Source organism: Atractosteus spatula, chromosome 13, assembly GCF_055471065.1.
Source record: "Atractosteus spatula isolate fAtrSpa1 chromosome 13, fAtrSpa1.hap1, whole genome shotgun sequence".
NCBI classification, from domain to species: Eukaryota; Metazoa; Chordata; class Actinopteri; order Semionotiformes; family Lepisosteidae; genus Atractosteus; species Atractosteus spatula.
This window is the reverse complement of record NC_142718.1, coordinates 12,301,324-12,373,412: the sequence shown is the minus strand read 5'-3', so window position 1 is coordinate 12,373,412 and position 72,089 is coordinate 12,301,324. Positions and strand designations below refer to the sequence as shown.

Sequence of the window (72,089 nt, the reverse complement as noted above, 5' to 3'; positions counted from 1 at the left end):
CAGGGCGCCCCCAGGTGGTGAGCAGCAGCACACTGAGAAGAAGAGCAGCTCAGGTCTAGGTCTGTATGTCCTGTCCTTCTGTCTGCACACTGTGCAGCCCGGCAGTATGTGTGAAGAATGTCTTTCATGGCAAATAAATCATACAGCACTATTCGAATGTAATTTTGCTACACCAGAAATAAATTCTACTTCAGGTTCCACAATTTCTGTTTTGCTTTCTTTTTTTTAGGAGGGGGCAGGGACCAGCTGCCCTCTTCCTCACTGGACAGGTACAAATAGTTCATTTTAACCAAAAGAGCTGTCTGAGCTCTTGGTGCCGCACTCATGAGAAAGTCAGAAGGTCTCAGTGATTCCTTTCCAGTCATTGTAAGAAATAATATTTCATGATGTCAGTTTACACTGTGAGCTGTTTCCTGGTCACTGTGAACACATGCTGTTGCTTTCCAGCTCCAGTGTCGTGTGCTGCTCTCCCCCTCTGAAAGGACAGCGCCTCCTCTCAGCGTCAGAGGGCCCTTCAGAGAGACCACCCAGCTCCTGGGGTAAGGACCCGGCCGTTCAGATAGTTCCAGCTGCGGATTCACACACTCATCACAAGAAGCCATGACCAGCGTTGCTTCTCTCCTGAGTGCCTTGATTTTTCTAAGTGAGCTTACTTCCACCAGCAAGCAATGGCCGCTAAAAGTGATAACATCTTGCAGAACTGCAACGAGGGACATTAAGTGAAGAATATATTCAGAAATCTAGCTTGATTGACTGACGTCTTCTTCCTGATCTAGCTAGGATCACATTTTTTAATATGCATTATTCAAAACCGACAATATTTCAAAATGTGAGAATTATGCTTTGATGACATGAGTAACACATGACAGGAAGTGCCCAGAGTGCTTTGCAGTGTCTTCTGCAGCAGGGAGTGAAGGAACAGGGCAGCTCCAGGTCCCCTTAGAGCAGCTCAGACTCCAGCCTGTCCCAGGGCTTCCTCAGTTGACCCTGTCCTTCTGTCCACAGGTTCCCCAACCTGGGAAACAGCTGCTACATAAATGCTACCCTGCAGTGTCTCTCTGGGCTACCGTCATTCTCCAGCGACATCCTGAGGGAGGGGCACAGCTGGGACACGATGCCCCAGACTCGGCTGCTCAGGTACTGGAACCCAGGGCAGGAGGAAGGAGCTTAAAGAGACCGAGACGGACTCGAGAACAAAATAAACTCGCGAGGTCACACAAGTCCTCCTGACTGTGAAAATGATAACTTCCAGTGGAAAACAAAGATGTAAATTGAACCTGTTGTTTAGATCATGTGTCTTAGTTTTCCTTCTGTTCACCAATACTGACATGTGCTCCTCTAGTCCACTGACTTGCCTCTGTTCTGCTGTGTTGAGGAGTGTCCAGACTGTTCTCTTCCTTGCAGGTCGTTTGCTCACCTGCTTGCAGGGAGGAACCAGAGCAGCCTGAGTCAGAAGGAGGAGCAGCTGAGATGCATTAAAACAGTCATCTCATCTGCTCATGAGGAGTTCAGTGGAGACAGGCAACAAGTGAGAGCTGAGCAACTAAGACATTTATCACTCTGTCACATATATTAGAAATTGAAATGCACCTGAAGAATCCACAGAATGTATTCCACTACTAAAACCTCAAAAAATATCCACAGAATTAAAGTGATCTAAATGCTTCCTGATTCTAGTTACAGGCAAGGCTTTGAAGAAAACACAGTGCTCTACTGGGCAGTGTTGTTGTGCAGCTGGTGGCACTCGTGTGGTCTGGATTCAGTTCACTTCCAACAGACATGCTGGCCAGATTAACCAGTCTCTGTAATTTGCCTGTGTGGGCAATTCGTCTCCCAAACCCCTTTTATGCTGTTAGGCTTCACCAGAATTGGATCCTGTAGTGGAGGGCTGGCACACACAGTTGATGAACACACGACAGGAAAGAACTCTGTCTGCTCGGGTAGGCTGTAGGTCTCCTTCACAGCAGAGGTGGCATCTCCCTAACACACAGCTCTCTCACTGCAGGATGCTCATGAGTTCCTGAGCCACTGCCTGTCTCAACTGAAGGAGGAGGGACAGGGGCTGAATCTGGCCTGGGCCCGAGGGCTGCTCAGTGCCCAGGGCGCCCAGCCAGAGGGGGGTAAAATGCCTCCATTTTACACCTGTCCTGTGGTGGCAAAGTTCGAGTTTCAGCTCCAGCAGAAACACACCTGCATGAGGTCAGTTTCTCAGGAAAAGAGCTACAAGTCAGTCTTAGTAATTAGAGTTGATTTTGGCCTTGAAAGGAAATTTGAAGTGTTTGGAGTAATGGGTGGTCACATGTCTGCCTCTCTGTTCTCTGAAAGCTGTGGAACTCAAGCCACCAGGACAGAGGTGTTTCACCACCTGTCTCTGGACCTCCTCCCGCTGGGCTCCATCCAGGACTGCCTGGACCTCTACTTCAAGGTCAGTCTCGACGCTCGACGGGACAAACACGGGGCTTTTTAACATGTGCCTCATGAGACAGGCATCATGGTTTACGGGCAGGATCAGAGGAGAACATGGGTTTTGTGTCGGAGAGAGAAGAAATAAGATTGATTCCACAGAAGTGAAGTTCACTGTTTCTTCATAGAATATGTGTGTGTGTAAACTCTAAGCAATGATAAAGCCTCAGGCTCTAGTGTTGCATTTTTATCCTACATCCTGATTTCTGCAAAGATTTTTTTTTCTTAAATCTAAACTTAATGATACTGTTGATATGATATGGCTATACAGGGTGTACAGTTATTTATTTATATGTTTTTTTCAAGTCTGGCGGGTGTCACATCCTGATTGTGTGACTGAAATTGCTGCCTTCTTTGTTTTCTCCATGTTAAATTCTCAGGTTTTAAAGCTATCACGTGAATCAGTCCTAATCTGAGCTTCAACATGTTATTCAGTCTGAACATAAGTGGGTCTCTCGAAATTGTGACCTCGACTAGGTTGTCTCAGTTGATCACAGACAATGTCTCTTCCTTCGCCCAGGATGCAGAGATTGAGCGGAGGTGTCAGAGCTGCTCAGGACAGCTGGCCTCTGTCACCTCAAGCTTCAGCACACTGCCCAGGTAGGTCTGCGTGCAGCTCACAAGCCCACACCAGTGTCAGAGAAGTTACTGTGTAACTGATTCACTCTGCATTGACTGATCTTAATGTGCAGCAGCATGGAAGCCTGTTTCCCATCTACAGCGCACTAGGCTCATAGGAAATGACAGCTGAGACTCTCTAGTAGTCATTCTGGACTGAAAGAATGTGAATAAAGAGTAAATTGCTGCACTGTTGCATTCATGAGAGTGTCTCATATAACTGGAGTGAATTGTGCTTCTTCACTGATATTCCCACTGTTCCTCTTCCTCTGCTGAGCAGAGTGCTGATCCTGCACTTGAAGAGGTTCAGGTACGACACCACGCTGCAGTACAACACCAAGCTGGAGGAGCCAGTGGTCATCCCCAGCGGCTTGACCACTCAAGCCCACTGCAGCGGTGGTGTCCAGCTTCCCCATGATCTGGACTGGACAGCTGAGGCCACAGTGTGAGTCCCTCTTCGGCCCAGAAACAGTCACAGTGTCACACTGTCTGCAGCACAGAGCAGCTGTGTCAGTGGAGTGTAAAATCCAGCTCTAATATATTATGAGACACTGCAGGTGTAGCAGAATAACACAATTCTTGCACAGTTTCTTCCACTGCATGCTCACACTTCAGCAGTCTATACTTTAATCTTTTAGTTTTGATGCTATTTAAAACATTGTATTTGTGCTCCAAGCATAAGGAACTGCTCTGTATTGCACTGTATAATCCAGTACATAAGCTCCAGACTGAGTACATGAAGACTAGCCAATCATTACCACTGGCAAGTGACAGAGAGCAGGTAGTCAAGGAGGGCTTTGTGTGCTGTAACTCTGGGGAGAAAGCACCTGACCTGTCGGTCTGCTTGAGAGCAGAGCTCACACTCTCAATGCTGTCTCTACAGGTTGTTAGAGGGGCTCAGTGAAGAAGAGCTCCTGGCTGCAGCCCTGCAGATGAGCTTGCAGGAGAGCCTGCAGTCAGGACCTTCCACAGCCCCTCAGGACAAGCAGGGAGAATCACCAGGTAACCCCCCATTCACCTCTGGCCCACATCTCCTTAACAGTACTGACACCTTCACACATATCCGAAAACACCCACAGCAATAGATGAGCAGAATCTCATTCCTGTCAGATCACATTCTTCCTAATCCTCAAGTCCTTTTCTCAGTCCTAAACTGATCATCAGATCATTTGTTCCTTTCTCTGATGAGTGGCCGTGCAGTGATCTGCTTCCTAACACAAACTTGTGATCAGTTCACTCCACTTGGAATTACAAACTCCTGAATTACTGTACCCGTCATTACTTCAGATCTACAGTACCTGGCGCATTCTAAGGGGATTATCCTCAGAAAATCTCTTTCATTTATTATTAAGGACAATAATGTGTCCTCTTAAGATGTCCAGAGCCATGAAATGATAAAATCTTAAAATAGTCCTTCTGCTTCAAGTTTTCTGACATGGTCATTATAGCCTTATATATTTCTTAAGTTGCACTTTCAGAGACATGTGTGTTCACACTTTTTATTTCTGGTTTCCTGAATGTCCTTGAAAACAGAGAAGCAGAGCCCAGTGGAGCCTCACTGTGAGACAGAGGCAGTAGCTCAGCACAGACAGCAGCTGGTGAGGAAGGGGAGGGAGAGAGATAGAGGCAGCAGGGAGAACATGAGGGCAGACTCAGACAGAAGCTCAGAGAGAGTGACAAGAGTTTGTGTTGGAGTCAGTGAGAGATGGGGTCTTTGAAAGAGAACAGAGAGCTGAGTGAGAGTTTAGGTTTATGAAGAGAAGAAAAGAGGATTGAAGAGATTGTAGAATGCAGCCCAAGTGAGGCAGTGGTGAAATGTCACTCACCCTGCTTCCTGTGTTTGTTTCAGAACGGGGAACCATCAACAAACTATCAGCTCGTCGGTGTCCTCAGCCATGTTGGGAGAACTTCCACCTCTGGTAAGACAAATTCAAAAACCCGACCTGTTATCACAGCGTTTATGAGCAGTGCAGTTATCTGAGGAGCTTCCTGCTGTTGTGTGTACAAGAACATCAGACAGAGATGTTAGGGACACAATATCGGTGAGGACAGTGTGGTCCTGCAATGACCCATCCTTGCACAATGTATAGGGAGCTCAGTGTCTTCAGGGACCCTGGATTTGGTGACAGACATAGTTCTGGCCTCTTAAGGTTGTGGCTCAGGTCAGACAGAATGGGAACCAGGAGAACAAGGGGGAACAGGAGGAAGGAGCAGTGAGCCAGACGAATCCATGGGTGGCTTTTGTGAACAAAAGACTCTGTGCTTCCCAACTACATGCTATACATTTTAGATCATATGGGAAAAACATATATTTTTAAATCTTTACAAATGTTACAAACACAACAGAACTACCACACCAGCTAAATACAGTACATGAAACAATGCAATGCTATTTTGATGTAGAGAAATCTACTGACACTGCCTGTAGAGTCAATGAAAAGTCCCTTGGTGGTTTGTCACTGTGATGTGTAATAATGTCTCCCTGATGAGAGAAACCTCATCTCTCTGTGTCTCTGCAGGTCATTACATTAGTGACGTTTTTAACATCGCGGAGCAGACATGGCTCCAGTGTAATGACCAGAGGGTGAGGAGGACAGACGAGCTGTCTGTGCTGAAGGCTGGAGAGAAGAATGCGTATATCCTCTTCTACACGCACAGGTACAGACTGATTGGTTTTACAAGCAGATTCATTGCTCTAACGAAATGTTTCTGACTTGTTAGTGTAGGATCAGTACTGAACTGTGACAGACAGTCAGTGTCAGTCATGGCCTAAGAGGAGCCAGCTGTGGGTTGTTGTCCTGACACCTGACATCTGAGCTCCTCCTATTTAAATGCACTGTGTCTCGTCAACAGGTGTGTGAGGTGAAGAGGAAGAGATCCACACCTGGGACTGGGGCTGGGACTGCGACTGGGACTGGGACTTTGACTGGGACTAATAAAAGTGCACTGAAGTGCCTGTTTCCTCTTTAACCCAAACTTTGTGCTGTTCATTTGTTCTCAATAAGGAAGTATACACACAGACTTAAAGTGGCTGAGCCTCCCGTTTCTTTCTGTGTTTTGCTGAATTTGTTCCCCTCCACGGGCTGTTTATCTCAACAGAGCTCTCCACACTCACTGTGGCGGCACTCTGTGCATTAAACGGTGAAATACTGAGGACCCATTACTTCATGTGACGAAGGTCTATTGTATAGTGGTTGGAATTGCATTGTAGTTGAATATAACGTCATTCGGAAAGGTCAAATTAATCTATTGAAGTACCGTGTTCAGTCACAATCAACACGCGTATCCGTGTGAACTGACCGCTGTTTCAGTGACTCGCCAGCTGGGGGCGCGAGCGAGGCTGCTTTTCACACAAGCGCATGAGCGGCCGCTGGAAAGTGAACATATAACGGTCGACCTGCGGTGATATAGAGCAGCTTTAATCATCAGTCTTTGTCAATGTACTGATTTACAGAAATCGAAATTCATGTGTTGGGCCTGGATGGACACTCCTCTTCATGCCTGAAGTGCAACAGTTACATTTCCCAGAGACTAACGCGTCGAATTACTCCGGAGTAACGGTCTTATTTTAGTAGTAAATTGCTGCTATATTCGGATCTGTCCCAGGAGATGCAATATGCCGCTTAATTAGGGTTACCGTACGTCCAAATTTTAATGGAACATTAACATTTAATTTACAAAAGTTTTAAGGATATTAGATGAGGTTAGAAAGAGAGACGGAGAGTTACTTCACTCACTTCACAGCAGAACTAATTTCCGTGTTTTCAAAGTGGCAGAGAAGACTGGGAAGCTGAATGTTTGGTGTGTAAGCCTGGTACTTTTGTCTCCGTGGCAAATAAAGGTGTACTTGACTTGCAAGTTCATGTTGACTCAGACAAACACAAGAAGGGTATTCGAGGAAAAAGTTCGTCAACCAATATGTGGTCAAATCTGGCAGCAAAACAGAGGGTTCTGTTACTGCAGCCGAGGGGACTTGTGCGTTTCTCACAGTTAAACATCATCAGGGTAATCAACCACTGCCGAGAGAAATATGCTTCTACAGAGAAATATGCTTGGGCACATCAACGGGAAGAAAAGTCAAGTTCTACACAACTAAGGAGGTAAGCTAGAGAAAAATCTTACTAATTATTAGATATTATTATGTGCAGGCACATAACTTTTCTGTACTAATACCTGATATACAGGTAGATTTACCAATGAACATAAAACGTGGGATATTTCGAAAACAATCTCCATCCCCACCCCCTTCCCAGATAAGGTGATGGCAAAGTTCCTCAGGGTGTCCTCTTTTTTTGATGTTCAAATATGGTAACCTTACGCTTAATACAGTACAAAACTGCTTGATCTACGTATTCCTATACATTTGTGTACTTAATACTGCTTCGTACCGACAACCGGATTATCCTAATTAGTAGGCTGGTTTCAAGTCGTGTCAACTAACCCTCAGTGAATGATCGGCTATTTATATTGTAGCGTTTGCAGGTCCTTTTCAGAACGAAGAACGAGTGGAGATGCGATTAACAAACAAGCATTAGCTTTATTCGTTACAACCACACAAAACCAAACACAGGATATACGCACACATGAGGTGACTGACGGAACACGTACACATATTTAGCAAAGCTGTGCACCCGCTGCATCCGCTGCTGCAGGTCCCACTCGTAGTCCGGTCCAGCCGGCGGTGCCGACCCATCTCCGGGCGGCAGGCCAAAGACCAGGTCCACCGGGGTTCGCATTTCCCGGCCCAGCATGAGCGAGGCCGGGGTGCACCCGGTGGATTCCTGGACCGCGGTCCTATACGCCCAGAGCGCAAGGGGGAGGTGGCAGTCCCAGTCCCGTTGGTGCCGGGACACCAGGGTGGCCAGCTGGGTTTCGAGCGTCCGATTAAACCGCTCCACCAACCCGTCGCTCTGGGGATGCAGCGGTGTGGTCCGCGTCTTAGTGATCCCCAGGCGCTGGCACACTCTGGCGAAGACCTGGGACTCCAAGTTACGCCCCTGGTCACTGTGTAACTCCTCTGGCACCCCCAGCCTGGCAAACATCCCCTCCAGCAGTGCATCGGCCACCGTGGGGGCACTCTGGTCCGGGAGGGCATAGGCCTCCGGCCACTTCGTAAAATAATCCATCAGCCTCTCGAACGTCGCCGGGGCATTGCACAGGCCAAAAGGCATGACAGTAAACTGCCAGAGGCCCTGGCCGATGGAAAAGGCCGTCTTCGGGCAAGCATCGGGAGCAAGCAGTACCTGCCAGTAGCCGCAGCGGAGGTCCAGGGAGCTGAACCAGGTCGACCCGGTGATGTAGTCCAGGGCGTCATCTATCCTCGGCAGGGGGTAGGAATCTTTCCGGGTGACCTCGTTCAGCTTGCGGTAGTTGACGCAGAACCTCCACGAGCTGTCTTTTTTTTTACCAGTACAGCTGGCGCCGACCACGGGCTCGCGGAGGGCTCAATCACCCCCGCTGCGGCCATCTCCCGGATTTTTTCCTCGGCGGCGGTCCGCTTGGCGTAAATCATGCGTCCCGGTGGGATGCGGATGGGCCGAGCGTCGCCGGTGTTGATCTCGTGTTGGACCAGGGCAGTGCGGGTGCAGTCCTCATCTCTCGACGCAAAGAGATCCTCGTTCTGGGCGAGTAGCTCCTGGAGCCGCTGCTGCTGGTCCTGATCGAGGCCCTCGCAGCTCTGCTGGTCCTCAACGGCTGACTTGGGGGCTTCCACGCAACGCTCAGCCCCTGCCACCGCCACCTTGTCTGGCCCCCCGGCTGACTTGGGGGCAGGATCCGGCACGCTTGCTCCCCAGCTCGCAGGCCTGGTCTGCCCCGGCGACTGCCGCCGCTGCCGCCTTCGCCGGGCCTGCCCTCCACCAGGTGAAGTCGCTCCCCCTTCCACACCAACTCCTGCCGGCTCAAGTCCAAACTGGCCCCCACTCGCTGCAGTAGGTCCAGCCCCAGAATGCAGTCCTCCTAGATGGGTGCGAGGTAGCAGGGATGGTGCACCGTCGCTGCACCTAGACGGAAGGCAAGCACCTGTTTCCCCCGGACTGCAGCGAGCTGTCCCGTCACGGTCCTTAGCCGCAGGCTGGAGGCCTCCCATCCTGGGGGGTTGGTGCCCTCGGTGTCGGGAAGGACGCCCGGTCGGAGTAGGGTTACCGATGAACCGGTGTCGAGTAGGGCCAGGCAGGGTTGGTCCTCGATTTGGCAGTGGAGGTATAGGCCCCGGCTACAGCCAACTCGCCCCACGGTGGCGTGAGGGGCGCCGGTCTTAACAGCACTCTCCGGAGCGGGGGTTGAGGTGTTCAAGGGGCGGCCTTCCCCACGCTGAGTCGCCCCGTTCCCGTTTCCCGACGCCGATCGAGGAGTGCAAGGTTCGGGTGCCCGGCAGAACCGGGCTCGGTGTCCCCTCTTCCCGCAGCGGTTGCAAATCAGCGTGCGGGGTTATTCCGCAGGGGTCGCTGCACGGGCTTCCCCCTCGCTGGATTCCTCCGTCGCCGCCTCGGTCAGCCGGCAGGGCGCACTGCGTCTGCTGGCGCTTCCAGCCACCCCGAACACGGCCTCAGCCCGTGTAGCAAGGGCCAAGGCCTGCTCCAGCGATGTTGGCGCGGCCAGCTGCACGTGGCACCGCAGCTCCTCGGGTGAGAGGGCCTTGAGAAAGGCCTGGAGAGCCATCTCCCGCTGCGCCTCCCGGGGGAAAGTTGGGTATCCTCGGCGGGCGAGGAACGTGACATCAGCGGCAACTGGGCCCAGTCGCTCTCCTGGTCGGCGCCGCCGCAGGGCCAGCCTCTCCCGCATCAAGTCCGGCGCCTCCTCCACACCGAAGCGCAGCTGGAGAGCTGCTGCCAGCGCCATGTATTCACCTCTGTCCTCCTCCGGGACGTCCAGGAGCACTTGGCAGGCCGCTCCTTCCAACGCCGCCGCCAGGTGGCCGGCCATCTCTGCCCGGCTCCAGCCATTCGTCCGGGCTGCGAGCTGGAACTGCGCCTCGTAGGTTTCCCAAGGCGCTTCCCCATCGTAGCGACCTGGTTGCACCCGCGCCGATGGGTGTGGGAATCGCTGATCGGCTCCGGCAGGGAGAGTATCCTCTCTCTGGGGCGCCCGCTGACGAGGAGCAGCGGCCAGTCACCCCAATTCTACCGGCGGGACCACTATTGAATAGCCCTGGTATGGGCTGTGGCCACCTGTCGCACCCAGGAGTTGCTCAGGCTCCCTATGCGCACTGCCGATGGGCTCTGTTTCTTTCAGCGTCAGCCGGCGCTTAATAGAATCGGGAAGTGTCTGCCACTATTTGTCCATCCTGCTCGCTTCTGACACCAATGTAGCATTTACAGGTTCTTTTCAGAACAAAGGACCAGTGGAGACACGATTAACAAACCAAGCACTAGCTTTAATCATTAACAACCACACAAAACCAAACACAGGATATACACGCACATGAGGAGACTGACGGAAAACGTACAGATCTTTAGGGTGGTAATTACTTAACAACACGCTATACTTTTATACGACTACATAGGGCACTAGAACTACTAGGACATTATTTACACAGGTAGGGTCAGCCGCTGGTCATCGTGCTGACCCTCAGACTCTCCCCGGCTACCACTCCCAGCATGCCCAGCGGTACTACGAGCGCCAAGGGGCGCTTCCTCCTCACCACCAGGCGAGGGCGTTACAATACAGTACAAAACTGCTTGATCTACGTATTCCTATACATTTGTGTACTTAATACTGCTTCGTACCGACAACCGGATTATCCTAATTAGTAGGCTGGTTTCAAGTCGTGTCAACTAACCCTCAGTGAATGATCGGCTATTTATATTAAATCCGATTGGTTCATTCATGCATATAGATATTATTGCTTTTGCTGGTCGACTCTGCATGTGTTGGCAGTGCATTAACAAATTGTATATTGCGTATTTTGAAATCGAGTGCAAGCACTGCTTATTATTCTTTCCGAAAACTTCCTAATACCCTTGAAACACTTGACATTTGCTGTCAGTGTTTCTCAATATGCATTAATTTCAGATCACTACACAATATTGTTTTTAAATGTGGGGCGACTCCAGGGTTACCCACAGCAATCAATGTTGACATCACCCTGATGATGTCATAATACCTGCCCGCTAGTTATTTCTGCCCATTAAAGCATCAAAGCTCATTAACTGCAAGAACAAAATGCCGTGTTGTGGATGTTTTTCTTGGTGCTTTCGGAAGGTATGTTTTCAGTTTTTCGATTTTGATCTATTATATACTTCTTTTTATGAGTCAGAACACACAAATGATACGTTTTAATCTCATAAGGAGACTAAAATTGAATAACAGTGGGTTTGAAATCTTCTTTTCTGTTACATTGCTATATGAAACTGAAAAACTGTGGATTTGTTTTATTGTAGTAACTGAAATACACTGTTTCAAGGACTGTACTCATAAATAATTGTTGTTCATTCTGTTTGAAATATTACTTCTTGTTAATGCTGGGTATTTGTATGGTTAATGTTGAAATGTATTAGAATATTAAAGAAATGGCCTACATACAGTGCAAAATTTCTCAGACTTATGATGGTTAGTGGCCATGGTAAACTGCTGTCTATCATAATGTCATGCAAAAGGCAACCTGCAGATTAGAGGTGTCAAGAATACATTACTGTTGGAACTTATAGCCCAGTACTGTCAACAAATCCAGGGTAGGGAGAGGAAGATGATGCCTGAGCCTTCCTCTGCAGCTCCCTGTAAAGCTCCTCTCTGCTCTCTGAGTCCTCTGAGTATGAAGGGTCAACACAAAGTGGAGAGTGCACTGCAGTGGGTAAGAGGAGGGTTATTCTGACTGAGTTGTGTTGATGGTCTTTTCAGACTTGACCCCAGAAAGCCTGTGAGGGGAGCAAAACACCACACAGGAAGAAAGGCAGAGGGGCTGTAAGGTCACGAAAGGTGGAGCCAGTGTCCACAGCTGGGATCCCAGACAACACTGGGGACCCTGGGGCCCAGCAGAAGGGACAGCTGGACACACAACCTTACAGCCAGGGAGAGGAGATCTCCTGTGTGGTCCAGACTGAGCTCCCCCAACACAGGTACTGAGCAGCTCACAGATAACCGCTCCATGATCTCAGTGGGAATGGAGTCAAACCCCTCTACTTACTGAAGCCAATTGTCCAGATCTATTCCAGTGTCAATTAATCACTGTTGCAAGATCATGTCAGTCCGAACTGTATCACCAACCATTGTCATAGTCTAGAAAGTTTATTTCTGTTGTTATATTACAGCCAAGTTCAATAATGTCAACGTTTAGCTGTATATTTCTTGCTGTCCTTGCAAAGAAAAGTGGGTTTTATTATCAATGACCCTCATCATCTTACCTGAAGTGCTTTATTCTAGACTTTCTTTCTCCTGTTAGTGATGATGGGAAGAGCATCATTTCCACATCATCTTCCCCTGCCCTTTACTGACCCCAGTGTCTTCACTGTTCTCCAACAGCCCCAGCAGCACCCAGCAGTCTTCTCCTGACAGAGGAGGAGCTGCTGATGGGCGCCAGGTCCAGGAGCTGACGCCCATCAGGAGATGACCAGCCCCAGGAAATCTTCTCCTGGCCTGGCTGACACAGAGCTTTCTGGGTCAGACACTCTCGCAGCTCAGAACAGGCATGTCTTCTACTGTTATACTCCTCTGTATAAGAACAATCATAGGTATAAATAAATGCTGCATAATAAATGCAAAGACCTTAAAATCTTAAGTCATAGCTCCCAGAGGAATTTGGTAAACTTTAAAATAATCTCCATTTCCAGCTAAACCATGTTTTACGCACTTGAGGTTTTAAAATATTTGATATGTTGAGAAAGGTATTTAATGCCCTGCTCCTCATGCAGTACCAGTGTGTGAGACTGATAGCCACAGCATGAGCTCTAACTGCTGTGTTTCCTGTGTTGTGTCAGTAGCAGGAGTGCTGACAGGGCGCCCCCAGGTGGTGAGCAGCAGCACACTGAGAAGAAGAGCAGCTCAGATCTAGGTCTGTATATCCTGTCCTTCTGTCTGCACACTGTGCAGCCCTGCAATATGTGTGAAGAATGTCTTTTTTACTATACCAGAAATAAATTCTACTTCAGGTTCCACAATTTCTGTTTTGCTTTCTTTTGTTTAGGAGGGGGCAGAGACCACCAGCCCTCTTCCTCACTGGACAGGTACAAAATGTTCATTTCAACCAAAAGAGCTGACTGAGCTCTTGGTGCCGCACTCATGAGAAAGTCAGAAGGTCTCAGTGATTCCTTTCCAGTCAATGTAAGAAATAATATTTCATGATGTCAGTTTACACTGTGAGCTGTTTCCTGGTCACTGTGAACACATGCTGTTCCTTTCCAGCTCCAGTGTCGTGTCCTGCTCTCCCCCCTCTGAAAGGACAGCGCCTCCTCTCAGCGTCAGAGGGCCCTTCAGAGAGACCACCCAGCTCCTGGGGTAAGGACCCGGCCGTTCAGACAGTTCCAGCTGCGGATTCACACACTCATCACAAGAAGTCATGACCAGCGTTGCTTCTCTCCTGAGTTCCTGGATTTTTATAAGTGAGCTTACTTCCACCAGCAAGCAATGGCCGATAAAAGTAGTAACATTTCTGTTGCTAAGTCGGTGTCCTCAGCCATGTTGGGAGAACTTCCACCTCTGGTAAGACAAATTCAAAAACCCGACCTGTTATCACATGAGAAACAGCGTTTATGAGCAGTGCAGTTATCTGAGGAGCTTCCTGCTGTTGTGTGTACAAGAACATCAGACAGAGATGTTAGGGACACAATATCGGTGAGGACAGTGTGGTCCTGCAATGACCCATCCTTGCACAATGTATATTGAGCTTCATCATTCAGGGACCATGGATGTGGTGACAGACATAGTTCTGACCTGTTAAGGTTGTGGCTCAGGTCAGACAGAATGGGAACCAGGAGAACAAGGGGGAACAGGAGGAAGGAGCAGTGAGCCAGACGAATCCATGGGTGGCTTTTGTGAACAAAAGACTCTGTGCTTCCCAACTACATGCTATACATTTTAGATCATATGGGAAAAACATATATTTTTAAATCTTTACAAATGTTACAAACACAACAGAACTACCACACCAGCTAAATACAGTACATGAAACAATGCAATGCTATTTTGATGTAGAGAAATCTACTGACACTGCCTGTAGAGTCAATGAAAAGTCCCTTGGTGGTTTGTCACTGTGATGTGTAATAATGTCTCCCTGATGAGAGAAACCTCATCTCTCTGTGTCTCTGCAGGTCATTACATTAGTGACGTTTTTAACATCGCGGAGCAGACATGGCTCCAGTGTAATGACCAGAGGGTGAGGAGGACAGACGAGCTGTCTGTGCTGAAGGATTGGTACTGAACTGTGACAGGCAGTCAGTGTCAGTCATGGCCTAAGAGGAGCCAGCTGTGGGTTGTTGTCATGACACCTGACAGGTGAGCTCCTCCTATTTAAATGCACTGTGTCTCATCAGCAGGTGTGTGAGGTGAAGAGGAGGGAGATCCACACCTGGGACTGGGACTGGGACTGGGACTGGGACTGCGACTGGAACTGGGTTTAATTAAAGTGCGCTGAAGTGCCTGTTTCCTCTTTAACCCAAACTTTGTGCTCTTCATTTTTTATCCAACCAGTAACATTAATGTATGCAAATATCAGAATTAACTTTTTAATTACTTGTACTGCAATGAACATTATTCCCATTGGTTAGATCACGTCATCACATCTATAACTTCTGAAAAGACCCCTTAAGAGTGTTTTCATTAATATACCCTTACATTGAACTATATGAAATTACACATTTAACCCACTGTATCCCTTGTCCTCAATATCCCTGCTCCCCCTGAGAACCAGCAGTGTGGAAACCTTCTCAATAAAGAAGTATACACACAGACTTAAAGTGGCTGAGCCTCCCGTTTCTTTCTGCGTTTTGCTGAATTTGTTTCCCTCCATGGTCTATCTCAACAGAGCTGTGCAAACTCTCTGTGGCGGCACTCTGTGCGTTAAACGGTGAAATACTGAGGACCCATTACTTCATGCGACGAAGGTCTATTGTATAGTTGGAATTGTATTATAGTTGAAGATCATGTCATTCGAAAAGATCAAATTAATCTATTGAAGTACCGTGTTCAGTCACAATCAACACGCGTGTCCGTGTGAACCGACCGCTGTTTCAGTGTTTCTGTTTCAGCCAGCAGGGGGCGCGAGCGAGGCTGCTTTTCACAGAAGTGCGTGAGCCGCAGCTGAAAAGTGAACATATAACGGTCGACCTGCGGTGATATAGAGCAGCTTTAATCATCAGTCTTTGTCAATTTACTGATTTACAGAAATCTTAATTCATGTGTTGGGCCTGGATGGACACTTCTCCTCTTTCCTTATGTGCAGCAGTTACATTTCCCAGAGACTAATGCGTCAGATTACTCCGGAGTAACGGTCTTATTTCAGTAATTAACTGCTGCTATATCCGGATCTGTCCCAGGAGATCCAATATGCCGCTTAATTAGGGTTACCGTAGGTCTGGATTTTGCCTGGAAATGCCTTCTATTTTGATCCTTATATCTCCTTCCCGGGGGGAATTTTCAACCGGGGTAAAGTTAGCTTGAAGTTCGAAAACGATTTTGGCACGCCTTTAGCGTTTTCACGAAACCTCTTAGAGTTGCGAGAACACTTGCTTTGTGTATAAAGTACATTGTGACTGCTTTCTCAGCCTTCACTTTGTCGTTTTTATGACATTTTTTTGACCAAGCACGAATATTCTTTTGTCCATATCTTTGCAATGGAAGCGCAGAACGCCTTCAAACCAAATGCATTTTAAAGACCACGACTTGTGGAAATTTCCACAGCCTCTACATCAAACTATCAGTGAGCTAATTATCTTTTTTTAAACCTCCGGTTTTTCATCAATGCGTCATTACGCACTAACTGGAACCCGGGGGACCGCTGTGTACACACGTTCACAACGTGAGAAATACTGTTCAATACAGCTTCGTGCGAAAAACCCGTATATGACCATAGGAAGCAGAACAGCGCAGTCTCTAATTACCCAGAGTGTAAGCACGGGAATAAAGCTTTGTTTGATTTCTGAAACCCTTCCTTTGCGTCCTGTTTTCATTCAGGTAAGGGTCAACTATATTCACAATACTACTGACAGCAGGAAGATTAAAATATTCTTTACTCAGCAGCTTATTAAAAACAGCTCCCATGATGTTCAAACCGATTTTTTTACACAGAACACTGACACAGCTTTGCGTTCTGAATCTCTTTTTCTCGTGCTTTTATTTAATGTGGCACAATGCACTGGGATGGGGGTATTCTGTTCACAAACCAATAGCATTTAAACCACAGCACCCACAATGCTGCAAGTAAATGTTTACTTGCACACTAAGCAGGTCCTCTGACCTTTCCAAGCCTTGCTTTGGGTTGTGGAGCTTCTTTTATTTTTTTTATGATGTTTTAAATAGGCACCATTAGACATGCAATACACTGGGATAGGTGGGTCTTCTTCATGACCCAATAGCTTTTTAAGCACAAAAAGTCAATTAATGTCCATAATATTGCTATTTTATTATTTCAAAGAAATGTTTGTTAAAAGAAAAGTCATAGGACTGGCTGGATTTGACCCACCAACCTCTCACTTATAAGTCAGGCACTTAGACCATTATTGTGTTGCAGTACATGAATATAATTATATCGTTATTAATTTCTTTAGATATGTGATTCCATATTATATTCCCTATTAATCAAATTCTAAAAGTATGCTTGTTTACTCCGGTATTCAGCGTATTCGCAGAAAAGCTTAAAACTACCACTTTTTATACACGTTATTTCACATGTTAGTTAAAGACTTCAATGCTTAAAATGTTTAGGGAGAAATGGAATACTAGTGTGTATTTTTTCTTTAAAGTACCGAGACCAGCCATATACAGTTTACATACTGTACTGTAATACTGTATGTTTATGTTACAAAATTAATATTGTTTATGGCCTTCACACGCGTTATGCTCCTATTCTTTTTATGCTCAGCTACTAAGATTTCCCTTCAGTGGTAAAATTCCATATAAATATTCAATACTAAAACGGGCACAGTAAAGACATTTAAATCTTTCTACGACCGACCAATGCACCATGAGTGCCCCTGTTGGTCAACCAATCACGTACCGCGGTATGACGCGCGATGACGTAGCCAAATGCCCGCACTTTGAATGGCTGCATCTGTAAGAGCTGGGAAAACCTTGCAGTTTGTCTGTTCTTTGGGGCAGACCCAGCGTGTGTTGTGTACTTATTAAGCTCAACAAAACTGAATCTGCACAAAGACTGTGTCCTGCTTCTCTGCTGAATAATTTCCCACAGCAGTTGGTGTAGTCTTCAGGATTCTCCAGGTCTCCGGTAATTTCCAGACGGCAACATTAATATTTTTAATGTTACCACCCAATTAGGTTGCCGTAAAAGAAGGACTGGAAACATAATCATTTATCGGGAAAAGAGTAAGGACACATCTCTGGGAGATTCAGGGCAAAATCTCTAAACTGAGAAGACACGGTTCCTCTGAGCTTGATTTAGAAACCAAGACAAGATGTGGTTACTCTGAGCTTGGGTGGGTCTCCAGCTCAGGGCGCTTTCCCCCTGGGGCGAGGCAAAGTTCCTAAATGGAACAAGGTGAGCTGAACAACGGTATTCTGCCAGCAAGATTCCCTCTGAGTCCAGGTGATAACCCCTAAGGAAGCTAAGGTTAATAATATTATTAGGATAATATTATTAATAATATGAGTATAGACCAGTTGTTCTAGCAGTTGAATCACCAGTGATTGCTGAGCTGAGTGTTAAGTGAGGAGTTGGCCCTGTATGCTAACACCAGACTCATATTCACTGATTGACTGCTTCACAAGAGCACTTGTAAGTCTACCTGCAGCTCCACTGGCAGCACTGATAGATCTGGAGATGGTATTTAGTTCAGATAAAATAGGGTCGGTTCTAGACCACTTAAGTAGGAGTAATATAAGGACCAAAGAAAAGATGGTAAAGGGAACATGGAAACAAAAGTTGTGTATTAAGATTGAAATAAAACAGAATGGCAATAGTAGTATTGTTAAGTTATGAGAATATGGAAAGGGAATTCAAGAAAAGAAGTTAAAAAACTTAAAAAAAGCAAAGTTAAAAGAAGGGGTTGTGCAACTAACAAAAAGGGTTAAAAAAAGGTAGTGACGGGCTGCAAGGGGTAGCGATGACGGAGAAGAATGTGAGGTGTGGAGAGGACATAAGTATAAGTTTGGTGATATAAGAAGTGATATAAGAAAGAATTGGAGTATAAACGTGAAGAATAACCTTCTGCCTTCCACCGCATAACCCTGGTGAGGCGAGAAAGAATAATACAGCACACAATAGCACAGAACGTGTGCTCAAAAGTATGATAAGTAATAAAAATGGATTGCAACCTGATTGGAAATAACAAACATTGCTTGTTGAAAAGAAACTAAATGGAAGTTTAGTTCCAGCTACCTACCTGAACTAAATGGAATACGTTTATTAAAAGTTACACAGCTGTTAAAATAGATGTACATACATGTAAAAGTAAAAAGTATATCGTGTTTACGCTAAAACTATAATTAAAAATTATAACTAAAAAATTCATGAAATACAACACATAATCCAACAGTTTCCAGATTGAATACAAAAACACTATAGATGTGTATGTGTGTTTTATGAATTTGTGTGCTGTCCTGTGTATGTGTGCGTGTGTAGGTGAAATAGCTCAGTGTGTGACTGCGGGTTTCAAAAGATGACTATGTGAGTGTGTGTAGCCAGCTGGACTGGCTAGACATTAGAGTCTTTACTAAAGTAAATCAAGAAGCAAATCACGTGAATAGAAAATATAAGAGCATCTAGAGTGTATGAATACAAATACCACCAGAGTACAGGTAGACCTAAATGAGTCAGGTATATACTGTAAATGAGCCAGATAGTATTTGTATAAAATTAGCTACAGTATATAAATTTAGTTTAAACAAAAGCTGAAATATATGAGGACAGCACGATCTCACAGTGATTACGATCTGTGTCTCATACTGCTTAGCCTTGGATTCAATTAATGGAGTGCTCTGTGCATTGAGTTTATATCTTCTTTCAGTATTTGTGTGGGTTTCCTACAGATGCTCTGGATTCCTCTAGCTGCTTTCTGATGAGTTAAATGATTTCTGGAAAAAAATTGACCTTGGTGTGAGTGTGTACAGAGCGCTGTGTCTGTGTTTGCCTTGTGGTGGACTGGTGCCTCATTCAGGATGTTGGATAGGAATAAGCTGAGATAGATAAAGCAGTAAAGCAGTAAAAAAAAGAACAGATGAAAAGTAAGATTAAGACCCCTGGTCTTCCTTTAAGAAGTAAGACTTAAAAAAGAGTTTATAGTTCTCACATTGACAGGGAGTGAGCTACAGAGCTGTGGAACAAGTTGGTTAAAATCACACAAAATACTAAAAAAAAACTGTGCCTAAGCAGAGAGTTAGGCCCTCCTTATTTCACAGTTAGTAATTAAAAATGTTAAGCATTGCAGGGTTCAGAGCAGAGAATTTAATAAATGAGGAATATCTCCCCTGGGACTTTTTGACAGGTACCATGCCCCCTTTTTCAGCCAATGGGAGGCCATTATGTGTGGGATGTCCTGTCCCCTCCCAAGCCAATGGTGTGCCGTTATGAGTGGTGATGTCCCGCCTTCCCCCGAGCGTTCCTGAGCCTCTGGGTCCAAATGTCCACCCTCGCGGTCTCCCTTGTTTATAAATAAGTGTGTAAAAGCGCGTATTAGCGACAAGGGTTGGTCTCTTCATGAGAGAGATCACTTTATTAGCCATATACAATTTCTTGCATTAGGAATTCATCTTTCTGCATACCTCAGCTTGCTCTCCATGAGACACAGACACACAGACAGGAAGAGAAGCTTGGGGTCAGAGGGCAGGGTCAGCCATTGTACAGCACCCCTGGAGCAGTGGGGGTTAAGGGCCTTGCTCAAGGGCCCAACGGAGTAGGATTTCTCTGCCGGCCGCGGGATTTGAATCTGCAGCCTTCCAGCCACTCTGTGCTCCGCCCATGCAGTGATTGCAGTATGCGATCATGACTGCTGTGGGTTTGAGCACGCTCTATTATACCCCTAGGGAATCGGGGAGTTACGGCGGTGTGGGAAGACTGGTGAGGGCCGCGAGTTCCTGGGGTGTAAGCGCCAGCCGTGGTCGGGTGTCAGACTGGCTGTCCGGTCAGCTGGCTTATACGCTACACAAGCTCGTGTGAGATTTAAGAGAAACAGAACGCTGGTGCCTGATATGGACTGGCAGTGGCAGGACGACTTGGTGGACATAAGAGAGTACAGCGAGTTCAACGATGGTTTCTGTTACATCTTAAAATATATAGACACGTTGTCTAAATACGCCTGGGCCGTGCTGCTGAAAACCAAGTCTGGAGGGGCTGTGACAGGCGCTTTCCGAAACATACTCCAAGAGGGTTGTTCTCTTAAAAAGCTACAAACAGCTTTTGGTAAATTGGTGCGGCTGTAAAGATAAATGTAATAGTTGGGTAAAGGCTTCCAAGGTGAGAGATATATAGAGTTGCTGAAAAAAAAGAACCCCAACGGCTTCTATGTTACTTCTATGTTAATTCATCCTCAAAGATGTTCCCAAAGAACACCAGCACGTGCTTCACGGAGTATCTAGCAAAGGCGATTGACCTGGACGGGAGCTGGGAAGTGGGCCTGGTAAAGTTGCACTATCTGCACACGAGATGAAGATTTTCTGCTCATCTCCGATGAAATCGAGGCAATATGGACCTGTACCATTCCCAGAGGGTACTACAGTAACATCGATCAGCTCATACTTGAAATGAAGTGCGCTGTGGACAAAACCAAGCTAACTAGTGTAGGTTTTAAATACAACCCCATTAGCTGGTCTGTAAGGATTGTTGGGGATAACCGGCTTGTTATGCATGCGCATGACCATCTGGCGAGGGTGTTGGGTTTCAAATCAGGTGTTGGAAGTGTAAAATCACCATAGCCCATCGATATGACGGGTGGGTTTAACACCATGTATATATATACAGATATCATAGAACACCAGTTAATAGGCAATGTCTAAGCAGCGCTTTTGCGTTGTGAACCCTTCAAAGGCGTGGATGGTGAATTCGTCACAGTTTTGTATGACAAGCCCCATTATGTACCTGGGAGCATCGATCATTTTATCACCATCACTATTGAAATAAAGTCGGATCAAAACAAGCATGTGTCATTTGCATTTGGTAAGGTCATCATCAAGCTGCATTTCAGACCTGTGAAAGCGACAAACATCTAAAAGGATGACGGTCATCAAGAGCTACGGGAATCCTTCTTTGTACACAAACTACTACAAACAACAGGCTGGGTACGGATTACCAGGATTTTCGATACTGCCAGTCCAGTACGGTGCTGTTATAGGGGACTGGCGCTATTTAGAAAAGCCGTACCTTTTCTGAATCGCAGGTTTGAAATAGCTAAACCGCATATGGCATCGGCAGCTAAAAAACGTGAAAGACGAGGTTAGCAACATTACATGCACTGTCATGTCTTAAGCGTCGGCACAACAGCAGGTTCAGGTCTTGCTTACATCCAAAGGAGTGTCAAGAGAAAAAGACAGATATCGTGATTTCATCATCAGGGGCCGCTGAAGCCTGATAAAAGAACGGCTAAGAGAAGACAGACATTCACAAAAGCCTCAGACTGGCCAAGAAGAGGACCGTGACACACCTCATTCAACGAGACAGGAAACGAGACATATTTTAAATATGGCTTTTGTTCACGGCAGGTCTGCAAAATGCACAAAGTCGGAGCTGGACATATTTCAATTAGCGCCTACCCAAACAAGCATCGAGAAAATTTTTTACATAGAAGTTTCGCCCCTCATGGCCGTAACAGAAAACGTACCTCTGGAATTTTTCATAGCCAGCAATGGAGAAGAATATTTAGATTTAAACAACAGGCTGCTTTATTTGACCTGTAAAATAATGGAAGTATATGCTTCCATTATTTGATGCGGCAGCCCGAGTGAGCCTGGTGAATTACCACATCGCATTCATCTTCAGCCAGGTTGGCATCACCATGGGAGACCGACTGATCAGCTAGAGCAACAGGGCCTTTATAGAGTCTGTCCTGAACTACACTGAAGGGACGCTGAAGATGCAGTATTCAACTGGGCTCTTTTACAAAGACAAAGCTGGGCAACACTAGTCCAAAGTTTTAGATGGACCCAATCTGGGGTTCCGAAAAAGGGCGTCATACACGTCGCAAGATCGAAAACTGGATCTCCTGGGTCACATTCACGCAGACCTGTTTTTCAGGACAAACTACTGCTGAACAGCGTGGACCTGAAAATAAAACTCACATGCAACAGAGATGCTTTCTGCTTAATGAACAACGTCGGAGAACACAAACTGAGCATGCTCTCAGCATCTTTGTTTGTTAAAAGAGTCTGAGCGTCACTGGGGGTCAGACTTGGACACACCGAAGCGCTGCTGACGGCCAACATTAAATAACCCATAGGCCGTGTGCAGATGAAGTCTTCAGTCTGCCTGTTGGGAGCTGTGTTTAACCAAGAAGATCTCTTTCTCAGGCAGTTGCCCAAAGTAGTAATTTTGGGCTTTGTGGACAACGCAGCATTCAGAGGCAGCTTTACACAAAACCTCTTCAATTTTAAACACTACACCGTTAACTTTTTGGCTCTCTACGCGGACGATGAACAAATCCCCGCTAAACCGCTTCATCCCGACTTCCAGAATGGATATTGCGTCCGTGAATATTTTAGTCTGGTGGAAACAGCCGACAAGTGTCTTAAAGACAAACCTCTTTTGGTGGACCGCGAGGAGTATGCGCGTGGATACACTTTATTCACTTTCAACCTCAGTCCCGACAATAAGTGCACAGGTCATTATTCACTTATTAAAATGGGTAATCTGAGAGCTGAAATATGCTTCGCACAACCACTACCCGCTACAGTTAACATGATCGTGTACGCTCTGTCCGACAACATGATAGAACTTGATATGAGGCACCAAGTCATTTACGAGTTCAGCTAATAAAACCTGGAGCCCCACACCCTTTACATAAAGATGAACACCAAGCAGCTTGAAGACATTCTAACCCAAGACCGCTACACCAGAGACAGTTTCCTGAGTGTGTTCCCCAGTGATGTACTGCCGCTCAAGACACTGGAGCGGCGGCCTCTGAGTTTAATAGTTAATACTCACCCTCACGACCTCCCCAGTGAACACTGGCTTGCTAATTACCTGCCAAATGACGGCGGAGCAGAATTTTTCGACTCCTATGGCTTTTCACCCGGCTCTTCTTTCTTTCCCAAAAACATTATTGATTTCTTAAACAGAAATGCTAAATCTATATTCTATAACAACAGACAGTTGCAAGATACTTTTGCAGTGACCTGCGGACAACATTGTGTCTTCTTCCTATACCATAGATGTAAAGGCTTATCTTTCAGACACATTTTAGAACTTTATTCTACGAATGCAATCCAGAATGATTGCATGGTTGAAATGTTTCTGAAAAACCGTTGGTGTGTGAGATTAAGACCCCTGTACCCTTTTAAACCATTCGAAAATATGAATGTGCAGTTATGCGTGTGCTTACGACAATTTAAAACATGCCATAAATGTTAATCACCCATCTAAAATAAAAATTAATTCATGTCATTTAATTGTCTGTGATTATTATTAAGAAAACACTAAATATGTATTAAAATTAATACAATATTTTCATTAAACTTTCACAGTCAAATAAGGCTATAATGCTCACACTTTTTTAATACACATTTCACGCCAAGTCATTTTATTACAAACATTTTCACGGTAACTATAATGCTCACACTTTTTAATATTCATTTCAAATCAAGTCATTTATCACAAACATATACCCTTAGGAGAAAAAAAATGTTACAAAGACAATCAGGCGGGTCTCGGCATTAATGTTCATCTCCTAGGTGTTTCTGCTGTTATCTTAGCGGCCGGGGAGGCAGCCGACATCTCTGCTGGGGGTTTTTAAGTTTTGACAGACTCTGTGTGCCCCAAGGGGGCAGACTTGAGTTTTTCCAGTAGCTCTCTGTTACCAGCGTTGACGAGTAAGTTGCCCGATACGTTGATTTCAGCCATAGCCCCCCATGAACACATCCCAACCATTTGACTTCTTACTGGCCGCCACCGGCTGCTGCTGTGTGAGAGCTCTGACCAGATCAATCATGTGGGAGCCCTCAACAGGTGAACCCTTGTACACGAATTCTCCTTTTTCATTCCAGACTATTAACAGCTCATTGCGAGCCATAGTCTTTAACAATATCTCAGCATTTCTCCAGAACCTCTGAGACACACTGTCTAAAATATACCCAAAGTCAGCGTCAGTTGATGACTGTGGTTGTGGCAACGAGGGTGATAGATCAGTGCGTGCATTTTCGGGTAGTACAACAGTTAAAGTCCCCTTTTCAGAAGCCTCCTGTCGTACTCAGGTCAAATACCGCTGTAACAGCTGACTATACAATTTCACTTTTTCATATTCGGTCAGATTTGAGTTTTGAAGAATGTCTCTCATTTCATCATCCAGCCTGCGGGCTGTTATTTTTCTCACATCGCTCTCGTTGCCACTCCGCTCTTGGAGCCGATCAAACTGTTTTTTCAGCGTGCTCCATTATCAGTTTTGTAGAAGCCCTGTAATCAACGGCATGGCAATACTCAGCAGTATCCCGATAAAACCGCCGGACTGGTTCACTAAGAGTCTCTTTCTTTTAAGAGAAACACCCTTTCTACTCAAAGTCTTTATAAGCTTACACTTTCTCTTCAGGGTGCCAAACTGTTTAGCAGATAATGGTATGTTCCCTTCCAAAGTGTTCAAGGCAATTTCAGCAATTTTCTGAACAAGGTCATCGGAGGCCCCACAGAGAATAGCTTTCTGCTGACTGGGGCCAGCTTTTATCAGAAAATGTAAGAGAGTCAGGTTTCTCCAAACGCGTGAAGACATGTCTATGGTTGTAAAATCACCGACTTTTAAATTTTTTGAATACATGAGCCATGGGTACATCTGGGGGGGGGGACCTGTTCTCAAGCGATAGTCATCTGAGGTGTCTGCATTTTAATCCACCAGCAATTAACCGAAAGGTTTTTTAGTAGCATCCTCGAATGCTTCCCAAAAAAATTTGGTCTTACTGGGGTACATCTGACGGGACAGAGTTGTAATCTGTAGTTTATCTCTAGGGTTTTTAAACAGCACCACGTACTTTGTATTTAATGTGATGTTCTGCTTTTCCGTCCCTGACAAAACACATTTTGGACAATATACATAATGTTGGGGTTTCTGTGGTGTTTGTATTTGATAAAAGCTTTTTCTATCTCATTATTTTCAAACGCAGACTCCAACAAATCATCAACTATAATCAAATTTACTCTATCAGGCAGCAGTAACTGATAGTCACAAACGATGCTAGTAGACCTTCAATAAAATGAATGTATGGAAATTTCACAAGCAGTAAAGAGGTTGCCAGCAGCCGTAACACCAGACGACGTTTCCAGGTTTACAAGGCATAATGACATCACCGCTCTCCAAGAGCTGTTTTATAAAATAACTTTTACCACAATTCGAAGGTCTGGACCAAATGCATGAAAAGGGGTGCTTTAACCTGACATCCATCGTATTAATATCCGTATAGCAGCGATGTCAAATTTTCCTGCAGCACCCGCTTGTCGTACACCACTTTCTGACTTTTCTTTAATGTCTGGGTCTCGATGCGCAAGTCCTTTTTAACACGCATGATCATCAGCTGTTGAATAGAAATGTGTTTAAATTCCCGGCCCTCATCACGGCTCACGGCTCACAAATATGACCAAGTCTGTGTCGTGGTACAGACAGTGGTCCTGCAAAGCATTTAATAACATGTATAACTCCAATCGGGCATAGGTGATGGTAAAGCTAGCTATGAAAATGTTGGTGTTGGATTGGCCTGTATAGTGGTCTTTAGTGTGTTTCCAGGTGACACGGGCTGTGTTTTCATCAATAAACACGCAAGTTGAAACCTCATAATAAGGTGCAAATAAGTACCTGAACAATTAATTGGGTTTTCTCACAATGGTGGTCTGTGGTAAATTGGGTCTTTGCCCATACTTGCCCCATAAACTGTTCAAGGCAATTTTTGATAGTTGTCTTTTGGCTGGACTCTTTTTAATGTTTCCGGGGTCCAAGCGGACATCCTCTTTTTCATTACATTCACTGATATACCTTTGCTGTTTGCATCGGTACACTACTCTGGAAACCCCGAAGCTTCTTGTTTTCCTTTCAGATGCAGTTAGATGTAGTCAGAAAAACGATCTTGTGCCAAATCTCGTAAATTTCACCCACCCTATACCCCAGATCTAAGGCTGTCTGTAATTCCAGAGTGCACCCCACTCCAGTAAAAACGCGATCTTAATCACAGTGCTCACAGGTGCTGGTCTGTTTTGTTTCATCACACGTATGACACAACGTGAAAAACTTTTTTTTTTGTCAATTCTGGTTGGAAGAACAGGAAAGTACAACCGTCTGGGTGGGTAAACTTTCACCTTCGCTAAACCGACATACCGTTTCAAATCTTCAAAGTTGTTAGAAATTATTCTGGGGTGACCCACTGGGTATTTTTTAGTTTTGTTCACAAATGGATACACACTGGTGAAATCATAGTAATGATTTTTTTCACTGGGCTGCACTGTGTAATGCAAACAAATTGCGTTCGTTCTCCCCCCTAAAAGCGAATCGTTGTAGGTTGTAGGGGCTCTGGTAACTGAGCAGCTGTGAGAAATTTTCTGAAGTCTCCATTTTCAACAAGCATGTCTCTGAACTCGTGCTTCCACAAAACACGTACGTTAAAACTAGAAGTAGTAGTATTTTTCAGCGGATTAAAATCATTTTCACAGTACCAAATACTACAACCATGAAAAAAGCAACTGTTGATCTCAAATGCGGTTTGCACTCTGTCAATTGTCATAACCATCCAGAAAATATGGTGTGACCTTAAACTCGCCAGGTGTGGTTAATGCGTATTGGATTTTAATGTGCTCTGTGTTCGATGTACATAAGCCACTGAATGCTGGGTGTAGAAAATTGTTTTTGCTGAAGGTGGTAATTGGGGTAGTAATGCTATCGTCTCATCCTGTAAAAACATACGTTGGAACATGGCCATTGACAGCCGTCAATAAACTTTTATACACAAAATCCTTTAAACAAGTTTCACCATAAAATTCCCAGCTCCATTTATCGTTAATATGAAGGACGTGAACGTAATTTGGAATGTGTGTCCCTGTTTTTTGCATGCATTCAAAGTCGAAAAAAATGTACTTGTTTGAAATTTTGAGGTTGTCCAAAGGCTGTATGTAGCACAAATGCGTGTCAGGGGTGTCGATTACGTTGTTACACTATGGGCACAGTTTCTCTTTACATTTGTGATTTGCGAGGTTATAAACCCCACATATCTCACAAAAGGATCTGCTCTCACACTTACCGACACCCGTCGCTACATTCTGTAAGTGTCTCGTCAAACACTGAGAGCTACGACAAGACCTTACAGACAGGGCAATTCTGAATTTCTGCATCAATTTCACAACACTGGGGATCTAAACACGTTTTACAAGATTTAACACACGCATAAGCGTTTTTGTGACTATACGCGGCATGGCAGTGACTGCAAAAATATGCTAAGCCCACAAAAGCTTTGATATTTAAAACCCCGTAGAAATGATCTTCATGCAGTAGAACAAAAAGTATTTTAGATTCTGGTGGCGTGGGACCCAATGTAAAATATTTCCACTCGCCCTGATCGTGGTACAAAATTTCAATGACTACCTTTAAATGTTATTTTAGCTGCAACATCTGACAAGCTAATTTTCTGATTCTCTGAAAAAAACAACTCTTTGTGCATTCATTTAGCGCCCTGCAACCGGCGGAACACAAATTACTGTCCAGGTAAAGCAAGTCGATAAGGTGCGCTTTTTTTCTGTTCAATTACCCTACTGTACAGAACGGATTTAAATCTTCTGCGGGCACCACCCTGCATATTCCTAACTATCGTAACTACTAATCTGAGGCTGCCGTCTGTGAGAACTTCTGTGTGGCTTTGTAAGAGGTCTGGTCTGAGATGCATTTAATTCTCTGGGGCGTCTTCTCAGCGAGAACAACGGTTTGTTAAAACCTCCGGAAGACAAACGCAACTGCACAAAATAATACGGCCCTACGCCTGGCAAAAGTTCATCCAATATTCTCTGGACTGCACCATGCACAGCATCTATAGCCTGTACATACAGGTCTATTCAGTCAAGATGAACAAAACGAAATTCTTCAAAATGCTCTGCTGCTCTAAAATTATTATACAGTCTATCATAACTGCGTACATGTTCCAGGAAAACTAAGGTGTCTCTATTCGCATCGCCACCACCACCAACCTGATTCTCATCGTTCATCACAACAGGCTCTCTGTTTTCAAAGTTATCGTTCTCGGGTTCTACAGCCACAACCCCAAGCATTACATTATTTCCTACTTCAGCATTGTCATTGTGTGGCTTGGGTTGACCTTGGAAAATCTGATGTCTCTCTCTGAAACTTTTGCATATCAACAAACATGCTTTTGCTAGTTTAATTAGTATTACCAATCGACAAGTCTCTAATTGCATTATTAGTTCTTTCCAAAGGTTTGACATGTTTTGATCTGGACAGTGTTGTAACTGCAACCTTCCATGCTGTCACACTCTCCACTGGAACTACTGTCGGCCCCACTGTTTCTTCCACATTTTTTTTCTTCGCTCGATGATACAGCGTCTGTGAGAATAAAAAATAAAAGACTTATTAAGGATTAGTCAGCAATACTGAATATCTCAAAAACAGAAAACTGTGTTAACTAGGATCTTTTAATGAATTAACATTCCACCAAAAGAAGTAACTGTTTAAGAGATATGTCGCTAAGTTCATATTTGTTTTTGCACAACTGTAACTGCTGTAACCGCTCAAAGAAGTGGTTCACGTTACATCTTGACACCGCTTAAATTATATTAACCATTTGTCGTGGCTTTGCTGCGTCTTGTGTTCCGTGCTTCGTTTGCGGTCTTCGAAGTCTCTGGCCGCCTTTCTTGCGCACCTACTTTATTTTTGGACGGTTATGCGTCTGTACGGTTGGGAAAAACGGCATTAGCGAAAGACCGCAATATTGAATACCACAAATGACCAAAAATAGAAAACTGTTTGAATTTTTTAAATTAATTATATGCACCTTTAATTTTGAATGATAAAAGTATGTTTTATAATACATCGCAGACAACTCTTAAACAATACCAACCCTTTCTCACAGACGTTTTGGAAATACGCCCTTTCTCCCCAGGATTTCTGTGGACAACAGCATGAGTTTCCACAAGATTTTGAGGAGGTATTGAAAATCCCAAGCGTGGTTTTTAAACTTGTACCGACTTGGCCCTTCACCAGCATGTGCGAACAGATAACCTGTGATTATAAGGAGAAAGCGAACTAACGCTACAGCCATCGGTTAACTTTAAGACTCACTCAGACCGTAAAGTGTTATTCAAAACATTATCGTAATTACTCACCGGTGTTGGAGAGTACCGCTGAAGCCAATCGTTTGACCCCCGCCGAGCCTGCGGCGCTGAACAAAAAATGAATTGTAAAATCACCTGTGGGAGGATCATCAATGATAGGTAATGATATTCTTAAAATACAAGAAATGGACCTGAGCAAGATGGCCACAAGGAAAAGTCAGCTGACCTTTCAAAGGAAGGGCCCTAACCCACAATATAGGAAAGAGGTGAGCTTCATTAGGAAGCAAAATATATAAGTGACCCGGAAGGACTCGGTGGCGCAGAAGCTAGTAGGTAGATATGAGAAGGCGGAAGTATTGGGTGGACAGCGAAATTTGTACTGAGTTTGGATTTAAGGAATTACGGAACTGCAACAAAAACAGATATTAGTTTACGGACTGAGATTTAGGACAGGTTGTGGAACTTTATTGGTAACTTTTTGTTAGCCCAAGTGAGTTGTTGTGGGCCACGTGTTTGAGACACCTGGTTTAGAGCCTGGGTCATGTCACTAAGTGACTTTGAATAGAATACTTCTAGTATTGGGTCAATAGGCTGAGCACTGCTGAGGGTTGAGTGTGATTATTCTGCAAGTCTCTGTTGTATCTCAATGATATAGTGGCTCCTGCTTCTTCCTATATGCTTGCAGGCATACAGTGCTGTCAGGGATGGATGAGCCTCTATTCAAATCAGTGCTAAATCTCTAGTATGGCCTGTGGTGCCTGTGATTGACGTATTGAAAGAAGAATGGTTAAAAGGACAGCAGGTTGGAGAAGTCTGTTTACACTATTTTTTATCCTTCCCTGAGTGTGATTTTGTGTGATATGTGTAAGCACACAATTGGACTAAACTGGAAATTGTGCTGGTTCTTCTTAGATTATTCTCAACAACTTATTTTGTTTCTTTCTTATTTTAAGAAAGAAAATGTTTTTTATGTTTTAAAAATTGTGATCTTTGGCAAATCACACTATAATATTGGTACACTTTAAAAATGTCCTTGTTTTTTGTGTATTTATTATAAACAAGTTTCCATTTAAAGTTACCAGATCTACCAAATGATCAGCAAAGAGTTTAGCACCAAAAATATACTAAAGCCTCTTTGAAAGATAATGAGTTAACTGTGCAACACATAAGGAAACTGTTGAAGAAGCAGAGGTATGTTAAAAATAAATATAACATTGAGTAGCTTTATGATAATATTGTTGATATTATGCCAAAATCATTCACATTGCAAAGATGATGCCAAGGGGCCATCAAACTCTGTTGGTCCTCCATGTTCTGTGTTTGTATCAGAGGCTTTAGGGAGAATAGAAGGACACAACAGCTCAGTGAACTTGTTCCCCTGAGTGACATCACATCCTGGAAAAAAAAGAAACTACATCTTGATCATCAAAAGAAGCACAAATGCCACTCTAAAGTGAGCAAATGGAGCACTAAGAAATGCAGTGGGTTTCATTGTTTGTGCTGTTTGTAGAGGAGGGAAATTTCACAGAGATGCAGACAACAGCTAGTTTTTAGTTTAGTCTTCCTGGTTTTTAAAAGTCACCTGACCAAGTTTTTTTTCCACCAGTTGGTGAAAAATTGAAAATTTTAGGTATTACCCAATGCCATCTGGGGAATATAATTCAAGCATGAGTCTCCTTCTGAAACTACCATCCTCTCACAATCATAACCATATTAAGATATGATTCAGATAATATATACAATTTTAGATATAAAAACAGAGATGGTTTGATTGAAAAATATTTTAATATACATTTTTTTCATATTTTATCAGTTTATACACTGTAAATAAAATACTTACTAAATACTTAGTAAAGACATATGTGCTATGCCAGCTTCAACATTTGGCCTGTTGTCTGGGAGGAAATTACAAAAAAAAACAGGTAAGTGATAAATGAATTATTTCTACACACTTATGCTTATTTTGCTATAAAATGAAAATACACAACACATATTGTGTGTTTATTTTAAATCACCTTATTTGAAAGTGTTATGGAAAGTGTTAACTTTCATTCCAGTAAATTTGCCTTGTGTTCCAGTAACTCTATGAGATTTCTTCAAAAGCACTTTGAGGAAAAGCACTTACTAAAAGACGGACAGAAGTTATAGTACAGTATGTGATAACTCCTATATTTTTCCATCATGCTTGAAAACAAAATGGAAAAAAAACATTGCTTAAAAACTTCCTTTCAAAGTATACAGGTGCAAAAAGCACGCACCAAAACCATGTCTTTAGAGCTTCAGATATTCAAATGATTATACAATAAAGTAACTGCTGATTTTGACAGCAGGCTTTAGTTGTTTATTAAATTTTTTAATTTATTAAAACATATACACTTATGGAAAAAAAGAAACACAGCATTTTCTGGAATGAGAACACTAAAGTTATAGCTTACAGTATGTACTTTCCCAAAAAGTTGTCAATTTGTTTTAAGTCCTCTGACCAGCAATACAGCTTGTGTAGTGAGGCATTGCAACTTGCCAATTACTCGAAAGCTTGTTAGGTGCACTTTTACCCAACGAGGTCCAGGTGAAACAATGCCGGAACAGGTCACCTTTAAAAAGGCCTTAATGTCACCAGAAGCAAGGGAGAAGGCCATTAGCATGCTGCAGGCAGGCATATCATGTGCCAGCATTGCCAGACACTATGGAGTAAGCCACTCCACTGTGTCCTGACTGCAGAGAAGGTTTCAGCAGACCAGCAGGACAGATGACCATCCAAGATCCAGACGCCCTCGAGTGACCACACCAGAGCAGGACCGACACATCAGACTGGTCCATCTGAGAGATCGTTTTAGATCTGCCACCCATACTGCTGCTGACACTCCCAGCAGACACATTAGTGACAATGCCCAAATCAGTGACAGTGAGGCCCTCTGCTCACACCTTCTAGACATCACACCCGACTGGCTTGGGCCAGACAGAGCCTGCGCTGGACTCCTCAGCAGTGGCATCAGGTCCTCTTCACATTTGAGTCAATCTTCAGCCTGTTCCAAGCAGATGGGAGGGCCAGAGTGTGGAAGAGGAGGTGTTGTCTCTTTTTTCCATCAGTATATATTGTTAGAATAAAAAGTGCAAACCAATGTCAGTTATATTGACTGACTGGCTAGTTACTCTTAGTGTATTAGTAAATATATATTTTTTCTATTTCTCATTCTTGCTGTGCAAGGGATTAAGATGGCCCCATAATTCCAAGCAAGAGAACAAAATTCTTTAAGAAGACGTTGACTTAGATGAAGTACTCTTTCTTGGTTTCATCCACAGTGTCCTGCAGTGAGGGATCACTCTTCAATGCAACATCAGCAGTCTCTGCAAACTCTGTGCCCTTAGCCTCGTTTGTGTGGTAGGTACCCTTGTGCCGGTACATGTAATGGATCAAAACCCCAAGCAGACAAAGAAGAACCAAAAGTAAAGCAACAGTGACACCTGCAAGGGAGGAACATTTAAAGAGTTCATGAATAAAAGAGAATCTTACCACCTAAACAAAATATTTAGAAATTTGTATAGAACAGTTCAGGTATTATCTGGCATCCTTTAACCTGATAATTTAGATTTAATTAAAATAATGTCACTACAAGTCTATTACTTTTTCAAGACAATGGAATCTGTCTAAACTATCAAAACTACTGAACACTAAAGGTAACCTCTAAGAAACCTCTTTGAACAACATTAATGCTTAAGAAGAACAACACAATTTCATTTGAGTGCTTTTCTTAAATCACAAAACATACAATTGTGAGAAAAAAAGTTTGTGAAATCTTAGGAATTATATGGATTTCCACATGAATGGTTCATAAAATGTGATCTGACATCTAAGTCAAAAGTCAAAAGACAGTCTTATTTAACAAAAAACACACACAATATTTTACCATTGCCATATCTTTATTGAACAAATGGTTTAAACAATCAAGATTATTGATGGAAAAAGTATGTGAACCTTTATATTTAGTAACTAGTGGAGCCTCCTTTATTGACAATATCCTCAGCCAAGCACTTTCTGTAGCTGCTGATCAGACCTGCGCAGAAGTTAGGAGGTATTTTGTCCCATTCCTCTAAACAAAACTGTTTCAGTTCATGTATATTTTTGGGATGTCTTGCTTGAATGGCCTACTTCAGATCACGCCATAGCATTTCAATGGGATTGAGGTCAGGATTCTGACTTGGCCATTCTAAAATAAAGAATTTCTTCTGTTTGAGCTACCCTGTTGTTTATTTACTCCTGTGTTTTGGATCATTGTCATGTTGCATGACTTCTTTTGAGTTTTAGATCACAGACAGATGCCCCGACATTCCGCTGTAGAATCTCCTGATACAACTTGGAATTCATTGGTCCCTCAATGATTGCAAGCTGTCCAGGCCCTGAGGCAGCAAAGCAGCTCCACACCATTATACTCCCTCCACCATGCTTCACAGCTGGGATGAGGTTTTGATGTTGGTATGCAGTGTTTTGTTTTCTCATAAAACATAACGCTGTGTACATTTACCAAAAAGTTCAACTTTTGTCTCATCTGTCCACAGAACATTGTTCTAGTAATGCTGTGAAACAGGAGGTCTTTAGCAAACTTGAGACGGGCAGCAATGTTTTTTTTTAACATAAATGGTTTTCTCCATGGTAACCTCTCATGAACACCACTCTTATTCAGTGTTTTTCTTATGGTAGACTCATGAACACAGACATTATCAAGTGCAAGAGATGCCTGCAAATTCTTAGCTGTCACCCTAATATTCTTTGTCACCTGTTTGAGGATTGTACGGCGTGCCCTTGCACTGATCTTTGTAGGACAGCCACTCCTAGGGAGAGTAGCAATGGTCCTGAATTTCTTCCATTTGTATGTACCTAACTATCTGCCTGATCGTGGACTGATGGAAGCCCAAGTCTTTAGAAATCCTTTTGTAACCCTTTCCACTCTTATGAGCTATAACAACTCTTCTTCTGAGGTCCTCTGAAATCTCTTCTGATCGGGCTATATTGCACTTCAACAGAATTCTGTTGTAAAGAGCAGGTAACCAAAATTGTGTTATTTTATGTCAATGCAGGTCAAACCCGCACCTGAATTGATTGGAACACCTGACTCATTGATTGGAATACCTTTCTCCAATTATCCTTTTTTTCAAGATGTCATTATCCTAGAGGTACTTTTTCCATTAATGACCTTGACTGTTCAACCCATTTGTTCAACAAAGTAAAATTGTTGTTCAACAATGTAAAATGTTGTGTGTGTTGTTTGTTAAATAAGACTGTCTTTATTATTATGTCTTGGATGAAGATCAGATCACATGTTAGGAGCCATTCATGCAGAAATCCAGATAATTCCAAAGGTTTCACAAACTGTATATATATATACAAAAAAAATAAAAATAAAATGTGTATGTTTGGGTGGGGAACAGCAAATTGAATTAGTAAAGTCAAGTGTAAATTATCACATGAACAAGTTGAGGTTAGTTCCATGCTGAAAAGTAAAAATAAATAAAACACATGCTTTTGACTCCTGATTTTAACCTCTAGAAAATATCAGGGATAGTTCCATTCATCCATTTTCTAAATGCTTCTTCCAGTTTTGGGTCACTGGTGAACGAGAACCTATCCTGTTAATAATGGGTGCAAGGAAGTAATCATGGATAGTTTTCAAATTAAAAAGAGTTGAAAATGCTAGATATATGAAATAAAAGCAGACTTGAGACCTGGATTAATCTTTAACACTTTAGCCTGGATTAAATCAGTCAATTGAAGCACCTGCCAATCGGATACCCAGTAGATGGTGGCTTTTCATTGAGTAGATGCAAAAATTCTTTGGCAAATGTGTGTTGCTGGGGCTGTGGTAACAAATTACATGGAAACAGTAGCCATTTTAAAACATATCAATTATATTCTTTATATGGGCATCTGAATACTGTGATATGCTTTGCTTATTTGCTTACTTTCTATGTTAATTTGTGCATTCCTTTCAGTAGCTAAACTTATCTATAGCCTAGGAAGATTTCAAATGACTGCATCTGTCCTCTTTTTTCTTTTTTGAGAAATCAAAAACAGGTTCTTGTTCATGTCCTGGAAGTTCATTTACCTGCAATGACAGCAGTGTCTGCTCCACCATCTTTTGGACCCACCTTTTCACCTTCAGGTGAGAATTTCTCATCTGCAAATACAAGAACGCAAACAAAGACATTCAGCACAGTACAAGAAGTCACATTTCCTTTGATACAAAGGTATCAAAAGGATACCATTAAGTTTGTTTTAATTATATCGCTTTCTCAAACAGAGACCAAAGACTAAAAAAGAAACGTTTACTGTACATTTATTTCAAGAGCCACAATGTCTTAGCCTTAAGTTTAAGTCTACTAGCAATAGTACATACGGTAAAATAGCAGTAGTTCACAGCTAAAATATTTACGCTGTTTTCAGGAATGGGTATGCACCCATAGGAATTAATATGAAAAACAGTTCCTTTATAGACATAGATTAAATATAATTTTGTTTTTTTTTTGTCTGGCCATTAAATTCTATTAATTCAGTTTTGCTTTAGGGCATAGTAAATTACTCGTTACTAAATGATGTTATGGAATGGAAATTTGGATGGTGGTCAGATTCTAATCTTGACATGAATTTACATGAAAGCAAACAGTTTAAAAAACACTTCCCCACATCCCTATTTATTTCATATATTGGGAATAAAATGTCATTAATTAATTAGACTACCATCACATTTTAACCAGTTTTATATAAGAAGTATGCTTTAAGCCAGCAAACGTATGCATCCTGCCGTAGGGGGAGTAAAGAAAACCAGTTTTACCAGTCACTGGAAAACAAGACCAGTAATCTCCCTTACTCAGAGAGAGTAAGGAAATAGATACCCTTAAAGAGAAACCAATTAACATTTCAGTGCAGACTTGTATCAGCTACAATTCAATTTATTGTCCGTGACAAAGTCATTCAAATCACTACTCAAAACTTTTAATCTGGCCTAATTTTTATTTTATTTATGTATGTATGTATTTGCTTTTAAATATTATTTTTTTTCATTTACTTATATATCTTAATTCAAATCACTTAAATTGCCAAACATTTTTTTTTCTGTAGCTGCTATTTTTCTTTGTTGTTTATATAATTATTGTGTTTAAAATCATTTGGCTTCACCAAAGATGTTGAAGTACTTTCTCTTGCAGAGCCTATTTCAGTGTAACTTTTCTGATGTAACATGGGAGTGTCTTGCATTACACAGCAGCTTGTTGATGCAGACTACCACCTTCTCTGACTGACAGATCCAAGTACAGATCCTCTGCAGCTGGTGGAGAAAGCCAAGGTGAAAGAGCTCAGAGCTCTCCGAAGACAGCCAAACAGGAATGGAGTTGTGACTGGAATATGGCAGAAAGAGGAAAGAAGTTGTGAAATTGAAAGCAAGCAGCTTTGGGAAGACGCCACTGGATCTGTGCTTGGGTGCAGGACAGGGAGAAGAAGCACAAACAAAAGCTATTTATTCTGTAAGGCGAGCTACTGTATTAGGCTTTGGAGAACTTTACAACCACTTGTATTGTCCTTACAATAATGCATACAATATGATAAGGAATAAGTGAAGGTATATTCCATGCTGAAAAGAGAAAAAAAGAAACAACGTTTTGGCTGTAGAGCCTTCTTCAGGTGTGAAAGAAAAGTTAGCAGCTGATAAAGCATGGGAGAACAAAAGCCAGGAGTGGACAGGAGACAGAAGTGGAAGGGAAACAGAGTGGGCACTCAGGTGGTTTGAATTCGAGAAATGAAGTCAAAACCTACAAATGAATAGAGAGGATTAGAAGGAAATGGGTCTACTGCTGAAAGAAGGGGGAAGGTGTGATCCTAGTTTCAGGATGATTTTGGTTTTGAATGTCTTTCTGCAAAAGGAGTTCCAAAACCTCTCTTTGAGAACGCAGACAGAGACATCAGTATGATCATGGCTGTTAGAAATGAAATGGGAAACTATGGGCTTTGAGAGATTTTTGATCCTCACAGCCCTGACATGTTCCCTGAAGCGGTCTCCCAGTCTCCTTCCTGTTTCCCCAATGTAGATGGCTGGGCATTTTCTACAAGAGATGCAGTAATTAAGGTTGCTGGAGGTACAAGATGTCATCTGAGTGATCCAGAATTGTCCAGATGGGCCCTGAGTGTGTGTGGTATTGGATATATATTTACAGGTGATGCAGCGAGTTCTGTGCCTAGTGTGGATGATTGCTGAGGGAGGTCAAAGGAGCTGTGAACAAGACGGTTTTGGCAGGTTAGGTAGTCAGCGCAACCTTCTTGCCGATTTTCCTCACTCTCTCACACCTGAAGAAAGCTCCACAGCCGAAACATGTATTTCTTTTCTTCTTTTTTCAGCATGGAATAAACTTTTATTTGTACTGAACCTTTGCAGCCTGTGCATGGTGACGCAGCTACCAACTCGAACTACAATATGATACAATAGTGTAGGAAAGCACTAATGTGTTAATAAACATTTAATACTATACAGATTTATCTGACAACCACAGACAGCTGTGGTACTTTAAGGGAAAATTGGACCTGATGTGAATCTGTGCAAATCTGTTTCTAGGACTTTATGAGTCCTGTGACAGACTGACATCCCATCCAGGCTGTATCCTTCCATGTACCCATTGCTTGTTGGGATGGACTCTGGCATCCCCGCAGCCCTAAATTAGATGAAAAATGGATGTACTGTATACATCCACTTTCCAGGTTATGTAAGGGTTCAGTTCTGCAGTAATTCACCTGTATCATACCCAAATACATACAGTATGCAATCCTTTTTTAGCCATTGTGTGAATACATATAGAATATTACCATTTATAATATTGTAGCAATCTTTCTATATTTGCCTTTGTCCAAGACTGAGGAAAGAGGGATAGGAGAGCACATCTATTCACTCACCAGGGAATATTCTCCTTTAATAGTTAACAGGTGTGTGTGCTTATCATGGAGGGCATTGAAAGAAATTTAATGAGGTAGAGAACAAAAGGAAATGTCTCCCATTTATATAGGGGCATAGAAATGAAATAACAATTAATGAAAAGAAGCTTTAAAACCCTGTATTGAATAATTAAACACCAAATATGCTCTTAAAAAGTATAGAGCAACATACATAAGATAATTATATTAATGAATTTATAATAAACTGTATATTACATTACCGTGTATTGTAGTGTTCAGCAAATAAAAAACAAAATAAAATGCAAAGTAAATAATTTAAAACAATTACTTAGATGCTTGCAGGGCCTAACCAGGTTTTTTAACACAGGTGTGATAGCAAGATACTTTACACCTGCTGGGAGAACATAATATGTCAGGAACTCACTAATGAGGTTACTAGCAAATAGAATAGAGACATAAGAATCGGGTTCAGGGTAATTAGTAGGTCTAATTTTTTACCAACTCCATTACATGGGTGGCATTAACAGTGCTGATATGTGAAAAACCTGATTCTGTGATCACAAAGAAGGGCAAAGTTAAGTTATATAAGGTCTACTGATACTTGATTTTTATGACAGGCAAGCAGCAGTGCAAACCCAAAATAATAATGATGGATAATTTAGGAAACAGGTTGATGGATTAGAAGGTGTTAAAGCTTGTCACTAAGACCAGTTAAAAACAGTTAAAAATGTAACAGTGTACAAAATGTGATGACAAGTTGACAGTTCAGTTAAGGTGCTGTCAACAAATTTCAATGGCAAAAACGCATAGAGAGGAAATCAGTTGTTAATTAATAAGCAAGCCCTCAGGAATTAGTAAGTGTAGTAAAGGAAAATGCTTCACATCTATTCAATCCCAGCTTGTCAAGGGAGGTGCATTTCTTCACATTTGCTTCTTTACAATAGATAGATACACTGTTGTTGAGAGGGTCTCTGTGAACTTTGTACACACTTTTCCTGCAGAAGATGCAATATTTTATAAGGTGGACATTCAGAACTGGTTTGAACTGGATTGGGAGAATGCTGGACACAAGGGCTACTATGTAATTCTATACTGTTATACAGGAATGCATGCTATGAACCTAAGTAACCAATTGTATTAAAAGAAGTTATCTTTAGCAAATAGGGAGGTAGGAAAATGTGTGTGATTTTGGAACACTGCCAATCTTGTAAGCACGGGGAAGCGTGATAGATAACAGAAAAATATTTAAGGACTGTTCTATTTTAATTACTTTGAGAAAAATACACCTAGCATCTCTGTTTGTTTTGCTCCCATGTGCATGAAATAAAAACTTATTTTAACTTCTGAGTGACTCCTGACTGTCTTTTAAGGGGAAGGGGGAAATATTTCTCCAACATTTGCTTTTCATTGGCATTATGACAAGTGGTAATGTCAAACATGTCTATTGTTAATTAACAAACAATAGAGTTCTTGTAAAGATTGTTAATAGGTAGACTTATTGCAGAGAAAAGTGATGTATTGACCTTTTCTTTACGAAACTCCTCAATTTTCACTTAAAATCCCATTTCTTAATTTAATAATGACGCTCTGCGCTTAATCATTCTTGTCTTTCATTTTAAAGTTAGAATGGAATGTTAGTTTTCTATTTATATAATTTTTAATGTTTTTACTTATTATTTAGGAAGCAACAAAACAGTTTAAACTATTACAAGTCCACGATTATTTCACTAGACAGCAAAAACACCACAGGCTTTAAAACCTTTAGCTAAGCAATTGAGACAGAATCAGAAAATATAATTTTCATATTGTTAAATAATTTAAATGTATCATTTGCCATTCACATGGCATCTAGAATATTCACAATTAAAAATTATTTGCAGTTCATAGTCTGAAACAATGGGTAGAAACAGCTGTTTAACTAGATGCAGCTGAGATTTCAAACAGGTAAACAGAGGATCAAAGGGAATTTTCTGGTTTATTCTAGTTATTTAAGTTCTTGATATGTCAACAGAGTCTTCAACTGTAGAAAAGAGAAGACGACAACAAGACAGGGAAGGAATGGAAGGGAGAAGAGAGACACACAGACCAAAGAAACACTACCACCTGTCTCTTGCTCTACATTTGTACTAGGAGAGGACCTTTTCCTGATTAGTCTTGGAGACCAGATCCTGGCTTAGTAATTTAAACCTTGTTTTGGAGAGCTTGCTATCCTATTATTCTATTATTTTTTAGGAAATTCTGATTTCCTTTATTGCAGAATCCTCAGGCTATATACATTATCTCCTAATTTGGTGATTAATCTTTAGATGAGTTGTATTCTTTTATTTGGGAGATAGACTTTATCTCTCTTGTTGGTCTGTCAAGGTATTGTGTAGAAATTTAGGTTACTAGGTTATCATTCTGGGGTTTTGGGGTCTACAGATCATAGAGACACCTATGAGACACCTTGTTTTGGTATATAGTGTTATATTTAATGTTTTGTGTTATATTAACACATATTTGTCTGGCCCAACTTCTGATTTATTACTCTTTTGCTAGAGCTGTGCCAGAGACTTAAGAAATAATGTACCTCAAATCACACCTACCATTCAGTTTTATCTTTAACTTTTATTTTAATTATTTACTTTTAAAAATATTTTGAAAAAAGCCAACCTTGGTACTGTTTCAAGATGCATATTCCAGCTACTACTAGCCTGCAGCTTTACACCCTTTGATTGAAAATTCAAAGCAGTATGAAAAAAAATATGTGTATTGTTTCAAAGCAGGTTTAAACATACTGTATACTCTAATTAATTTGAAAATGACTTGCTCCTGACTTCCATGGTCTCTTATATACTTCAGTGGAAATACATATGTGAATATATAATTTGTTTTGCCATTACAATACTACAAAGGAGTGGTAAAAAAAAGGAGCAGAGAAGAGGCTTTATAATGGTACAAAGCTTAGTGTAGCAATTAAAAGTGTTTATGTAGGACTCTAATCAGGATACATATTTTTTTATTTTTAAGACAATATTAACTTATAGCTTGCTCAGGACATAGTAACAGAAAAAACTAATAAATAAATTACATTACTGAAGTGTTTCATTTGAAGAATATGTAAGGAATGTCACAAGGCTATGTTTCTTCCACTTGCATAATATTGCCCAAGTTAAATCCCCTGCTCTGACATTGCAAGCAGTGGAGTCAGCTGGACAAACCCTCTATACTCAAACCTATATTTTATTTAACAATTGTCAGTGTTTCACAAAACAAGCCTTCACCAGGGAAAGCATTTTTGGCTAAACAAAGATCCTGTATATACTGTATATAGTTTTACCAAGCCATTGGCACTCCACATAAAAATATTTTTTAAGTTTAAGAACAATTATTAACTAGACACATCTGGCCATATAGATAACCATTAAGATCCATCCATTAAAAAGCCAAATATTTAATATTTTATAATTATATAATATGGTTCTTATATTATTACAGCATTAGGTGACTTAGAATTGTCTCTTGGATTTTAGGTAGTTTGTAACACTTGAAAGAGTAGACACTTCTAGCTTGAAAGCAGAGAAGATGTTTGCTGAGGTCTGGTGAGTCCCTTCAGCGAAAACAATTGTAACGTTTACCTTGGTATACCTACAGATGCAGCCATTCAAAATGGGTGGGGTATTTCGCGGTATACCCTGGTGGGCGTGTCGCATCAAAACGCAGTATCACGCGGTATATCGCGTCATTTGACGTCATGCCGGAAAGTATCCGGAATCACCTTGTAAAACCGCCAGGAGGAGCCAATAAAGCTTAACCTTGTGTACAGCATTTGAGCTTTTAAATTTAAACTGTGTATTACAGCATGTTAATCATCAGTCATTAAAAAGTTGGTATATTTTATGAAAGCAAGATTGCTCAGTTGGACAAAAGTACACAACCTACCTTTATCAGAAATATTTATGCATCAAAGCCTTTACCGAAGATATTACTAATAGGATTAATAATGAATGACTTTGGACAAGCTGTAAACTCAAAGTATTACGCTGGTCCACATTCTTTCTAACCGTCATTTTAAACGAAAATACTTTTAGTTTTTTCTTTGACAAACACCACAGCATTTCGTTGATCTAACTAATGAGGACAGGACATTAGCTAGCCAATACGATAAAGGAATGACTTTTTTTGCTAATTTCTTTAGCACATTTGTACAAGCTCTTGGAATCTGTCCAAGTCCTACTTTGTCAGGCATTTTCTTTTACTGCAATGGACATAAAAACTCCCTTGCTTTTAACAGAGTGTTTAATAATTTCTAACTATGAAAATCATTCAACCAGAGCTCAAAATATCACAAGGATCCTCAAGAGCACAGCAAAGACTGTATTAAAAGAATCGCGTATCTAAAGAAATTAATAAGATATAATTATATTCGTGTACTGCGACAGGGCTGTGTTTGGCTGTTTCACCTCTTCGAAGTCGGGAGACATTAGAGGCTTGCCACACCCGGACTGTGAAACCAACGCATTAGCACGTCAAAGCCCATTGAGGAGCCGGGCGCAATAATTGTTTTGTTCCTTGATTTACTGATCTGCATTAATTACAGAAATCGAGTTCCTGCTCTTTGCAGACGACCTGGTCCTGCTGTCGCCCACAGAACAGAGGCTGTGGCAGAACCTGGCACTGCTGGAGCAGCACTGTCAGACCTGGGCGCTGACAGTCAATCTGGACAAGACCAGAGTTATGGTTTTCCAGAAAAAAAGCCAGACCTCAGGGAAACAGGTACAAATTCACACTTAACAACAACACATTAACACCTAACAATGGGTGCAGGGCCGAATTAGGCCAGTACCCACTATTGTTAAACATACAGAAAAGAATATTAAAGTATTGGCTTTAATATTAGCCGTACAGAACATTAAAGTGCCCCTTTCCATTCATCTAAATATCAAAATATACATTCGCCCCGGGCAGAGGCCAAAGAGCCCCCGGCTGGGGTGCGCGGGGAAGAGCAGAACAGGGGTGAAAGTGGTCAGGGTGGGGTTTAGGAAGGCCGCTGACCAGTGCCGCTGTCCCACAGTGAAGCGGGCGTACAGTCTGGGGAGGTATCCGTTTTCCTTGTAAATAGTTCCCTGCTTCTGCACCCCTGGGTCTTACTCAATTCAATTCAATTCAAGGTGCTTTATTAGCATGACCGATGGGTACAATCAGTACCCATTAATTGCAGGTTGTATCACATTTATTTAGAAAGTCATCTTAGTATATCTCTTATGTGGCCTCTGTAGGCGTTAAGAGTTTAATACTTAGTAGGAGTCTGGGGTTTTCTGGGTGACCAGAATGTTAGACCTCTGAAACGGCTTGTTTGTAAATACTGTACATAGAGTAACTTGTGTGTTGTATGTTTTGTCATGTGTAGTGTATCTTGTGGCTCGTCATCATTAATAAATATTGGTTTAACCAAGTGTCTGAATTATTACTGTTCTCATCCAAGGTGTGCCAGAGAATAAATAATGTATGTGTCTCTATTTATACCAGCCACTGGGGTATATTCTAGAGAAATCATTTACAAGTTGGGGGTTATGAATATTTATTTCACATATTGACTAAACCGCTCAATCAAATCCTGATTTTCACAATTTTTGTAACCCCACATTTGTAACAATATATTTATGTTATTGTTACAGGCTGAGGTAAGTGACAATGGAGGTGTCTCTAAGGGTGAATTGCAATGAACTGAAAGTAGCATACTAACAGGAGTTCAACTCGTGCTTAGTACGCAGCTATGGTCGAAACTTGTGCTCCATCTTAAGACCAATTGCAAAGAATTTTGCCGCTGTGCTTAGACCACAGTAACGTACTAAACCTTTTCTCAATTGCAACAAAAAAGTAACAGCTGCTGCCCTCTAGAGGTGACTAAAGTAATGGATCTCATTAGAAGACTCCCGAATATAGTGGAAATAATACCATCTCTACATACTGAGCTTATGCATCCATCGCTTGGAAAATTATTGTCATATTTAACTAAAATTGCTTAACACTCATACCACATTTATTAATATTAATATATTTATTAATATAGTGTTAATAATTACATTTATTAATATGTGTGTTTTAACAAAAGTGTCATTTACTAATAATTACGTTTAATGTCAATCATTATTAGTAGCTGTGAATTTTAAGATATCCCAGGGAGTGAAGAGAACAGAACTTAAGCAAACAGTTATATAAATGGAGTGTGAGCCTTTAATGTGTTCTAGAAAATCTGGGAGTCAAATATTAGTGTCAGGAATAAGTGACTCATATTTTATTGTGATTGTGATGTATCTCCATATTTGTGGCTAGCAGAGGAAAGCAGGGATGAGGAAATGAGTGGTACATAGTATAATATCTGAAGAAAAATGCAAGCATATGTTAAAGAAATAAACTCGGCATCTTAAAAGTGATTATTTATGATAGTTCTTCGGAACACTGTACCCTCTCTTCCCTGTGGCTGTGGTCCAATAATAACTGTGTTGAAACAGACAGAATGTGCTGAATGCCTTGGAGATGGAAGAGGTGGCTCATCCCAGTCAATCGCAAGGTTGTGTAGGACTGCACATGCCCCGATGATGGTGCTGGCTCTTGATAGACCGGTAAGCAAACCAAATGACAGACAAGCAAAGCGTTGTTTTAAAATTCCGAAAGCTTGTTCAATGTGGCTTCTTTTTATGACTCCTGTTGTAGCGCAGCTCTTGTAATGTTGTAGGATTGTGCACAGGTGTCAAAAGATGCCTTCGTAAAGGATAACCACGGTTACTCACGAGAACTCCACAATACAATCCTTCTTCAAAATTTGATTTCAGATAACTGCTGTCAAAAATTCGAGCATCATGTGTACTGCCAGCCCATCTTGAGAAATCTCAGGTTATGGTCACATACCATCTGATAATTAATCAAAGTATACCCACGTCTACTGGGATTCCGGTTTTAGTGTAAAAAGCTGTGCAGATATCCCATTGCTCCTCTTCGTTTGGGATAGCAATGTAGGTCATATGTAGGGATACAATGGCTATTTTTATAATATCGCCACCACAACGAAAAAAAGATCCATTGGCAAAAAAACACAGAGTTATTGAAACTTGGTGTGTGGGGACCAAGGGATGCCCTCCTCTTCCCTTGGATCACAGTTGAAGCAGTATCTTAATTAGTCTTCTGACACCGTTCTTTGGAAGCCTATACCAGACTCCAGTTCACTAAATGCAATGAATAGATTATATAAATTTCAATTTTGCCTGGATATAATTCATGTAGACTGTACTCTTAAATACACATAAAACTCTATCGTAGTAACTTAGCATCTTTGCAGATTTTGAGTGACTCTGTCAATGTGGTGTAATAACTTTATAAAAGAAAGCAACGAGAATATCTGTTGTGGAGCACTGTAAATTGTTCCAACTGTCCACTCATTGTCTTTGGCTGCTGGCTTAGCAGACTGTGGAGGGCAGAAGGTCAGGACTGGTACCAAGATCATTGAGTATTGAAACTAGTTCATTTATTACATCTGTAATTTAGAAGCACTTTAATAATGGTTTTAAAATATTGCATTGATCAGAAAATATTTGCTGGAACTATTCAACTTTTGTTTTATAATTATTTCACACTTCAAATATAGTGCAAAAGCTTTGCAAACAATATTAAGTGTAAGATCACAGCTGACTATAACATATCACTAGTGTAAAGCCTAGAAATGCCTCATTTCGCTTTATAAGAAAGAACTGCAACCATGGCTCTTCGAGTTCAGAACTACACATTGGCTCAAAAACTTTATTTCATTGAGCTTATAAATAATTTTGTGGAGACAGTGGAGGATACTAAAAAGGACTCCACAACAATACTGAGGTAAAGCAATGAGTGGAAGTCAGTAACTAGCACCTTTAATGCCAGCTTCCCAGATAGACGGCTGTCCACCATGACCAACTGAAAAAGCCTCTGGAAGAGGCTGAAAATCGAGGCCCGAAATGCCATGACACAGCAACATGCCCTTCGGTTGTCAGATAGGCCAGTACCACCTCTGCCCCAGCTGTATGCAGAAATAAGGTCAATAGTACTGTTGGGGTTTTGTGATTTTACTGAGACAATTATTAATTGTAGCAGTAATCACGAGGTGGTTCGTTATGGCTTTTAGAAAATCAATCGTCAGAACAACTAACAACGCACACACATGGATTCAACACACGAGATACATTTTTTAAACATAAATTCTGCACCAAATATATACCAGTCTGCCTGGATACAGGTGGCAGACCTTACTGTGAGGGTTATCAATATACAAGGTATATAATCTCGAAGAGATTCAAACACAAAGAGATACACAACAGAGAATATATTTCAATATATATCGTTCGGCTATACCAAATCGCTAATCAGTGTTATTACCCACTGTTACACTAGACTCGGAGGTAAATACATTACTCATGAATTATTGATAACAACTTGTGTTGAGGTAACAATTAAATTCTCGAGACACAATGTAGAACATGGGGTTTACTTATCCACTGTGTATAGATTCGGATTTCGCGGCATGAACACCAAACCAGCTGACAGGCTCTGTTGCAACCTCTGTCCCAGCGGTCGCCAATAGGCGTTGTCCTCTGGCTACCAGCCAACCAGTCGAGGTGCAGCTCGGAGTAGGACGGGCGGAGGAATCTAACTGCAGCGCGCAGGGCAGTCGTTGCTCCCAGGGGTCTACCAGTAGTCCGGCTGACTAGTAGAAAGTCTCTATGCACAGAGTGTGACCGCGGGTCCTCGCAAGTCACTCTTTTGCATGGGAAGAAAACTGGTTCGTTCCCGGTCCAGCGCTGCTTCTGAATAAGCTATTCAGGTTGTCAACACGTTGGTAGAATTCTGAGTACGTACGGGATCCTCAGCCTCTCGCTTAGAACAAAGTCCAAGTCCCACTGCAGACAACAGCGATTGTCACGTGATTGTCTCTGAGGGTGCGCGAAAATGGCCAAGGAGAGCCCCAACCTGAGCATGTGCTACCTTTTTGACCAAGAAACAGATGTGTGTTGATTGGTTGAGAGTTTGGTGGGCATTGGAGACCCACATGGTGTTACCACGCCCTGCCAGTCCCTGATTGGTTGATCAAGGTGAGATATGAGTCACTTATTCCTGACACTAAGGAATGCAGTCCAGATGTCCTTCTGGTACTCCCTAGACAGATAGGTGCCAGGGATGACCATTGATCATGACAGCCAGGCTTAGCTAAGTGCATCCCCATTTGGGAGCTGCTCCTTATCAAAAGAAAACACCTTAAATCAGCCTGCATGAATAGCTTCTTTGTGGCTGCACCACAGAGATGAAGAGAGAGATGGGGCCTCCTTTAGGAAAGCACAGCAACGCTTAATTCTGTCTTATTAACAAGCATTGCCGCTACAGTACCAAATCTTCTTGTGGAAGTGGAAGGTGCTATTAACAGTGACAGCACTGGAATAAATACACAAGGTCAGACTATGCATTTCTTTAAATACTAGGGTGGCTTCTTTGGAGAAGCAAGATGTTTTAATTTTAATGTTAATGTCTCAGTTGTCAAAATCACTCCACCCTGTGTTCAATGGGGACTCCAATTTAGAAAACTGAAACTAAACAGATTTTTTATCTGTGCAGGCTCACTCTAGCCGGTATGTGACTGAAAACACCGGGGTGGAGCGGTGGCACTGTGGCTAAGAATCTGTGCCTGTGGCTAGTTGCTGGTTCAAATCCTACAGCTGGCAGAGAAATCCTACTCTGTTGGGCCCCTGAGTAAGGCCCTTAACCCCAGCTGCTCCAGGGGTGCTGTAGAGATGGCAGACCCTGCGCTCTGAACCCAAGCGTCTCTTTTCCTGCCTGTGTGCCTGTGTGTGTCATGGAGAGCAATGTGAGGTATGCAAAAAGACAAATTCCTAATGCAAGAAATTGTATATGGCTAATAAAGTGATCTTATCTTGAAAATGATAAAATAATACTGTTAGGTACTTTAAACAGGTGCTGTAAGAGACCTGGGAAGTGAAGATGGAGCTCATTCCAAAGGAGCTCAAGTAAGTATGTCATATAATGTTATTTTTGTATTTCAGCATGTGCACATTCTTACTATTCTTGTATTTTTGTTTTAGGGGCACAGTGGAGTGGGGAAGCCAGTGCTGGAGCCTAACAAGCTTCTATGGGAAACTCCTCCCTCTCCTCCACTATGACGTCAGCTTCCCTTCACACACCGCAGGTCCTTCCTTCACATCACACACAGACTGATGTGCTGCTATGAAAAAGCAGGTGGACTGATACATCACAACAGTCACATTTTCTCACCACTTCAAAACATGCACATACAATACATATTGCAACACCATTGATTGTCCTGTCTCAAACATAGAACACATTTCAGATATAAGATCCCAACAGACAGGACATTCTCTGCAGCCACAAGACGAGACTGACTCTGACAGCGAAGGTCCCCCTGTCCAGGACACTCATGTAAGCCGGTGTAGTGGAGTGGAGAGTGCTGATGTGGAGGAGAGTGGTGCGGAAGATCACGACAACCAGGCAAAGGGAGAAGATCAGCCAACACTACTTAGCAGAGCAACATACCAGCGAGCTCTTCCCCACTTTGAAAGGAAAATGTTGGAACTGACTAAAAAATAACTTAAATTGAAACGTAAGCTCCTACTGACACAGGAGTAGAGAGAGAAAATGTTATTTCAAGAGAAAATGAAAGTCCTCAAAAAAAAGCAAAAGGCACACCGTGCTAAAGAAATGTATTACCTTAAAAAAAATAGAAATGCTTAGAAAATCAGAGGAACAATAAATGTTTTTTTTTTGCTCAAGTAATTTTATAAGTATAAATTCCAGTTCTGTTAAAAATAAAACTGTTAAATTTACTGGTCATTAGTTGGTGTCTTTTATAACAATTTAGCAATAGCGATGTGTTCACTTGTTTGTCATTAAACAAAGGAAATTAAAGCTGCAATAATACGGTAGCATTCTGTTTCCAACGCGCAACTGCAGTTCTCATTTGTCTCATGATTAATTGCAATTGAGTGTCTCCGTGGTGTGTGATTTTGTCAATCTTGTAAACAAAGGAAAGTGTGATAGATAGAAAAATATTTAAGGACTGTTCTATGTTAATTTGATAGGAATGCTTTGCTCAGTACAGATGCAGCCATTCAAAATACATGGTACAACCGTGCAAAATTATCTACAGTTAACCACAGTATGCTTAATATTAAATATTAATATGGAATTTTACAACTTAAGGGACATTGTAATAGCTGAGCATAAAAAGAAGAGGAGCATAACGTGTCTGAATGTCATAAACAATATTAATTTAGAAACATAAACATATTATGTAAACTGTATATGGCTGGTATTGGTAGTTTAAATAAAAAACACACACCAGTATTCCACTTTCTTCATAAACATTTTAAGCATCAAAGTCTTTCATTCGGTTACGTGCACCTTCTGGCTATATTAAGTTTATATACTTCATAAAAAGCTATAATGTTTTAACGTTTTCTACAAATACTTGCGCTCGTTATCGCAGTAAAAAACCTCATACTTTTTAGAATCCACTAAATAGGGAATATAATATGGAATCGCTTATCTAAAGAAAATAATTATGATATTAAATCTAAATATATGTATTTATATAGTTGTTAGTATTCCTGTAATACACTTTCTTTCTAAACACGTTTTATTTTTAATTTGACTCATTCGTGTAAACTATATTAGCATATTTTTGTTTTTTTTGTATATATATTATAACATAGTCAATGTAAAGTTATATTAATAATTAAATAAAAATGTGAATGAGCAAATGTAAATATTGTCAACTGTTCAACTGGATTAATTTAAAATACTTTATTCAGTGGGGCAATTTAACAGACACCTCAAGCCTTAAAACTAAATCATATATATATAGTAATTAGAATCGAGAATAACAAAGCGGTATTAAAATGCCACTGAAACAATAATTATGTGCCTGGTCATTATTTACAGTATTAATTTAATAATAATAATTTCAAGCTTCTTGTATCTTTTTCAGATTCATTTTTTTATTCGGTTTTCATAAGCTTTGCTTATTAAAATACTTATTTATGAGACATGATGTTTCAGATGTCAATAACTTTGTGAACAAATGACACAAAGCCTGAAACCTACAGGTTTAAAGATCGCGATTTGTGAAAAATTTCACAGATTTTATTTAAACAATATCTAGTACCTGGTTGCATTTTTAGAAACCTTAGTTTTAAAAAAGCGGATTACTCTTTAGACTTTTAATAATTTTATACTGTGTATTAAAGCATGCTAATCATTAAACATTAAAAAGTCGGTATGTTTTATAAAAGCAAGATTTTTCAGTTGGACAAAAGTACATAACCTTCCACCTTCATCATAAATAATTAAATTAATAATAATAATTTAAAAACACGAAATATATGAAAAACGGGTGATTTTTCTTCCTTGTGATCATCTTAGAATCTTTGTGTAAGCTGTACGTTTTTTTAACTTTTCAATAAAACATTTCACATTCGCATTCTACTGTCTTCTCGTGGTGTGAAACGAATTAGCAGGAGATTGAGAAAACAGTGCACTGACCACTGAGTTCAGTCAGAGAAGAGGCAGCACCAATTGTGTATTTTTGACTGTTATGTCACAGTTCAATATTTTATATACATCTAAATAAAGTCAGACGTCAGGTGCCTAAACTATTAGTAATCAATAATTAGTATCAAAATTGCACTGTGATAAATTGTTGCACTTCCAATTTATCTTTGTAAAAACATTAATTTGCAAGACTGTTCAAACATACGTTAAATCTGACTATCAAAAAAACAGGGTTCACTTTTTTTTACTCTCCCTACTCTCTCTCACCTGCTGCGATTCTGACGCAGAATAGTTAAAAATGGGAACAGGTCAGAAACGTGAAGGGGAGGCATCTTACCACCTCTATAACTAAAAAAAGTGCCAAAGAGAAATAGCTTGAGTGACATACAGATCCAAGAAAAGTTTAGTGTGGTCTACTCTGCTTTAAAGGTACTCTCCTTGTGGAAGAATTTTTTAACATCGAACGTTTGCCCACCAGCTAACTGACAGAAGCAAACTGAATATAAAATGTACTTGCAAGAATAGCGATTACAAACATTAAAAAGCATACTTGCTTTACTGTTATACTGTACAGTGTATTAAAACACTCTATGGTCACTACATTGTGAGTAACGCTGTCCACTAAACCTCGTTCCCACAATTTCACAAGGGCAAGGTCACATAGCTGATTCACAGATGGATACAATTCACACATTTGTCAAAATATTTAGTAAAACTATCCATTTCAGTAATCTCACCGTGTTAATCTCACTGTATACCCCAGTGCTCACTCAATGCTCACACTCCCAGTTAAATAAAAAAAAACGTTTTCTGCATTATCACCTCACACTGGAGGGAAGGAAAAGTGCCGGTGATCATTTATTTCACTGACAGACAATGTTGATTAAACTTCATTCAAAGGGTGTGGTGTGTTAACACAAACTCTGCTTAACAGAGCCGCTTCTAAGAGCAAGGTGACTTTCTGCTCAATTAAATATAGCTACAGTACAGACAGATTTTAAATTCTTAAGCAAAATTAGCTGTTTGTCAAAATCTGCTACTTTGCAAGCAGTACATTACTTTTCCAAAGGTACCTTTTGTCTCTCGTGCAAATTCAACAACGGTTTATTTTGTATCATTCTGAAACTTGAACGGTATGCCTCAGGGACTCATTATAGTATTATAGAGAATATGGTTTGCACAGGAAAATCAAAATAGTCCCCCCCCCTCCACCCCCCGCTACCAACCAGGTCCTCCCGCTGTTCCAAAGCCATATAGTTTCAACGTATGTGTGAAGTATCTTTTCTTACTCCAGTTATTAATCCAATCTATTTTAACTCATCCGGCTATGTAAAAAATATAGCCAAAAGGATCATTGTAAAGGTTAAATTCCAAGCTGAAAAGACAAGACTCAACGTGTCTTCTCTAACTCTTCAGTTTACAGCTCGTCCATGGTCATTCAATATTAATATTGTAACGAATGGCAGGCATACAGATGGTACAAGCCGGTTGCAGCGCAGTGACAGTACAGCCCTCCGCTCCCCTGCGCCTAACAGGCCGCTAAAAGAGGTCTTCTGTAGTTTAGCTGGAAAAACCTCTGTTGATCAGCACAGGAGATCTGGGTTCGAGTCCATGCGGTGAAGGGAGAACTGGGGCAGGAGCAGTGAGGGCCCAATAATCTGAATTCGTTACAATGTTATTAATAAAATATTCCATATTGCAATTAAATTGGAATGTTTTTACAAATATAAGAAAAGGCAATACAAAACGTGTAAATATAACCCTTTTCTCTCCTTTAACTTAAAGAATTGCATGAAGAAATCCTAAATCACTAAACCATCACTTATAATAATTCATCCAGATACACTACATGACAGTCCATTGACTATTACCACTAAAAGGACAATCATATTTAAAAAAAATGAACGTCAAAAATGTTTTCAAAATGCCCCCTTGTGATATTTTAGCTGCTTAGTTACCACGACTCCATATTAATATTACTATCAAGAGGTATTAAATCAGTACAATTTTATGAAATTCAAGTATTTTATGATTAATTAAAATGTTTTTAACTATCTAAACCAATTTTTATAGTTTTTAAAGTCACACAATCACACAACGTTTGAGTTAGGTAGGTACACTTCATTGTATCTTATTTTTTATTTCATTTTTAAAAATAAAAAAAAAAATGTTTACCCATCACGCTGATAAGCTATTCCCTGATTACTGGCAATTGTAAAAAAAAATCCTTCCCCCCTCCCTTGTTTAATTTAAAGTTTTCCGTGAAGAAATCCTTAAACATAAAGCCATCATGTATAATAATGTAACGTTTTCGGGTTCTCGTGGGTTCTCTGAAGCTCCAGCCTCAGGTCGGCCCTCCACCGCTGGGGCTCGAACCCAGGTCTCCATGTTACTGAACAGGGAACCAGCCAGCTGAGCTAAAGGGAGATCTCCCGTCAGCGTGGATGCTAACTTCCCTGCTGTTCACAGTGAAGGGCATTGACGTCACTATGCTGGCAACCGGCTCACACAACCTGTAATGTTGGCTGTATCCGTTACAATAATTTATCCAGCTGGTTCCCTGTTGAATGACACTGATGGACCAGGTTCGATTCCAGGCGGTGTACTACCTAGTACAGGTTAAACTTTTTGTTTAAATTCCAAATTAAATTGTTGGCTGATTACTGGCTGCTCATATTTGGATTAATACAAAATATAGATTTTCTAAATTTGGGTGTAAACCATGTTCACAATAAGCTATAATAGTGAACTATTTTATGCAATCGGCTCTATGAGAAACAGATCGAAAGTAATGCACTGATTGCGCTTTGAACCGCCTGGGCGCAGCTCGCTACATTACAGTGCTCATTACTACAACAAGGACAATAGATGTTTTTTTTTTAAAAGAAATAAATGTCAAAATGTTTCCAAAACATCCACTTGTGATACTTTAGATGCTTAGTTACATGATTCCATATTAATATAACTATCAAGTGATGTTAAATCACTACAAATGTATCTTTTTACAATAACAGCAAGTGGTGTTCATACTACGTATTCTTAGAAAAGGTTAAAACGTTATAACTTTTTATGAAGTGCAGAATATAAGCTTAATGATGTTAGAACAAGCACGTTAAAACCAGAACCCATGTAAGTTACCTAGTTAAAGACTTTGATGCATAAAATATTTATGCATAATTAAATTATTTATGATGAAGGTGGAAGGTTATGTACTTTTGTCCAACTGAACAATCTTGCTTTTATAAAACATACCGACTTTTTAATGTTTAATGATTAGCATGCTGTAATACACAGTTTAAAATTATTAAAAGTCTAAAGAGTATACAACTTAAATTCTTAATTGGAAAAAGATTGTCCCGCTGCAGTAACCAGGATTCAAAACCAGGCATTTTCTGGCGACAGCTCAAATGCTGTACATGAGACGTTAAGCTTTATTAGCTCCACCTGGCGGTTTTACAAGATTTTACAAGGTGCTTCCGAATACTATTTTCATTATTCAATTTGCATGAGGTATGACGTGCCACGCCTTCCTTCAGTCACTCTCTCTCCTCTAACTCTGGCTGCTGTCATGCACTGCAGTTGATCTGTGCTTTGTTTCTAGACAGCTGATGTTGAGGAACATGGATCCCCCCCACATCATTTTATGTTGTTTTCTCTTAACTAGTCTGGTGATTGAGGGCTACAGTTTCCTGGGGAATGTAGTTCAGTCTAGAGCTTTCCTAGAATCATAAATTCTTTTAAGTGCTGTGTATTTATTGAAGTTGCCCTGTAATATATTTTGCAAATATACAGTACAAATCTAAGCATTTCTTTATGTTACTTTGTTTCATAGTTAACTGCAGAAACATAAAAAATCATAAAACTGCCATTAAGGCAAGTGATACAGTTCTCAAGGACTCTCTTGCTTCCTATATTCTCCTAAAGATGCTCTCTGGGCCATTTTGGCAGGCTAGTTAGCTGGCTGTTTCTTTGAAAACAAAGGATCTCTGTTCTTATCTGCAAAAATATCTGGCCAGGATTTTTCTACTTGCAACCTAAAAACCTCTTGCACTACATAAACCAAGTGATTTAGAATGAGCTACAATAGATATGAAACCAGAAGATACTGGATCACAAAGGTTTACATATACTGTGCTACAAGGAGAGTGCAGCTTAATTCCAGGTCCAGGATGAATAAATTCAAAGTAAAGAAAGTAGTGCCTAAAATTGTTTAGTCATCCACCCATTTTCTTACCGCTTCACCCAATTCAGGATTGTGGGTGAGCCAAAGCCTATCCTGGCAAGCAACAGGCGCAAGGCAGGATACATCCTGAATTGGATGCCAGTCTTTCACAGGTCATACACAGACACAAACAGATAGTGTATATGCACACCAGGACCAGTTTTCCCAGAAGCTAATTAACCTACTAGTACTGTATATCTTTGGACTGTGGGAGAAAACTAGAGCACCCAGTCGAAACCTACACTAAAAGGGGAGAACATGCAAAATGCACATACAGTAGATAGCACCCCACGTTTGTAATTGGGCTCCAGTCCTGAAAGGTGACACTGCTAAATAGTTTGCAACAAAGCCTCCCACAATTTCATCCACTAGAAAAAAAAAGCTGAAAAAGGGGATAAAAAATCCAGGATCCAACCCCCAGCCCCCAGAGGTTATTGCCACCAGGAATGTCTGTGCCCTAAATATCTTGAATTATTTTGGAAATTATAGACATTCCAGGCCTGGTTCAGGTATTGAATTCAAGGTAAACACTTGGGAATCAAGTCTTAAACATCAGATTCTTTTGATGTCTTTCTCAGTACACATACTAGAAAGAAATATAAAAAAAAAGAAAAAAGAAATGTTATTTTCTTTTATAAAAAGTATTTTTTTTCAAGTTTACCATGTAGAAACCCATATTTTTCCTAGACCTTGTCCAATATATCTACTATAGTAGATACTGATATTACTACATTGAAGCAAAAAGCTAAATGCCCACAGTTTGAATTCAGTATGATATACTAAATTAAATTAAAATCGGAGACTGAAAGAGCTACTGATGAGTTACAGGTAATGCGAGAGAGACTGGTTTATGATGGTTAGGCTGTTAAAAAGCCTTTCTGGACTCCAAGAGTAAAAAGAGTCTATCCGATCTTTGATTGATTGACAGGCAGACTAACAAAGGAAAGCAAATAAATCATGACATTCACCCTGGACACCTATAATCCTTCCCTACATCTGTAAATGTGGTCAGATTTCAATGACTGCTAGTTTCACTCTTCAGAGAAATAAAAAGCTAAACAGGTGCAATTTTAATTTAGTATAAATGTTTCTCATGTCTTTATGTTTTGATTTCCAGTTGGATTTTTGTTTGGATGCAGTACTTTGGATATGTTGGGTTTCTTATTTTTTGGTTTTGCATTTATAGTTTTCTGTAAAAATGGTAAATTAGCAGTTTGTGCACTTTAAGATAAGATAAAATCACTTTATTGGCCATATACAATTTCTTGTATAACAAATCTTATACAAGATTTGTTATATTGTATACATGGTCTTTTTGCATACCATGAGACACACAGACAGGGAGAGAAGCTTGGGATCAGAGCACAGGGTCAGCCTTTTGTACTGCACCCCTGGAGCAGTTGGGGTTAAGGGCCTTGCTCAGGGGCCCAATGGAGTGGGATTCCTCTGCTGGCTGCAGGATATGAACTGGCAACTTTCCAGCCACAGGTGCAGATCCTTAGCCACAGAGCCATCGCACCGCCCATATAAAATATAGCACTTTTTTTTTCTTAGATAATGTCACAGGGCGTGGGCTATTGAGGCAGTAACAGGCTGGGATTGATTAGGTTATGTTGATTTCCAGGATGGTATCAATGTTGCCTCTCACTCAAGCGTGGAGATTGAGTGACATGTCACTCAATGTGACATGTATGTATGAGGTCTTCCCTCATACATCAAAGACACCAACCATGCGCTCCAACTTTGTAATTATTTCCAATTTCAGGGCACTGAATGCTACATTTTTACCATGGACATCACATCTCTTTACACCATCATTCCCCATAATGACGGCCTTACAGCCCTCAAGCACAGGCTGGACAAACGCACAGTGCTTGATCCACCCACCCACACCCTGGTACGCCTTGCAGAATTGGTTCTCACACTGAACGCATTCTACTTCAATAATCTTTTTTACCAACAGGTGAGTGGAGTTGCCATGGGCACCAGAATGGGACCCAGCTATGCCAATATCTTTGTTGGCTGGGTAGAAGAACGCTTCTTCGCTTCCTACACTGGAAATCCCTGTCCCTGACCTCTATAAGCGATATATTAATGACTGCGTCGGTGCAGCCACATGGTCCAACGATCAGCTTGAGTGCTTCCTGCACCATTTCACCAACTTCCACCTGTCCCTCAAATATACGGTTAACATATCTTCCACTACTCTTCCGTTTCTAGACATCAACTTCTCCATCAACTACCCCCGACTCTCCACTTCGGTTTATTACAAACCCACGGATTCACACAGCTATCTCTTGTATAGCTCATTTCACCCCAAACATACTAAAAACAACTCCCTTTTTCACAGTTTCTTCGGCTACGACGACTATGCAGCAATGACATCGACTTCGAGAACCAAGCCCTCAAAATGTACTCCTTTTTCATCAACAGAGGATACCCCAGCAGTGTTATTGACAGGGCCCTTGCCCAAGCCAAAAACACCCCTCGGACCATCAACCCAATCAGGAACTCCCGGCGTAACAACCGCATTCCTTTGGTGCTTCCCTACCACACTTCCTATCCCCAGGGCTATTAACGACAACTTTTCCATCCTACAGGATGATCCCTACATTGGGGCCCTCTTTTCTGACCGCCCCATCATCTCATATCGCCGATCACCTAATCTGCGCAACCTTCTTGTTCACAGCTCCCTTGACCGCCCTTAGGAACCATCCACACCAGGTACTTTCCCTTGCAACAGCTGTATCACCTGCAAGTACACATCCAACACCACACTCATTCAAGGCCCCTCAGTACAATTCCGGATAACCCAGATGGCATCTTGTACCTCCAGCAACCTTATTTACTGTATCTCTTATTTTTACTGTATTTTTAGCAGTAAATGCCCAGTTTCTCTCTACATTGGAGAAACAGGAAGGAGACTTGGAGACCACTTCAGAGAACACGTCAGGGCTGTGAAGATTAAAGATCTCTCCAAGCCCATTGTTTCTCATTTCACCTCTGACGGCCACGACCACTCTAATCTCTCCTTCTGTGTTCTCAAAGATGGTTTTCCGAACTCATACATCAGAAAGACTACCGAAACCAAACTTATCCTGCAGCTAGGATCACACCTTCCCCCTTCTCTTAACGACAGGGTACTATTGTACTAAATTTTCTCCATTCATTGGAAATTTCATTTCACACCTCTCGACACCTATTCTGACTTCACACCTCTTGATTGGCCTCTCTTTCTGTCCCCTGCTCCCGCCTCTCACCCCTCCTCCCTCCCAGCCTTTGTTCTCCCACTACATTATCTTTGCTTACTGCCTTGTCTCTCTCACACCTGAAGAAGGCTCCACGGCCGAAACGTTGTGTTTTCTCTCTTCTTTTTCTCAGCATGGAATAAACCCATTAGTTGTTCTAATGAATACAGTCTAGCAGGAACTGTCAGTAACAATGGTCTCACCCAAGTTGTTCAGGAAGCAATTAGGTATCGAATACTTGGAGGTGTGAGGGGTCACTGAGCCAGTTTTAGCCAGACCAAGGGAGGAAGAGGGAGAGCCGGAGAGTGAACAAAGAAGTGATAAGGGCCCATAACAGCTAGCTCGGCACTCCCACACCCCTCAAACAACACATGCTTCCTCCTGGAAAAATACTGGGCAAACCTGATTCTGACAGGGACAGTGGAAAACCCCGAGAGGGGTTGGCTAATGGGAGGAATAAAAACACCTGAGACGGAACAGAGTGCGCTCCCAATTCCCACTGGACCCTGGAAACGACACAGGCAGCACAAGGGAAGCTGCAAAGTGTAAGACCACAGAGGCAAGGACCTATTGGTTCAGGAACTGATGACTACAGGGTACATTGGCATTGGAACAGAGGTACTGTACAGAGACTTTTAATACCCGAAGGCAAGGAACAAAGGAACCAGCCCAGCTAGCCGATGCAATCTGAGAAGTAATACAACCCGCAGAGGATTTCTAGTGTAACCTGAACGGAGACTGGGGAAATAGGACTGGGTGGTACCCTTCTCCTTCAAGTGAGCCATCAGAGACTACAGGTACTAAGAAGAAACGTTCGAGTGGCCTCTCTTCAGTACTTTACAGGAAAGACTGCTGTTCCTTCAGTTCCTGCTGTGTCTTTGGGTGGTAGTGGATGTGAATGTAGTTAGAAAATATAAAGGGCACTTATACAATACAAATGCTTGTCGTTGGTCTGTGTGTGCATTGGTGATTCTGGGAGATAAACAAAACCTGTGGCAATGTAGAAGAGCCCTAGCACCCCAATTGTATTGCTAGGTGTCGTAGTCGTACATGAGGCAGGAACATTCCTTGCCCAAAGGGTTCACCTTACTGTGACAATAAGATGATTGCATTGGTCAATTTGGGATTTGAAATACACTGTTTTAAAAAAGAGCTTGTCTGGTTTCTTATCCAATATAGTTGTGATATGTTTTGCTTTTGCTGTTCAAAATTGTTGAAAACAACTTACAGGGCTGGGGGCTTTATTGTATTACTCCATAATTGTGTCCTGTGTTATTAATATGTTTTTTTTTTAAAATAGATTCACTGCTATCCACTGCAACGACCTCACCCTCAACGTCAGCAAAACCAAGGAACTGATCATTAATTTCAGAAAACTGCAAAACGGCCATGCCCCTATCCAACGGGACTGAAGTGGAAAGGGTCAGTAACTTCAAATTCCTTGGCATCCATATCACTGAGGACCTCACATGGTCTCTCAACGCCACCTGTCTTATCAAGAAAGCGCAACAGCGCCTGTACTTCCTAAGACGGTTGAAGAAGGCTAAGATATGTCCCCAGATCCTCACTAATTTTTACAGATGCACTACAGAAAGAACACTGACAGGTTACATCAAAGTGTGATATGGCAACTGCAGTATTGCGAACTGCAAAGCCCTACAGCTGGTGGTGAAAACTGCCCAGTCCACCACTGGGGTTGCTCTCCCATCCGTCTAGGACAGTTATGACAGACGGTGCTTGAGGAAAGCTCTAAGCATCATCAAAGACTCCACACACCCCAGCTACAGCCTGTTTGACCCTCTACTATCTGGAAAAAAGTACCGGAGCATCCGATTCCGGACTACCAGACTCAGAGACAGTTTTTATCCCCGCACTATCAATCTATTGAACTCCCAGCCTCTCTCACCCACGTTCTGAACCCTTACAGTTTCTTCTCTCTTTATCAAAACTCAAACACATTAAAATCTACTTCTACCTCACATGTCAAGAAATTTGCTCTCCATAATTTTCTATCCTTTATTGTATTCTGTTGATGTATAATCTTGCACAACTGATGTTGTTTTGCACATTACCTTTTTCATGTTTTTGTTTTGCAGATTATCTGTTGTGGTGTTGTGCATTGCCTGTTGTTGTTTTGCACATTGCCTGTTGTCTCTGTCTTTCTTTTCTTATACAATTGTATTGTTGTTTCTTTTTGTACTACTTAGTACCTGTGTATGAGTATAATGACAATAAACTTGAACTTCCAAATTGCATATGCAGACAATAAAGGTATAAGAAAGTCAACAAGAGTTAAATAATATTACAATGGAGGCTAAAAAAGATTGAAGCATGCCTTCACTAGATCTAGCGAGTGGATTCTTTAGCCTGTTGAACTGACTCGGTTTTCTCCAGGTCAATGTCACATCATAACAGCAATCTAGTGAAAATGCAATACGTCCTAATTGCATTTTAATAGATACATAGTATGTCATTATAAAATAAACACAAAATAAAGCACAAAACATGAAACCATGCAAATAAATAATACTAGGTTATTGTGGTGCATTTATGGTCTGATAGGTATGACCCACATGTAGGTCAAATCTGGCCCACAATATCAAGTAAGTTTAAAACGCTCTGTTTTAAATCATTTACACTAAGGAAGAAATCAACAATATGTCTCATGCAAGTTCTATATTAAATAATAATGTAATAAAAAAGGCAGAATTTTTATGTCCGAGAAGCGCTTGTGATACTGAAAGTAGCCATGTCCTCAAGGGTCATTACTGTCCCTGAGGAGATTTTGTTAAAGCTTTCCCTCTACCTAAGATGGCAGACCAGACACCCAGCTAACAAGAGACTGGATTCCATCAACCAAGCTGTGCACCCTGCTCCAGCCCACATAAATAGAATGGCAAACTAAAAACTGAACATAATGAGATAAACATAAAGAAGTAATCAGAGCATGAGCGATACAAGACCTTAATATCAGCTTCTTCCTCTGCACAGGCTGAAGTTGAACCAGCCTCCAGGCCGAAGATTCCAGCTTTACCAGCTACAATTACAGCCTTATACTGCAACAGCCATTTTAACACAGCACGGGTTGTATTTTTTCAAATACAGCAACAGAAGCTGCAGTTTCCCTGTCTCATTGCTGCATTACATTCCTGCATGCTGAAAATTGGCTGTGCCACTGCCAAAACAGTAACACTAACACAGCAAAAGCTGTTTATCTTCAAATAAACCATGGGTTTGCAGACTCCAGCCACTCCAGCTCTTTCACAAGCCTCTGGGCTGAAGACCAGCTGTAATGTTACTGTATTAGCGGCATTATTTATGGTGCTGGTTGCTGGTTCACAGACATAGACACAGGGCTTAAGACTATGGTCTCTCGGATACCTGCACAGATCAGACAGAAAACATGCACCTCTTTGCTGCCTCTGTTGGCTGACAACAAATAAATAATAATAATAATAATAATAATAATAATAATAGGTTTATTTTTATGATAACAATAATAATTCTCATTATTTTAGGAAAAGTACTCAAATAATGATAAATATCGTAATTAAAAACCACAATATGAGGACTTGTGAATCAAGAGAGTTAATCACGAAAATAGACTGTCCCATTCAAACACTGAGAAAACCAAATCATATTAAATAGCATAATATTCATATTGTACTGTCATGTTACAAATGATGGAAAATTACTGGCAACTGTTAAGTAATCAATAAAAATCAATATGTAACTGAAACTGTCCAAATATGATAATTGAGCAGATGATAAAATCTGTGATGTAACAATGCCAAACAGAAAGACATAGATACAAAAAACTTTTCCACTTAAGACATTTTGTTTATTACATACACAGATTAAAAAATATGTGAAAGTATTTAATTTCACGTGGTAGGTCACGTGTATGTAACAGGTCATCCAGATCTTGATCGTTTTGTAACATAGACGTAAGGTCCACAAATTTGTTTCTTCCAGAAAAATGGGATTTGTATACTTCTGAACCATAGAATCACCTTTCTGTTATTTTGGGAACAGAGCAATGGTTATCAGGGGGTAATTAATAATTTATCTCAGACAGGGTGATTTGTATCCATTTGACTGTCAGAAATGAAATGATCCTCATATTTTACTACTGTGCATTAATAGGGTCTCTTCTACTGCTTTTGTTCCTAAGTTGAGGAAAATAGACAACGGACAGATCTCTCAATTACAGTAGAAAATCCAATTCAAAAGATGGAAAAGTAAATTGAAATTAAACTTTTAAAAGACTGAGTTTTAAACTTTTTTAAAGAATAAGTTTTAATTGTTTTCAAGCATAATTTTAAAACTGTTGTCAGCAATAGAGCTAAAATCCCTGTATAAGACAAGGCAGAGGTTTTATAAGCATGTTGAATGTTGAACTCAGACTGAAACATAGCCTTTACTGAGCCAATTGAAGATGATAATAATGTCATGCTCTGTACTTCTGAACAAGCAACAAGGTTTTTTGAAAATACTTTTATTCACATCACTATAATGCTGAAGCCTTCGTAGGAATGGATAATATTAGAAACAATATTAAGACCACTGCAATTATCTAAATTGACTGCTGAATAGGTAGGGCTTTTAGATACTGCTATAAAAGCATCTAGCTAATTCTCTGCAAAAACAGACTTCTCCTGTCCTTGCAGATATTGCCCTTGAGCTGCCACTGCAGTACTGGATCAAGTTAGGCATTTAATATTAAATTATATAAATATTGTATTTATAGATATAGATATATAAATGTTATTTATATTTCATAGATCAAATATCTGCTTTAATTTCCTTCTTTTAAAGGGTAAAATACACAGCTACTGATCATGTTGGAATTCTATTCATCCATTTTCTATTTGCTTTATCCAATACAGTGTCATGGGGAGCTGGAACTTATCCCAGCAATCAAAGGGCAAAAGACAGGATATACCCTGAACAGGATGCCAGTCCATCGCAGGACAAATGCAGACACAAACATGCACATAGTCATAGCAGGACCAATTTCATTTATTTATAAATCATTAGTTTATTAATATGGTTCATTCTTTCTTTTCTATATAGGAATTATTTAGTAAAACATGCTTTTACAGTATATTTATTCTCTCACAGTAAGTTTTATTTACATAGAATGTATACATTTTAGTACCATCGTAAATTAATAACCAGTACTTTATCTTAGTTTTCCAATAAAAGAATATTGTTGAAATAACAAATCTGACCTGAATTCTAAATGATATTTGAAAATATTTCCATGAGTACAATTTTCCAAATAACCATCAAGAAAATGATCAGATCTTTAAAAAATGGTTCAAGTACATAGCATGTTTAATACATTATTCCAGCATTTTCTACAACAGATTAGACCCCAAAGAACGTGCAAAGCAGTATAACATTTAACAGAGTTTTGTTATATTTTTATAACAAGCACATAGATATTAACCACAGAAAAATATGTTCAAGAATATGTCTGACTTTTAAGGTAAAATTTCCTTTGCTAACAAAAATTATGTGTATTTTAGCAAAATAACTTATCAGGCCTTATCAACCACAAATTAATATGTATGAGTTGAAATACTGTAGTATTAGAACACTGGTATAAAAGCACAAAAAGGAGGAATAGAAAAACAGCAAAGCACGATTGCCAAGTAAAATCCAGAGTTCATCTGAAAAAGTTGAATGTTGTTTAAAAAATTAGGTTGTTTAGCAATGTGAAGAGATTGGTGAAATGGAATTTTATCTTGTTTAATACAAAAGGATAAGACAGCTGAGGGTTACTTCCAGCTTAATCTGCAAATGTCTGATAAACAGACATTCTTCTTACTCTGCTCTACAGGATGGGTATCTATATCCTTTTTATTAAGTTATTTTCAGTGTTTGGTCTTTCTGCACTGTATTAAAAGAAAGAAAATGTGGAAGGAAACACATTTGTTCACAAAACATTGACCACAGAATTTAAACTAAATTAAAAAATAGAGTGGGACTAGATATTAACTTGCATTTATTTTAATATTTCTGTTTATTTTGGTTTAATGCTTTTCCTGTTTTGTTACTGACATTTATCTTGTTCTCTATTCACATTCAAGTAAAAGTTGTTTTGAAACATACCACCATAAAAGGATTAATCACACAAATACTTCTCACTGAATTAATAAACAACCCAGCATTTATTATCAACATTTAGCTGCCAAGCTTCAACTTACAAGTGTTACAGGGAACACGGTCGATGAAGCTGGCTTGTTTATGCAAGCCCTATTACATTTTAACTTGCCTATATTTGAACATGGTACCGTATATTTTGATTTAAACTATTTATATAGAAGCATATCTGAAAATGGTAAGTTTGTGCTAAATTAACTAAAAATGGGAGAAGGTGAACATCCTGTACTTAAAACAAAACACAGGGTCACAGAAAAAAAAAATCATATTGTTTTGGATCTCAAAAAATGTGAATTCCATCCATTCATTTTCTAGCCACTTCATCTAGTACAGGGTTGGTGGTAGTCCACGTACATTGACACTGTTAATTAGTGTGCTCTTAAAAGTACAACGATTTTTCTGGAGCATCAGGAAGCTGCTGAATTGATAAATTCTGTAATGCCTGTTGAACTTAATGTGTAAATTAATTAATTGATTTATCTGTATAGAACTTGTCCTTGACAAAAACACAATTTTTATTGTTTTCCCTGCAGCTCATTTTTCAATAGTAATCAATAACCACTTTCACAGGATACCTTTTCCTATTAGTGAAGTGGTGGCTTACAGTCTTTATCTAGGTTCCCTCTCTTACCATGAATGGATGAAATCACTTTCCTCTAACATTTCCTCTAACTACTCCACGTGCCAGTGACGGAGATGCCTCCCTTCCGGATGTGCTGATTCAACACAATCATCCCCCAGAAACTGCTGAACCTTAAAACCTCACTCTGTAACTAGATCCTGGACTTTCTGACCGAGAGACCTCAGACAGACCGGATTGGAAACAAAGTCTCTAGTACCACGATACTGAACACCGGAAACCCCCAGGGCTGTGCACTCAGCCCACTTCTGTTCACGCTGATGACTCATGACTGCACTGCTAAGCACAGTGCAAATTACATCATCAAGTTTGCTGATGACTCAACAGTGGTGGGCCTCATTAATAACAACGATGAGGCACCATACGGAGAGGAGGTGAAGAAACTAGTGGACTGGTGCATAAACAACAATGTTGATAAGACAAAACAGATGAAAATTGACTCCAGGAGGGCCCACGCTGATCACTCCCCACTGCACATCAAATGCTTCGCTGTGGAGACAGCTAGAAGTACTACGTTTCTTGGTGTGCATATCACATATGACCTCACTTGGACCATCAACACCTCCCTAGCTAAAAAAGCACAATAATGTCTCCACTTCTTGCGGCGACTGAGAAGGGTAAACCTTCGCCCCCATACTATCCACGTTCTATGGAGGTACCATCAAGAGCATCTTGACAAACTGTATCATTGTTTGGTTTGGGAATTGTAAGGTCTCAGACCGCAAGTCCCTGCAACAATTTGTCAATACAGCAGGAAACATCATTGGAACCTCCCTTCTGTCCATTCAGGACATATACCACAAACGCTGCACACACAAAGCCTCCAGTATTGTGGATGATCCCTCCCACCTTTCCTGCAACCTCTTTGCCCTCCTACCATCTGGTAAATGGTATCACAGTGTACAGGCCAGCTCCACCAAACTCCGTAACAGCTTTTTGCCACAGGCTGTCAGGCTCCTCAACACCCTGGTACCTACTGCACCTACTCCAAATCTAGAAACCTAGTTCTTTTATGCCTAATGTCAGGCATACTTTCTGATGTATTCTTTGCACAATCCTGTAAAGTAAATTGCACTATGCACATTGCACTTTATGTAACCTATACCCTGACAGAAACGTCTATGTCTACATTGTCTATAGCATTGTCTTGTCACTGTTTTGTCTGTATTCACACCGGAGAACGATATCTCGATCCTCTGTATATTCGTATATGGCTGGATTGACAAATAAACTTGAACTTGAACTTGATTTCACTATGTCAGAGAGAGACAAGGAGGTTCATGTTTAGCCATCTGTGTGTTGCTCATTGAGGAATACATACAAGAGTAGGGCAGTGAAATTCACAGATGTTCTGGTTTAATTTCAAAATTACATATAGTAACATGTTACTAAAGTTTTCAGTAATAAGCAGCAGTGGTGATCTAGGTTTCATCCCTGACATACTGTAGATTGTTTTCTCTTTAACTGTTCTAGAACTTCAGAAATTCAGTGTATGTTAGATAAACTGTAGTCCCACGGCAGAGCAAGGATGTGTCTTACATTTAAGCACAGGTTGTACAGTAGGTAACTTTAGCAGTGTTGAGGAAATGAACGCACTATGTACCAAAAGCTGTAGTAGAGGGCAACAATACTTCTTGAGGTATAATAGGAGTCAATGATGTATCCGTATATACTGTAAATAATCTGCAAAGTTAAAGACAAATAATGCTTTAGGGAAACATAAGCTTCTGAGCAATGAATCAGCTGTATTGACATAAAGAGCAGGTGCAATACAAACTGCGTTAATTAGACACCCAGACCCCAGTTCATGAAAATGTATTTTTTTCCTAATAATTATTAAATAAATGAAATTAACTGCCTGCACATTTACATGAAAGACTTTTCTTTTCTCAATCAGAATACTTTCTGACGTTCCAAAATGTTAATTATGTCATTTAAAGCACATTTATTCGATATAAAAAATGTGAAATATATATATATAATATTGCCATTTGCTGAATATGTAATAGTGTTTCACAAATAAAAAAGATCAAAATGCAGTGACTGTGGCCAGGCATTGTACAGATCTAAATTCTGTTATAATTCAGTATTATACCATGGCACAATATTCATCCTTGTGAAGCAATGATATGCAGTTATTATTAATGAAAAGATGAACAAGCATTAGTGCTTAGTGTTTTAGACTTGAAATGTCAAGAAATCTAGTCTTTGGGATTTTGTTTTGGAAAAGGGTCTCATAATGCTTTGAGAGAAACAAGTAAAGCTGCTTTTGACCTTTCTTTCACAAAAAGTTGTAGCCTTTTAAGTAAATTCCAGTTACTCAATGCAAACATCTGCAGATTTCCAGTGTTTATTCCCTCAGCTGACACCCTAATGACGGTTACATTTAGCTGCCAGAACTGACAATGGAGACACTTACAGCTGTCAGGGGGGGTTGTTGCTCTTTTTCTGCAGCACTTCATAAATTGACATTTTGGCTAACACAGGGGGTTTCGTAATCTTTTTTTTAGCATATGTCATACATTTTTTATGAATTTGGAAGGCAAGTAATTTGCAGAAACCATGAAGACAATTTATTTGACAATACCTTTTCTCATTAAGAAATAATTTTAAAAAGGTGCAGCTGCCTTTCTAGTACAGCCTTTGTATAAAACAAAACAAAGTTATCCGCCTATTAAAATATTTCTAAAAATAATAACTTTTTTTTTGTCCTGTCAATCCAGCTTACTTTAGTTAGTGAACTATGTATTAAGTAAATGATAAGTTGTTCCAGGAACAATTGTTTTAGTTTGGCCTAGATTTTAGAGAACAGGATGCAGTTTTTGGCCCTGCTTTGTTTTAACAGCTGGTAGAAACTAGTACACTGTTTGTCTCTATAAACAAATACAAAACACTTCTTTAAAAGCTTCAAAACGTCTTCAACAGATTGAGAAAGGCAATATTTTCTACACGTTAGGAAGTTTAATATCTTTTAGTAAAACAAAAAACGTTTACACTACACTTCATGTTGCTCAATTCAGTATAATTAATGATGTTCACATTTCAAATCTAACATCATATTCTCCATGTTTCAGTTTGCACCATTTTTGTGAAAGACATCCATGATATTTGTAAATGCTAATAAAAATAGAATAATACTACAAGCAAGTCTTCATATTTCTCCCATAGTGAACTGGATAAATAAAGAATTGTATGAAAAAAATACCTTATGTTAGTTGTAGATTTTAAAGTCAATATTTTGTAAGAAGTAGTAACTCTTTAATTAGCTTTTTTAAAATATTATTTCCATTATTATAATGCACAGTATTTATGTGAACTTATCACATTTTGTTCTTTTAGCATTAACAGCTAATTCTGCCATATGTTATTTGGGTATTTCCTGCAGGAAATCAGCTCTGCACTAACTTTGTTGAATATAAAAAAAAAATCCTCAATATTGTAAACAGACAAAAGTCTGCAAACATATTAAAAGCTCCAGAAAGGAAAATATAGAGAGTAGATACAGGCATATAATACACACATACAATACATATACAATTATAAACTGTACTCACCAAAGAACTTTGAAGAGGGAGAAGTTGGCTCTGAGAAAGTTATGGTGGAGTCTAACAGGGTTGCTGTGCTAGTATTGTCAGCCATAGTGTGTAGCTGGGTGTGTGCAGATTGAGAAGGACAGCTGGTCTGTGAGTGCTGCAGAGAGACTCTAAGGAGAGATATTTGCAATGAGAACACTGTGCTATACTCTGGTTTCAAATCTCTGCAAGTGGAAAAGGAAGCAGCACATGTGTCATTTTCTTCTTTGGTCTTGCACACACCAAGATCATAGAAGTTCAAATGAAAGGAGTGTCTAACCTTTCACAAACCATTGTTAACTCTATATATCTTTAACTCTTTTCTATATTATTAAATATAATAATAATTATTAAATCTTATATTATATTAATGATTGACAAACAGCATGAAATACTGTTTTAAATAATAGTAATTAAATTGCTAGCCTTCTTTCAGATACAGGATTCCAAATCTGGTTTGTTTATCTTCATTTGTGGGTTTTAATTTCAGAGAATTCAAATATATTGTAGTTAAATTTATTTCAAGATGCTCCCTTAATTTAAATAAATAATATAACATGGAAACCATAATCAGTTTACAAGCAAAAGTTAACAAGCAAAAAATTAGCTACTATTGTATGTTTATTTGGAACTTCCAATTATTCACTTATTCACCCCCTCAGTTTCAAATTCCTCATTAGCAATTTATGTATCTGACCTCTACAATCCTTCTATCACTACAGTAAGAAGATTATGAATCACATTTTTGAGAAAAGACCATAAACAATTTCCTTACAATGTGATACTTAAGGCTATTTGACAATTTTCATGCTGTGAATTCCATAGTATCCATATGACAGTAGAAGGAGTGATGCAACTCTCACTGAGAAAAATTGCAAGCTCAAAAGCTGGCAGCAAAACATAAAATTGGGGATGTATGGTAAGCCAAGAACACCCAGGAAGGCTCAGGACCAGCCAGCTGCAAAACTCTTATCTCTGTAAGCATTAAGGTGTCTTCCAGGTGTCCCAATTTCTTCCCACAGTCCAAAGACATACTGGTAAGTTAATTGGCTTCTGAGAGAATTATTCCTGGTGTGTGTGTCTCTCTGTGCCTTACAACAGACTGGCGTCCCATTCAGGGTGTATCCTGCCCCACGCCCATTACTTGCAAGGATAGTGCATAGTGTATCGGCTTCAATATTTTTTTGTTACTCAGGGAAAATGAAAACACTGTTGTCTATTTTTGTTAATCTGATACAGACTTTGGTACAAAGTTTGAAACCCAAGGAACGTTAGCATTTAAAAAGTTCCACATCTATAATAATTACTGTCAGACTTTACAAAAAACAGTTACCATTCACATAAAAATGAACAGTTTTCTGTTCTGTATTTTGTCGTGTAGTTGATGTGTAGTTTCAAAATTGATGTATATATAATACATGAAGACTAATGTATTATTATATCTATCCAGTGCAAGCAGTATACCTATTACTATTTAATTCTCCTCCATAAAGTTTTACAAGTCAATAAAACAAATAATAATGTCTTTCAAATGCATGAACTGAGAAAACATTTCTTACTATTTTAGTAATAGTGATCTTTAAAAAAATAATACAATTATAGTGAAATACATGATTAAAGTATTATGGTATTCTCAATTAATCCACTTGCCAGTAATTTGGAAATTAAGGGTAACCACACTCATGTATATTTTCTTTTTTAGCTATTCTTCCAGGGTAGGTCATTTGCATGAATGCTTCCTATACCCTTAACATCTTCTGAAGTCAATGAAATATGAAAAGGTACTTACCAAATTTTCCAGACTTAAATAATTATTTTGTTCTTGTGTTTATGAGCCTTTTGGTCCACATTAGAAATTTACATAAATTTCTGATACGTACTTCATCTGTAAATTTAGGTGAGAGTGTTTTCTCCTGTTAAGGGCTATGTTTTTTGTTTTAGTGTGGGTGGAGCCATGTCTTTTCCCTATGAACTATTTTTTGCTTATTCCCATGTTAATTATTTGTACTTGTTGACCAAAAGCTCAGTGTGCCCCTCCTGTCCATGTAAAACTGCCACAGCTGCTGTCTCAGGAAGCTCTAGGGAGGGACTGGAAGTAGGAGGGGTGTAGCAGGCCTAGGAACTCAAGCAAAAAATGCTTTGGAGAGTTGTTTGTACAAGTAACACATCCAATAGTAATGATCTCATCTTACACAAACACAAGTTTCAGAACTCCTGGTGCCAGTGAAAAATGGTCGTTATTTTATGTTTTGACTCCCCCCTCTGCTACTTTTTGACTGAGAAGAACTAAACACGAGGCTGTTAATTATTTGATTTTAATGGTAAAGCTTAATACCAAAAACAGTAAAGGAGTCATTCTGTGACATTGTGTCATAATGTGCTGAATCTAATCCAAACCAGTATTTTATATGTATTAAAATTTTAAATGATAACACAAATGACACAGACACAAAAATATGCTAACGGTTTATGAATTTAATATAAGAAGATCCGTTAATTTGGAGAAAACTATGTAAACTTTGAGTTAAATATTCCTTTCCCATTGCATATTACTCACTCACTGTGAAACAGCTACTACCTCATCCCATCAAACTGAACAGTATTTATAAGGAAGCTATACATTCAGCGAAATTTTATTCTATTTTTTACTATTTTTCTATTTAAAAAGTTACTATGTTAATTATATTCAAATGCAATACTGCATTTAGCAAGTGCTTAATGTATATTTGCTTCTGTTTTATTTTGAAGCAAACTCCTAGTGTTATTCAGTGTCATCCAAAATTCCATTTTGATATGCTAAAATACAAAAAAACTAACAAGAGTAATGATTAATTAAATCCAAATAACATGGTGATTTACATTATGTTACAGAGGGTACGAGGTTGAGATGTTAAGAAACAATTCAGCTCAAGGAATGATGTGCATAGTGTTGTTTAAGTGGAAGGAAGTGGTGAAAATTTTGTTAATGTGGCCAGGCCTGACTTGTTTCAAGGAGGCACAAAAATGTAAAGGTCAAGGACAATCCCTAGAGACCTGAAAGAGGGAAAGTTTTCTCTGTACTTGAAGAGGATTTGGACATCT

General features: G+C 40.5%; 1 protein-coding gene across 1 annotated transcript; it reads right to left on the bottom strand.

Moving 5' to 3' along the window:
- Nucleotides 1-31,401: 31,401 nt before the first annotated feature.
- Nucleotides 31,402-71,003, bottom strand: gypc (glycophorin C (Gerbich blood group)). The gene is made up of 4 exons (XM_088930503.1): nt 70,798-71,003; nt 68,991-69,139; nt 35,737-35,808; nt 31,402-33,100 (listed from the first exon to the last, which is right to left on the bottom strand). The coding sequence occupies exons 2-4, from the start codon at nt 69,073-69,075 to the stop codon at nt 32,904-32,906; spliced, it is 354 nt and encodes a 117-aa protein (XP_088786629.1). The 5' UTR covers nt 69,076-69,139; nt 70,798-71,003; the 3' UTR covers nt 31,402-32,903.
- Between the last annotated feature and the right edge of the window lie 1,086 nt (nt 71,004-72,089).

Coding starts and splice junctions, on each gene's coding strand:
- gypc (XM_088930503.1), bottom strand. CDS start 69,075: ATGGCTGACAATACTAGCACAGCAACCCTGTTAGACTCCACCATAACT. Junction 35,809..68,990: donor TCCCTCTTCAAAGTTCTTTG/GTGAGTACAGTT, acceptor TTGTATTTGCAG/ATGAGAAATTCTCACCTGAA. Junction 33,101..35,736: donor AGACACTGCTGTCATTGCAG/GTAAATGAACTT, acceptor CCTCCCTTGCAG/GTGTCACTGTTGCTTTACTT.